The sequence below is a fragment of the Neltuma alba genome, unplaced genomic scaffold (assembly GCF_004799145.2).
Source record: "Neltuma alba isolate B1F8T4 unplaced genomic scaffold, ASM479914v2 tig00012086_pilon, whole genome shotgun sequence".
Taxonomy (NCBI): domain Eukaryota; kingdom Viridiplantae; phylum Streptophyta; class Magnoliopsida; order Fabales; family Fabaceae; genus Neltuma; species Neltuma alba.
This window is the reverse complement of record NW_021636644.1, coordinates 214,249-282,704: the sequence shown is the minus strand read 5'-3', so window position 1 is coordinate 282,704 and position 68,456 is coordinate 214,249. Positions and strand designations below refer to the sequence as shown.

Genomic DNA, 68,456 nt, shown 5'->3' with positions numbered 1-68,456 from the left:
ATGCACATTTGCTTTCGAATATAATAATATCGAGGTTATTATATAAGTAGAAATGCGAAGGTGCTATTGCGTTAATTCATTAGATTATTTCTTATAATCCAATAATTATAATCCTTTCCTATATTGTTTGCCAAGTTTAAAATCCTTTCAAGTCTCAAGAGTCACAGATTCATCAATTAGATATTCATAAACAATCGCACCGCAAATGTGCATGTGCGCTTCTATTATTTATTTATTTCTAATTCTTTCCAAGTCTAACCCCAATTCTAACAATATATACGGAGATTGATGAAGAAATTTATACTACCAAGTCACGCTTTAACGAAAATCAAGGTTAACTAACAATATCAACTTTGCAATGGAATCAATACCTTCACAGCTTTGCTCTCTATATATTGACGTAAACTAATTACATTTTGAACTGCTAGTGGAATTCGATGAAACTTTGGAAACCGGTGGGATTCCTCAAGGATTGAAAAATGTTTTTAGAATACTATCTTCAGTCCTAAATATAAAAATTAGTTGGACTAATTTGAGTAAATTAAGAAAATAAATTAAGTTAGTTATTTGTAATAAACAGGTGTTGTTTTTTTTAAAATATCATTACTAATCAAGTTTATTAGCTGAAACTACCATTATTAGAAGGATTATCTTGAAAAAATAAATAAATATGACATAAATAAATATGAGATATAAAGTAGATTAGGGTCTTATATTTAAGATTAAAATAAAAGTCAAACAAAATCTTATATTAAAAATAAATATATAGACTAGGAAGAAAGCACAGACGACGGTCGGGGCATTATAATTTCTCAGCCATCACAATATATCCTTCGAACATAATTACGTTTCTTAATTAACGGGTGAGATTTCCATAATAGGCAACACAGACTACAGGTGAAAGCCTAGCTAGTAGAAAAATGAATAGACATTATCCTGTTTGTTTTTGAGAGAGAGGAGGGGAGTTTTTTTGTTTGGGGGGAGGGGTCCGTAAGGGAATAAAAGTAGGGGAAAGCAAAGAAACAGAAGTGTGTCGGGCATAGGTGTGTTTGAAAGTAAGGCTGCTGTTGGATTCCTTGTTCACCAACAGCAAGAATCTAACGTTATCTGAGAAAATTCTCTCTGAAGCCTGCCTTTTTCATTTCATTCGTCTCTAAATTTCTCGTTACCCAAAAGTTCTGCATATGCTACCCACCCACACCTTAACTGTTAAAATACATATGCTGTATGCTAAACCCCGAGAGTTTTGAGTTTACCAACGTTATATATCATATTCTTCTAGACGAGCTTAACTCTGTTTTTTATTAGCTTATCAAAGATATAGGTTATGATTTCTTTTAATCCTTGCATTCTTTCGCCTACTTTTAATTAAGGACTCACATCCACTTCTTCACTTACACTGGAGAAGCAAAATTTGGTTTCGGGTGCAGGTAAAGTAAGAGACGACAAAAAGGAAAGAAGTTGGGGGATTAAAAAATAAGAAGGGGAAAAGAAAACGAGAGATTTGGATACTAGAAAAACACTCGGCCTTAAGTTCCATTCAATTTTAGCACTGTCTGGTCCGGGAGAATATAATTAAGCCAAACATTACATTGACCAAAACACACAGAAGAAAGCAAAGTAGTGGAAAATGTGTAAAAGAAGACTGATGCTACGTACATATATCCATATTCATATCCCACTCGAAACCAAAAACAAGCAAAGCAGAAATTAACAGCCCTAACGTACAAGTGAGTTAAGGAAAAAGGAACTTCGAAAAGAGAGAGAGAGAAACTAAGATGTTCGTAGAATGGAGTTAAGGATATGAAGTACCATTGGTGGTGGAAAGATCAAACCACGAAAGAGTTGGATTCCAGGTATACCCCAATTGATCATCCCCAGCAACTACTGGAGCAGACCCCAAATTAGCAGATAAAGAAGAAGATGCGTGTGAAGAAGAAGCCATGTTCCCCAACACCTGTGACGAGTTATTGTCGCTACAATAATTAGCTGCTGAAGATGATCTCAGCCTCTGGTACAGTTCTTGAATTCCACTGCCCTCATGTTCTCCAACTAAGAACCCATTTTGATTGTTGTTATTACTGTTACTGCTTCTCCAGATAGAGCTGCATAGCCCAAGTGTGGGAAATTGACCAACAGAATCAAAGTTTAGGGCTCGACCGTTAACCAATCCATTTCCAACCACTGGCTCAGTTACCGCGTGGGACACCATCAAGGTCCCTTGTTCCTTAACAGCATTAATGGACATGGGAAGACTAGGGTTAGGGTTAGGGTTATGGTTTTGACTAGCTCTCAGCAAAGCTAACACATGAGAATTTTGCGGTGAGCCCCATAGAATCGGGTTTGAAGCAAGGTCGTGGTCGATGAACCCGGCCACCCCGAGCACCGACCTTTCAAGCTCCGATGGTGCAGCTGTTTTCATCTTAGCCACGCTCGTCTTCACGACGGAGTTGGAAGCGCCGAGGTTCCTGTTCTTCCGGCAACCACCTCCGATTGGAACATTCCTGAGAGCACCACCTTTGGTCCAGTACCGGCGACATGTCTTGCAGAAGTGGCGAGGCTGAGTGAGGTTGTAGTTGTTGTAGTAACAGAACTTTGTGTTGGAAGAATCACATCGAGGGCACCTCAGGTTCTGGTTCTCGGAATTTGTGGATGTGGCGGCAGCGGTGGTGGTAGAAGTATTGGTGGGGATGGAAGGGTGAGATGAAGAAGAAGGAACCGAAGTATGAGGCGTAGTGATGAGCGGCGAAACTCCCGCTGCTCCGTTAGTGGAGATTTTCCTTTCACCTGCAATGAGGCCAGCACCGCTCAACAGTTCCTGAATCATCTTCTTTATGATCTTTGTGGATCTACAACAATCCAAAACACACGAAAAGCAAAAGGGTGAGTCTTTTAGAGTTAGTGGAGAAAAAGCTAATTAAAGGGGGTAGGTTCGCCCTCTGTGCGCACTCATATATGTACGCGTAAGACTCTGAAATAATTATAGATTGAGGGGTATATAGAATTATATCACTTGCCTTTGGGGAATTCAATTGGATGGCTTCGTAGGACAGCTTCTTTTGTCGGTCAGGTCCTTGCTGCTGCAAAAGAATATATGTAGGGTTGGTGAACGTACGTGAGAGGGCTAACCAGCTAAATAACTACTATTTACCCGATCCGAAAATACAAATAGGAAAGTGTTGCCATTTGCCAAACAAAATGGATCTAAATAGGAATCAGAGAAAAAATATGAGGAGTCTCATATTTTCCCCAAATGCCATAATTACTTCGAATGATCTGATGATTCCGATTCTTAACCAGTCAGAAGAAATCCTAAGGCACTCGTTAATAATTACATAGTCTAACACAACTAAATCATCATACGTGCGATATCTTTACGGACCAATTATGAAAGGGGGAGCGAAATCATTTTTGCTTGTCCCACTCATCAGGACTATAATAACTGTCAATGAGTCATCATGAATTTTCTATCCATCCATTAATCATATCCGACCAACCATTTTGAATTTTAATGGTGTTTTTCTCATCTTTATGTTGCTTTGCAACCAAAGCGCCGTGTGTTTCTAAGGCTAAAAATTGAGCAGCGTGAATGAGTGCATGTGTACTTTAATTCGATTCAACACTAATCAATACTGGGAGACGAAGTTTGGGGGGGGGGGGCACAGATATATGTATAATAGTAATCAAGTTTTGTGGAAGAACAATGCTGGGATTGTGGGTTGGCGTTCAAAAATGATGATTACAGGTTCAAGGGGAGAGCTAATCACGTGGAAGTACGTGTAAAGCTGATTGTCCCTACCCCAACTAAAAAGCCACTTCGCACCCGAAACTCATGGCCTCCATTACCCAACAACCCTATCACATGTACCTCAGTCCTTCAGAACTGCTACTTTCAGTCCCCTCACATCACATTATCAGCCCATATGTGGCGGTATTTTTTTCTCTTTGTTCCAGGAAATTAACCTAATATGAGTTTTATTGTTCATAAAGATTTGAATTCTCCTCTCTCATCAGAAGTTTTCTCTTTGTGCCTGCGCGTTCAGTGGCATGTGTCTAGGTCGATGCAGATATATATATATGATGAAATTATGAGAAATCTTATGACTATATATATCTATTTTAATCATTTAACCGCAGAATATCCGGCAGGCCAAGTTGGGTGGGACTGTACGTGGATCCATCCAGATTAACATGCACAGCTCTCTAGATATACGTGGTGATGACAAGTGAATGAAATGATCGATTCAATTCCTTTTCTACCTATCACAACAAGTACAGACAAGATTTCCAATCACATTGACTAAAAGGAATGTATGTGTATATAATTAAACACTTCATTATGTCATTATAATAGTTTACCACTGTTGTACCTAATTACGACGAGACAAATTGAACATCTGTGTTAATATATATATATATATATATATATTATGCGACCTGTCAATTAAGTTGACCCCTCATATATAAGTTCACATGTAAACATGCATTATTGAACCATTAAACAATAATTCTCATGCTAATCACGAATAGTTACTTTGTATATGATGACTGTGACAACATACAAGTTGCTCTTGCGTAAACTTAAGGCCAAAATTTGAATTAAAAATTGGTACTCTAATAAGTAAGAGAACAAGTCATACATAGTGATCAAAAGAGATCGACGACACGAGGGATACCATTCAAAAAGGAGGGGTCCTCTGTGTCTCGGATTCTCAGAGCCATTTGTCAATCAAAATCTCGATTAAGAGGGGGGGGGGCGATTATGGAGTTTAATTTAATAATCTTGTCACGTAAGTTACAAGATAGCATAGTGTCCAATCAGTACTTACTGTAATCTTAACGAAAGTCTCGCTCATTATTCCGACTGTTCATTGTGAAATCCTTTTGGTGCGAAATCTCATGGAGTTGATCGATGGGTCATTAGGATTAACTGTTCATTCATACTCGAAGAATCCAACGCTCTAATGCTTTTGACTATTCGAGCGTTAATAGCGTATGGTCTCTTTCTCTCATTCACACTTCACACTGTTAATTGATTATGATCTAACTTTTGAAAAAGCCAGAAGAGGATGTAAAGTTTTGCGTTCACATGTTATGTAACTAATATTAAATATAGTTAAATCAACGTTTAACCACTAATAAGATGGGTTGAGTCCTAAGATTAACAAACTACACATCCTATATATCTTGGTTGGGTTGAAACTTATACGATCTTTAATTAATTTGTTGGGCGACAAATTCTTCGATTCGGCTTAGATAGATATCAGACAACTAGCGACCCATTATCATTACATCATCGTCAGTATATTATAATATATATGTTACTATGTACGTGTGTGTGTGTATTAAAATGTATTAAAAAAATCCTTCTGCTTTAAAAAAGTAACTGGTAGTAAAGGAAAACTGTTTAAAAGTTAAACCACGGTCTGATAAATACGACATGTCAAGTCACACCCTGTATCTTGGTCGGAACTTGGAATCGGTCAGTAAATCATGTTTATTTGTTTAATTGATAATTTGTTGGATAAAAAATTTTCCGTGTTATGTAAGTTTTCGAGTCAGTGCAACAAGTTGGTATCAATATCATTGTATTAATATATATTCCATGCACAGACACACACACATTCCAATTTCAATTTCAATGTACGCATATAAAATCAGTATGTTACTAACTATACTCATTTATCTCAAATTATGTGGTAGGATGATAAGTCCCACATCACCTAAAACCCTAACCTTCACAGAGTTTGAATATCCTTTAAGTATCTTCTACTCACGAGCTAGTTTTTGGATTAGACTCAAAGACCTAATGTGGTATTAGATCTTTGGTTGCAGGAGAGAATGAAGAGCGATGGGAGCTTTTGAGTTGGACCCCAGCTTTATTAATCGGTAACAATGCTTTAATTAAAATGTTAATAATTTCATCAATAATATTGTTAGTCGCGTTACACCGAAACATATGAAATATTATTATTAGAACATTGCAAAGTGTGATCAGGAAGCATGTATCAGCTTACAATACTCGTTTTATTGGTGCATCTAATCGTATACCTTGCGTAGGAAAAAAGAAGCCAAATTAAATAAAATAACTGTACTGCTAATCATTCATAAAACTTTGGAACAGATCAAGACATCGCAGGAGGCAACAAGGCTTCCTTTTTAGTTAGGCCCTCAACCTCAAATTCGCATTCGACGGCTCTGCCATAACACGACAAAATGAGCTGTGCCTTTTTTGTGCACATGTCGGGCAACCCGCCCGGGCAGTGCGGGCACATACTCTAGTCGCCGTCATGGCCCCTCCCTGTCTCCGAGGGCCCACTTCTCCATTCCCTCCCCTCCCTCTTTTGTCAGTCATTTTCATTTCATGCTTTTCCCTCCCTCCCTCCCTCGTCAGATTGAATTGAACTGCACAATATGAATAATGAATTGGCTGTTTAAATACCAGCCGTGACATAGCATAACTGATTCCCAGGCAACCAAAAGATGCTCTATATTGTTAAGAGAAGGATGCCGAACAAACCGGTCTGAACAGGGCAAGATGTTGAAAATAATGGAGGGGAGGGAATTTTGTGGGGAACAAGTACGTCGTCAAACGTAAGCAGAGGGATGTGAAAGGACAAGAGAGCTAGCACAATGCATGGGACGTGTGATATCAGCCCACATTCTCATAGGGGTCCCTCCTCATGTCTCCCCTTATCCAGCACTTGTGCAGCTTTCCCAGGCCTCCTCTCTTCTTCATCTTCTTGCTTTATCAGATCTAAAGGACCACGTTAATTTGTTCCCAAATCATTCACATCGTTGGCTAATAATCTTAATTCTCCTTTCTTGTTTCGTGTTTTTTTTCTTCCCTTTCCTTCCTCTTGTAACTGTGACACCTTCGTACGTACATTTCCCATTCCCGAATCAAATACCATGATTTGTCCACTCTTCCACATCTCCGCACCATGTTCCTTGTCAATCTAAACACCAAACACTAGAACATTTATATCTGCTGTAAACATAGGCAGCGTGTTCTTCATGCATGAGATTCCGTTTCAGTTATGTGCTGTCATTTACATCTACCAATATATATAATATATACTAGCTAGCTAGGTGCGGAAGCTGTATGTGAGCCGGGAAAGAAAGACGTACGAATGGTATGGGAAATAGAGAAAGTGGTGAAGGGAGATGAGTCATGTATGTACATATGGTCCGAAAGGGATAAATGGATGGTTCTTGGTTGAAGCTTTTCTTTTCTTTTCTTATAAGGGATGGTCCCCGCATTAAGATATATATAGACTATATATATACAAATGCACATACAGAGGCAAAGTGACTAGTTCAAATTCCAAAAATGAGATTGATTCAGAAGCCCGAAGGAAGAGGGGGAATTCAAAACCAGAGCTGACAAAAGCTTCATATATATGTGGGGGTGGACCAGATTCTTTTGTCCACGACATATATATATTTTACGTCTCTTGTCCTCTGGCCATGTGGGGCGGTTCTTATTGGAGTGAGAAGACAGCCACATTAGAACCCACAAAAAACCATGACGATCAAAGGTGGCTGTACTACTACTACTACTTACAGATCATTTCTGTTACCAAGACTACTACTAACTACTATACTACCCCCTCAATTTCTTTGTATATAAAGAATAATAAAAGGAAGTGTAACTTTGTTTTTTTATAATGAAAGATGTTTTATTTTAAACAAAGCATTTATTGCTCTTTTCTCCACTTTTATCTTTATTGAAGAAGGAAATTAAACATGTTATAAATGAACCACTTTTATTCAATTCATAAGGCTACTATTAGAACAACAAAATCTGTCCACGTACACCTTGAAGTTTATCTCAATCCTTCCTGTTCTTGTTATAACTTATAAGACACGTTTATGGCAACTTCTATGATTTTTTTTTAGTGTAATTCATTGCAACTTTACTATACCTCTTTAACTCTGATGCAGTGGTTCGAGGTGCGGAGAGATTTTTTTTTTTTTTGGTTAATGTTCGGAATGTTTGTTTGCTGTAAAAAGTAACCGAGGAAGAGGATAAAGAATAGGAGGCGATCTTCCTCGGGATTTTGCGTGTTTAATTACTCCATTCGTCCTTTACTATAATGAACTAATTAAGCTTCCACTTTAGGACTACATGCAATTAACTAAGGTTTATTTTGCCCATGCCGTACACTAGCTAGTTCTAGTTTTTCCCAAATGAACGTACATATGGTCTTTCAGATATTATAATTAACCCCGGCCGACAGTCATATCATTATTCGGAATTTGTGATCATGTGTAAGTTTAATTATTATTCATTCATTATTCTCGATGTTGCTGTTTAAGTCAAAGTCACAAAACTTGCATAATTACAATCCATAACGTCACTGATCGATAAAACGCCCCCTTTCAACTTTAATTGGCTTTATTAGTTCCGTGCATCTACATGATTTCCAAGCTAAGGAAAACGATCCCCCCCCCCCAAAAAAAAAAAAACTAAAAAAAATAGCTACGGAAAGCCATAGGGAATTAATGACTTGGATGCACAAAACCCTAATTTTATGACATTTGATGGTGTGAGGGGGCTCTTTAACTTGTAGTTGTGCAATTAACTGCACAAATCAACAAACAGAATATAATATTAGCATTAACAATGAGTTACTATATTTTCACATCAGTCATTATCTCTTTTTATTCTTTAATTTACTCCCATCTTTATAACTAGTGAGAGTTTCTTTGTGCTGGTCTAAACCTCCACTAAAACACAAAATAACTGTCATTAACTTCTTCTTTTTTGGTGCAATTGTGGGAGGACATCGAAGAAAAACAATACGCAATCAGACAGAATTTTGTACTGGATAGCACCAAAGAGAAGATATAGTGTATCTTAGTCCACTAAGGGATTACCCCACGGTTGGGGTTCAAATATCTTGAATGTGGACAAAACCTTCATTCTAATCCTATAAAATAGTCATAATATCTGTACAAATCATTTTTTATTTTGTATCATCGCTTTCGCAATCAGCCGACCCAGCATTTTGCTAAGGGGGGAATAAAATAGTCGGGCTTAGGCGTCAGTGATTATTAACACTAATCGACAGCAATGTACAGGCTTAATTATACTAGTGTGATCTTCAAATACGGCAATTAAAAATAAATTTGAATTTTTAATCAAATACAAAAATTATAAATTAGTACTACCTCCTGTCCTTAATATAGAAGAGCTAGTTAACTAATTTTAGGACATTAGAAAAATTCGTTAAGTTAGTTATCTGTAATAAATATATATTGTCTTTCCTAAAATATCCTTGTTAATCATGTGTATTAGTTAAAACTACTATTTCATGAAACTTTTAACATGTGTAACTATTACAAGGACTAACTTGAAAAAAATGATAAATATGAGATACAACATGAATTTATGTCTTATATTTAGAACCAAATTGAATGTTAAACTGGCTTTTATACTACTTCTGGTCCTTAATATAAGATCTCATTTGATTTTTATTTTGGTCATAAATATAAGATCTCAATCCATTTTATCTCTTGTATTTTTCTATTTTTTCTAAAATAGTCCTTATAATAATAATAGTTTTAGCCAATACACTTGATTAGCAAGAATATTTTAAGAAAAATAATATCTATTTATTACAAATAACTAACATAACTAATTTTTTAATCTACTCAAATTAATCAATGAGCTCTTATATTAAATACCGAAGATAGTATTAAAGACGGGAAGTAGTATAATCACATCTAAACATACAAATATGTTACGCACTCGCATGAATTCCAAAGACAAAACTGATCTATTTCCTTGTTGAGTTATTTATTTAAAATAATTAATTAGATCCTATTTACATCTAAATTTTCTTTTCCCTCTTCACTTTGTATCATACTCAGGCATATAATGCATACCACCAACCGCGTGAAGTGGACAAGTCTTTGTAGACCGATTTTCAGGCAACGATCGTATTTGTTTTCTCGAGATAAACAAATAAAACAGCACATATACAAGGATCATAAACTAACAAGCACAGTGAGATTTGGGCGAAAATGATTAGAATATCTGACAAAAGGGCCCCTCTTCGGGCACCAACTAGTTAGATAAAACTAATCTCAATCACACACTTTAATTTCAATATTCTGCAATTGTCCCATTCGTGCAATTATTACTAATGAATAATATGTGTGTGTGTCATTGAAAGTTGCAGTGGCCTGTACCATGATTTTGATCATGTATTTGTCGTGTCCATAAAATTTCTGCCCTTGCTTGCTTGCTTGGGAGGGGATGAACTAATGGATCATGGGGCTGAAGTCATATCCTTTTCATCCACCGCACAATACAAAACTCAGGTCTGAACCATGCATGGGTGCTTTTCTTGTCTTCTTATGTTACCAATATAATTTAACTTTCCTCCAATATATGCATTCATTTGATCTTCTTTTGTCTCTTTCCAAGGTTATTTTATCAAGCTGGAAAGCACCCAATGGACCACAAGTTCCCAGACTTTTTAGTTCATCAGGTCAGGGAGGTGCAAAGCGAAAGCTTGTAATTAAGTTGGTGTTCGTTGTTCTGCCCCTCAAAAAATATATGCACACCATTTTTTGGGCTTACTGAAGATCCGCTGAAAGCCCACTGGGTTTGTTAGATACAAATTAAAGGCCCTTTCGTGTTTATCAACCAACTTGGGCGGGCCTTCTTCATTTTGGTCAGTTAAAGGAGGACATCAGAAGTCACAAGCCATATAATATTATAATGTTCTGTCTCATTAATTAAGAAGACAAATCAGGCAGGGGACGGTTCAGACGAGCTTCGCAGAGATGAGACCACGCAGCAATCTTAATAATAGGCTTCTGAATTTGGATAAAGCAGACTTGTCATCTTTCTCTGAGCAGCGCAAAAACGAACACTCTGCTGGTGCTGTCAAGACTTCTAATGATACCCAAGATAAGACTTTACTTTTTTTGAATATCCGACTTCTGATAGAGGTGAATCATGTGGATATGTAGTCTTTACGTCTCCTATTTTTGTTCCAGTGGGGCCAACAAAGAAAAAAATTCAACCGGGTTCACTAATAACTCGGGGACGTATATGTTGCTCCTTTTATATCACTCCCCATTGAATTGGATTATATTTGGCAATGGCGACGAATTTCAAAGGTGGGTGGTGCCAAATGAAATATGCCATGATGAAAAACTTGTGGAATGAATTGCACCTGCAATATCCAAATCCTCAACCAACCCCGCAATATTTCAATTTCCATCTATATCCGTTGTATATACAACTTTGAATGAAGTGTAGCAACAGCCGGCGACTGCTTTACTCCTGTTGGTGTCATCCTATTTATTTATTATGTACACAGAGAGAGGAAGATAAGGAGCTAGCAGGACTAAAACACAGAGGAAAATGCACTATGTACTGGTGCATGGATCTTGCCATGGCGCTTGGTGTTGGTGCAAGCTCAAGCCACGTCTCCAATCGGCAGGCCACCGCGTCTCAGTGCTGGATCTTGCAGCCTCCGGCATCCACCCTTCTGAAATTCAAGATCTTCGCTCCTTGTCCGATTATTCTCAGCCTTTGATAAATTAAGCTGTTGGCCTCTCTCCCTTCCTCCTGACGACAAAGTGGTTCTCGTCGGGCACAGCTATGCCGGCCTGAACTTAGCTCTCTCCCTCGACCTCGTCCCACACAAGGTAGCCCTTGCTATTTTCTTGACTGCCTTCCTCCCAGACACCCGTCACAGACCTTCCTATGTCTTGGAAAAGGCACGCTTCTCACATTTCAGATTTCGTTTCTCGGCACAACATAGTCAATGATTTTAAGGTTTTGTGTTTCTCTGTCGACAGTTTCTGGGGACATAGTCAATGATTTTAAGGTTTTGTGTTTCTCCGTCGACAGTTTCTGGGGAGGATCCCGACCGGTGCAGGATGGTTAGACACAGAATTCTCTAATCATGGGACCTTAACAACTCTCTTGTTTATTCGATCCCAAGTAAGAGTCCTCCCGTCTCTGTCAACTCCGCTCCCCAGAGGTACTGATCTCGGAGCTGCTTCCTGATCCTAACCTTCCGTCTCATCCACTTTTCTCACATGCTCATCACATACTGGTACTAAGGAAGAAATTGGCTGAGGCATTGATGAGGCCGGCGTCCTATTTCGTGGACGACCAGTCTAAAGCCAACAACTTCTCTCGAGAGGGATACGGGTCGGTTCCACGTGTTTTCATTACTGGCAATGAGGACTGGGCAATCACAATGGAGTTTCGGCAATGGATGATCCAAAATGCTGGGGTTAATGACGTTCTGGAACTCACAGACGCAGATCACATGGCTATGCTTTCTGAGCCTCAAGAACTGTGTAGCTCTCCAGCAGGCTGCTTCCAACTATGCTTAATTAGATGAATTCATGTGGCTTGCTTGTTCTTATTTCCTACGCTTCTGTTTATCAGCTTCTCTCACTCAAGACCTGCAGGTGACATGATCAATAAATTAATTAGATTTTCGGGTTATAATTAATATCAATACCAACATTGTTGGTCGGTCGGTCAAAATAACTACTCCTCCGGTCCTTAATATAAGACCCATTTAACTAATTTGATTAAATTAAAGAAGTTAGGTAAGTTAGTTAATTATAAGAAAAGTGACACATTTTTCCTAAAATACCATAATCATCTTTCTTAATACCCCTCTCCTTTTACTTGATTATGGTTGAGGGAGTATCCATAGGGGTAATTTAGAGAAAATTGATAAATATGAGAAATGAGTCTTATATTTAGAACCAAAACTAACTCAACAATTGGGTCCTATATTAAGGACCGGAAGAGTATATAAATATCATTTATCAATAAAAATTATGGCCAACGGTTGCATGAGGCCCATTTCTATTTGGAGGCCTAGAAATGTCTGAATATCACATTAAATCTAGCGCACTCTGGGCCTAAATCCATAATGGAGAAGGATTCTGGACTTACAAAGCCTGCAGTTTAATCAGCCGGCAACACTAGGCGACACAAAGACAGCTAATTCGTGGCCCACTGGTGATTGGTAATATTAGGAAACTTTACAACTATGGCATTTGCCGAGGGGGAATAAAATAGTTGGGGTATAGGCATAAATGATGATTAACGCTAACAGACTGGCTGTCCATAGTCCCTTAATTAGCGTGATCTTCAAATAAATTTGAATTTTTAAATAAATACAATGAGCGGAACTAGTTTGGGTTGCTCATCATAAAGTTATGATATCTGCACAGTTTATATTTAAAATTTTTAATTATTTATTTTTAAATAGATATAATTATATTTTTTACAAAATGATAATTAAGATATTGTCTTTATTTTAGATTTTATACTTATTAAGATAATTATTTAAAAAATAAAAAATCAAATTTGGACTGTCAAAGTCAGATATGAATAATTTAAACCTGATGAGTTTTGACTTTTGAGTGCTCATCAAAGTGATGGACATCCAAACTAGTTCCATATAAACATATAAATATATTACACACGCGCATGATTGTTAAATGAAACCAAATTTGAGGGATTTGCAGCATTTATTTTCTCGAGAGGGGGAAAAACAACATATACAGGGATCATAAATTACCAAGCCCATGTGAGATTTGGGAGAAAATAACGAGAAGATCTGACAAAAGGGCCCCTCTTCGGGCACCGACTAGTTAGATAAAACTAACCTCCATCACACACTTCAGTTTCAGTATTCTGCAGCTGCCCATGAGTGCAATAATTACTACTAATGAGTGTGTAAATTAGTGTCAATGTCATTGAAATACTGTCCGGGCCATGATTTGATTTTTGAATATGCATTTGCCGTGTCCATAAAAGTCTGCCCTTTCTTGCCTGGGAGGGGGATTAATTGAGGCTTGGAGTCATGTCCTTTTCATCCACCACATAACACACAACTCAAGGATCTCAACCATGTATTAATTGTTGCCTTTCTTGTCTTCTTACGTTTCAATATAATTTAACTTCCCCATAATAGAAGTTCAAATCGCCAGAGCATGCAAACACAAGCGAAGATGAATTGAAAAAAACCTCGCGTATGCATGATCAGAGACTAACTAATTACGTATAGATGTACGAACTTGGTTATTATCAGTAATCCTTCATCATAGGCTTCTGAATTTGGCTAAAGCCGATATATCATCCCTCAGATTATAGACTCTATCATACACAAGATATATGTATAATGACTTTTTAATTCTTTCGAACAACCACCTTTGAATAACACAGAAATGGATCACATGGACACGTAGACTTTACGCGTGTGGTATTGTTTCAGTGAAGTGATGAATTGTTTGGTTTTCATTAAAAAGTCATCCTGATGGTTCAATAATAACACTGAGACGTACGCTTGTACACTTGTCTGCTTTTTCTTAAAAATCCTTCCTGGGTACAGAGGGATTTCACGAATTTACGCTGGAGGTTAGCAAAACGTATGGGTCAGTTCCATGCACGACGAAGAGACACTTGGGTTGAAGGAGTTGCACCTGCAGTAATCCAAATACTCAACAACAAAGCAATGTTTAATCTGCATCTATCATTAAAATTAATGAATTTAAAACTGTTTTGGTGTCCACGTCATCTTATTCATTTATTCAGAATGTATAGGAAATAAATTCACAATTACATAATAATATCGTAATATATGAAGTTTGTAATAAAATAATGTCATATATAGTGGGTTTTTCTAAGGGTCATTTTTCAAATTTATAATTTTTTAGCACCTTTTTGGTTAGGTTCAGAGCAGGTTTTCAGAAAACAATGGTTTCGATTCTCAGTCTAATTTTGAGTTTCGACTTAATGACAAGTCAAGTCGAATCCGACCTAATTATAAAACTATTTTTTTGGTATTAAGATAAACCGTTAACGAGTCTAGCTTGATGGCATACTATAATCATATAGTTTGTTCGGATTCTTAAATCTTAAATTATAGGGTCCAAGCTCAAGCCATGTCGCCAATCGGGCGGCCACCTTTCTTTTTTGCTTGTTCCCTCTCTGGCTATGACCCGCCATGCACCAATATCCATTAACGTCTTCCAAAATCCCCCAACTCCATTGCGTATTCACACTACGGGTTCAAAGTCCTGCAATGCTGGGGATCGAGTCCTAAGGCACTCCTGCCGTCTGCTGATTTCAGGAGACAGACCACATTGGACCCACAAAACCCTTTCCGTTTCCTACTTTAATTTGCCTTGTCCCTATCCATTCTGCCAGTTTCCCTTGGACTTTTATAAATCATTACGGAATTTCTCCCTCTTCTTGCTTTTGATTCACTAATTAAGTAGCCTTAAAATCTCACCCGCTTCTTCTTTATATCTTCTCGATCTCTCCCTATGTATAGGGCGCGCAAGGATCCAGGAAGAGCAAGACCAAACTAAAATGGGTCCAGAAAAGATGGAGAAGAAGCATTATGTCCTGGTGCATGGTGCTTGCCATGGAGCATGGTGCTGGTTCAAGCTGAAACCACGTCTCGAATCCGCCGGCCACCGTGTGTCGGTGCTGGACCTGGCGGCTTCCGGCATCCACCCCGCCAAAATTGAAGATCTTGCTACTATCTCTGATTACTCTGAGCCCCTGTTCAAGTTGTTGGCCTCCCTCCCTCCCAATGAAAAGGTGGCTCTTGTGGGACATAGTTCGGGAGGATTGAATTTGGCCGTCGCCATTGACCGATTCCCAGACAAGGTATCTCTGGCTGTTTTCTTGACTGCTTTCATGCCCGATACCCGTCACAAACCGTCCTATGTCCTGGAACAGGTATGGTTCTTTCTCATCCTCAACCTAAAACTAGACCGGTTAACGTATCCTGCATTGAAAATTGAATGTGTTCGTTCACGTTCGTCTTGGATTAGACTTCTGTTTATGAAACAGTACATGGAGAGGACGCCAGCCGAAGGATGGATGGACACACAATTCCGTGATTGTGGAAGCACAACCACCATGTTGTTTGGACCCCAGTTCTTGTCCTCCAAGCTCTATCAACTCTCCCCCACGGAGGTATTATCTTTCTGCTTCTTTTTGTGCACAAGAGGATACTCTGTAGCTTTCTCTCTTCCCCCCTCCTCTAGGAGAATGGAAGCAAATTTCCAAAAGTGAAAACAAGACTGGAATTTAGGTTAGAATTGTACGTTGATGGATTTTTATATTAGAGGGAATTAAATTTTGCAGGATCTTGAATTGGCCAAGACGTTGATTAGGCCGGGGTCCCTGTTCGTGGACGACTTGTCTAAAGCCAACAACTTCTCTCAGGAAGGATACGGGTTGGTTCCACGTGCTTTCATTGCTTGCAATCAGGACCAGGCAATCACAATGGAGTTTCGGCAGTGGATGATCCAAAACGCTGGGGTTGATGAGGTTCTGGAAATCAGAGACGCAGATCACATGGCTATGCTTTCTAAGCCTCAAGAACTCTGTGACGCTCTCCTGCAAGCTGCTTCCAACTATGCTTGATTACATGAATTCATGTGGCTTCCTTTTTTCTTATTTCCTACGTTTCTGTTTGCTTTATCAACTTCGGCAGGAGACGTCAGTTAAATTAATTGGATTTTCGTTCTGTAATTAATCAGTACAAATTATGGCCCAACGGTTCCCTCGTTTCTGAGCCGAATCGTGTTTTTTTTTTTGGGAAAATATCGATTTTAATTTGATTCTTTTATAATTGCTGCATGAGGCCCATTTTTATCTGGAGGCCTAGAAAAGTCTGAATATCACATCAAATCTCGCATATCTCTGGGCCTGAATCCATGATGGACTCTGAATTTTTAAGCTAAAGAAAGTAAGTAGGCCACACTTGTACTAAAAAAGTAAAAAAGAGTAAGTAGGCCACGCACGGGCGAATACTGGAAATCGTTAATAACATCTGATATTAACAAAAACAATTTAAATTTAAAAAATAATATGATCAACATTTTAAAAATTGAATTTGAAAAAAAATAAAAATTAATTTTTAACGATCTTCTCTATCGTATTAATTTAATTAATAACATCCGATATGATAGTAACAATAATACAGTAGTAGTAAGATGCAGAGTGAAGAGTTTATAAGAGAGAAAAATTATAGAGTAAATACTTCTCGGATCTTATTTATAAAGTAGTGGAATTCGCTGCGCCTTCAAATAAAATTCAAACCCTTAGAGCGCCGCATATAAATTTAAAAAATGTGTTGTCATTTGTGTTCGGGGATTGCGTGTCGGTTTTTTTTTTCCTTGTTTTTCTTTTAATTTTCAATTTATTACATATCACGTGAATCCTTTATGTCAAATGGCTGCACGATATGTCAATTTTCATTTCTCAGTAGCAGCTATAGATCTACACAACATCATTCAGATTTTAATTGTTTCTATTTTATTTTACTTGATTGTGAATTGTGATTTTTCAAATAGTCAGAATTTAACATATGATTTCTTTTTCGTATTCTGAATCTTTAAAGGATAAAAAAAAAACCCCATTATATAACAATTTAAAACCGCTTAGCCCGGTGGACATGTAACATATTCTGTGTTGCTCACCCGTGTTCTTGTTTATTGTTTGATTAAACAAGAGATATTACTTCCTCTAAAGAGACAAATAATTGAGGGATGGTGACGGGCTGCCACTACCAGATCTTTGCGCATGAACCTCATCCTCTTTGAAAACGAAATCCAATTTCAATTCTTTTTCAAATCTGTGGCTTCTATTGGGCGCGCATCCAAAATTATCCACCATTTAACCAAATCTTATCCTTTCAATAACCTTTTCATGGCAATGACTGACGGGTCCTTCTTTCCCTTTCTATTACTGTGCTTCCTTTAGTATTATTCACAATATGCTGTGGTCAATTCATCAGAATTAAAAAGTTAGAACTCAGTTTAAACAAACTTCCCACTCTTTCTATGCTCTGCTATTTTCGATTCGCTATATAAAGGTGTCGGTCAACCCAGTTGAACATTGAGTCAAGGTCTCACTAGCCCAATATATGTAGTTATATTTATGTGTTTGTGTATGGACTACCATATACATTTATACACCTATCTATTTATACTATTTAATTAATTTTCATTGATTTTTTATATTGTTTTTGTTCATACTCATAAATCATGTCACTTATCTACCCACCATCAATAAATTCTGCTGTCGTATGCTCCTTTCATTTTAACAGAGAAAAATGCATTCAGTTGTTGGCCACTTTATGTCACTTATGCGCATTCAGCTGTTGGCCACTTTTATACACACACATATATATATATATATATATATGTATATGAAAATATATCCATTCTGCTAACTTCCGTTGACTTTTGTGAATTATTGCGGAAATTTTCTCTCTCATTTTGTCCGCCTTCGCCAGGTAGCCTTCAAATCTGACCCGCTTCTTCTTTATATCCTCCTGATCCTTCTACCTAAAGAGCGACGAAGTAGCCAGGAAGGGCACAATACCAAACTAAAACGTGTCCACAAAAGATGGAGAAAAAGCATTATGTCCTGGTGCATGGTGCTTGCCATGGAGCATGGAGTTGGTACAAGCTCAAGCCACGTCTCGAATCCGCCGGCCACCTCGTCTCGGTGCTGGACATGGCGGCTTCCGGCATCCACCCCGCTAAAATTGAAGATCTCGCTTCTATGTCCGATTACTCTGAGCCCTTGCTGAAGTTCTTGGCCTCCCTCCCTCCCAATGAAAAGGTCGTTCTTGTGGGACATAGCTTGGCAGGCTTGAACTTGGCCGTCGCCATTGACCGATTCCCGGACAAGGTATCTCTGGCTGTTTTCCTGGCCGCTTTCATGCCCGATACCCAACATAAACCATCCTATGTCCTGGAACAGGTATGTTTCTCGCTCATCCTCAACACCAAATAATTAATAATCTGCCGCTTTACAACACACACGTTAACGAACGACCTGTTGAAAATCGAATGCTGCTTTCTCGTTCGTCTTGGATTGGATTGGACTTTTGTTCATGAAACAGTACAATGAGAGGATGCCGGCCGAAGAATGGATGGACACACAATTTCGTCAACGTGGAAGCATAACCACCATGTTTTTTGGACCCCAGTTCTTGTCCTCCAAGCTCTATCAACTCTCTCCCACGGAGGTATCTTTCTTTCTGCTTGTTTTAATTTAGAGTACAAGAGGATACTCTGTAGCTTTCTTTTTCCCCCACTTCCAGGATAATGGGATCAAATTTCCAAAAGTGAAATCAAGGCTGCATATTAGGCTAGAATTGTCCGTTGATGGATCTTTATGTTGGAGGGAATTAAATTTTGCAGGATCTTGAATTGGCCAAGGCGTTGATTAGGCCGGGATCCCTATTCGTGGAGGACTTGTCTAAAGCGAACAACTTCTCTGAGGAGGGATACGGCTCGGTTCCATGTGGTTACATTGTTTGCGATGAGGACGAGGGGATTCCGTTGAAATTTCAGCAATGGATGATCCAGAACTTTGGGGTTGATGAGACTGTGGAAATCAAAGGCGCAGATCATATGGCCATGCTTTCCAAGCCTCAAGAACTGTGCCATGCCCTCCTGGCTATCGCTTCCAAGTATGATTAGATTTGTTAATGTCGTTGCTGTGTGAGTACTTTCGTATTCGTTTCTCTTTTCGAAGTTTCTCGGTGGAGGCAATAAGAGTGGTCAATAAAGTGAGGTTTCCGGCTTTCCGCAAACTTGGAACTAGAAGAAACGGTCTCTGACTTGGATTCTGTTTCTGCATGATTTTCTTTTCGCACGCACGAGAGAGAGGAAGAAGTATCTTGATAGACCATAATCTTCTGGTTTTGTTTACATGCAAGTCATTTTTAACATATTTTATACGAATTAAAAAAAATCTTAAATTTTATTTATTATGCATTAAATTTTATAAAATGACTCATAAATAGGACAAAACCTATTCTATTTTTATTTTATAATATCTCATGTCCTTAATATGAAAGTTAATTTAACATTCAATTTGATTCTAAATATAAGACGACTCTAATTTAATTTATTTCTCATATTTATTTTTTTAAAAGTAGCCATTGTATTGGCTGAACATATTAAAAGTTCAATTAAATAGTAGTTTTAGCTAATATACATAATTAGTAAGAATATTCTAAGCAAGATAACATATATTCATTATAAGTAACTAATTTAACAAAATTTTTTAATATACTTAAACTAGTACTCCTCCGGTCCTAAATATAAGACTCTTTTTATAGTGTAATTTACACTACAAAGAGAGTCTTGTATTTAAGACTGGAGGAATAATTAGGACTAAAAGAGTTATTGGATCCTTTATCCTATCATGTCATGAATATAAATGCCGGTAAAAGGATTTATTTTATTAGATATAAAATCTTGATGCAGTTTATCTTTAATTTTATAATTTGTTAAAATTATCTTATTAGCCACACATATTAAATAAATTTTCTACCAAGTGAGTAATTTCTTATATAAATAATTAAAATAAATATTTTAGAAAATCAACACGTTTTTTTTTTATAAATAATAACTAATTTATTCAACCTTACATTTAGGGCAGTAATAATCTGGATGGCATATGAGTTTTCAAGTCATAGATCCGCGAGATTTAAATCCACAGGCCATGATGGGTTTCTTTATCAAAAGAAAGCTGGGACGAGTTACTAAGAGTTGATAACATAGGTAGGATCATAAAAAACCCGGGACCAGGAAAAATATGGTTGGTTGGAAGAGATGGTGGGAGGAGGCCGGGTAAACTACAAGTAAGTGGAGGCTATGTGTTGGAGGTGTGAAGAAAGGTGTGAAGGATTGGAGAACATGATCATGTGAGCAGAGGCAGAGACGAAGACGTTGACGTGTTGAGCGTTTGGGTGTTTCTGAACCGTCCACTTCTAAAACTCTGCCTTCAGTGCTTTGTCTTCCTCGCACACTGCCTACACAGTAGCAATGCTTCCAACCTTATCTTTTGTCACTTTGGCTTGGCATGCCAACACTTCTTCGTCCCCGCACAGCCGAGTGGCTCTCACCAGTGTCGTCGTCAGGCTCAAGTCCTGCTCCCACATCAGTCGTCCCATCCATTAATGCCATTGATATATATATGTTTCTTCATCATAAACCAATCATTCGCATCATGAAAAACAAACACTACTACAGTGCTGTTAACAAATTTTACATGAACATGATAGGGGAGAGAGGTTGCGAGCTGATCAGGTCATGGCTGACAGCGAAAGGCCACTTCCACTTCAACCTTTCGCTGGTGGCTGTGGGGCATTGAGGGTGCAACCAAAATGATTAGTAGAGAACAATGGCACAGTGATTTTAATTATTACGAATATACTAGTATTAAATAACATAATGCTAATTACTCTCCTGCCAGACCAAAGTGGTGACCCAAAACTTCATGACGAATGATGTGATGAGGGGAAAAGTTAAATTCGAAGTGGTCTTAATTACTGATCAAGGGAATCAAGCTTAATGTATCCATTATCCATTAGGCTTCCATCTTTTGCTCTGCGAGAGATTTTACAATGGGCCCATTGACCAATAAAGTAATGGGTCAATTTGTTTTGTGGGCTTCATATATTCATGTACTGGACGGGCTTTATAACAGATCTTCAAGCTTGTTAAATTGTATAGTGATACCAACGGAGTTATTAATTACTCTCCCGGTCACTAGTAGTTAGAATTTAACATATGATTTCTTTTTTGTACTCTGAATCTTTAAAGGATGAAAAAGAAAACCCATTATATAACTATTTTAAACCGCTTAACTCGGTGGACGCGTAACATATTCTGTGTTGGTCAGCCATGTTCTTGTTTATTGCTTGAAGCCCAACATAATCCGAAGATCTCTGTGGGGCTAAAAGTGAGCATTTGTTGGTTGAATTAGAGCTTGTTTATGAAATATATTTACGTAAATTAAGATAAAATTATACTCGAAGGATTATCAAGATTAGTAAATATACAGGCGCAAGACGTGATCATCTTTGATTGGAGGTGGGAGCGCGGTGGCCGTTGTCATGTTAGGAGGAAGTGGTTTCAGTGGATTTAGGAACTTGCTCCGGATTTATGAAGGATGAAGCCAACAAGTCAACAGGAGTTAGCGGGTCTCATATGTCAGCCAGCCGCCTTCCTTGAGTTTGTGTCCATGTGCTTCATGCGTTTAAATTGAGTTTTTTTTAGAAGTGATTTTATACCATTGAAGATAAGTATGCAAAAAAAATCTTGTTTCGATTTATATAAAAAAAATTTTAAAATATTTTTAAGGTTTTCAGACTCCCCTAACGTGTGCTTTAAACCCCTCTTCTTTGCCTTATTCTCAAAAACTGAAAACTTATACCATTTTGATTTAATATGCTAACAGCATTAAACATATAGATATATACACATATCTTTAAAAATTAATTTCAGATTGATTTATGTGTTATTTAGGATGATTTCCTTTCCTTTATCATTTCCTGAATTGAACCGCACTCTCGGATTCACAGTGACGGGGAGTGGCTCATATCCTGGCTTCACACACAAATCGCGCTGCAAGGATTCAGTAGTATGTTTACTCGTGGAGATAAGCCAGTAATTAAACACTAAACAAGCGATATTACTTTCTCTAGACAGACAAATAATTGAGGGATGCTGATGCGGTGCCAGTACCAGATCTCTGGGCATGAACCACGTCCTCATTGAAAACGAAATCCAGTTCCCTTCCATATCTGCGGAGCCTTGTATCCAAAAATAAAAAAAACAAAAAAAAAACCTATGGCGTCTATTGGACGCGCAGGAAACCAAATCTTATCATTTCAATAAGCTTTTCAGGGCAATGACCGGCGCGTCCGCATTCCGTGCTCAGCATTCAAAGCGCCATTTGGGCGCTGAGCGGGACCCAAGGTTTTTTTTGGTTGCTTTTTCCCCTTTTTACTGTTCATATTAAAAAATATACATGCATGAAAATTATTTTTGGTTTAAGCTTCAAAGTATTTTTTTTTCAGGTATATTTATTATTCCAAAATATTGTGTTTTATCTAACACGCTGAACAATTTTTTTTCTAGATTTACCCCACATTTTAAAGTATTTTCTTTTATAATTATCCAACATTCTAAATTATTTTCCAGGCAAGTTCAGCATTCTAGAAATATTTTTTGATTCATCCATCACTGTGAAATATCTTGTCGCATCTAGTGTCCTAAAATTTTTTGTAATTTATCCAGTGCTTTAAAATGTTTTTCAGATACATCAGTATTTTTACTGAATTCACATAAAAGAATATTTTAGAACATTGGATGAAACTTAAACCAAAAATAAATTTAATATATATTACTTTCGATCTTTAATAAGAGTTAGATAACTAATTTGAGTATATTAAAAAACTAGTTAAATTAGTTATTATAATAAATAGGTATTTTTTTAAAATATTTTTACTAATTAAATGTATTGGCTGAAACTACCATTATTACAATGATTATTTTGAAAAAATAAATAAAAATAAAAATAAAATAAATAAAATCTTATTATGAAAATCAAAATAAAAACTAAATAAACTCTTATATTAAGAATTAGAAATAATATTTTTTTGTGATGAACAAAGAAAAAAAAAAAACAAAAACAAAAAAGTAAGGCCTCGCACCGGTCAGCACTCACAACCCCCGGCGTTGTGAGTGCTGAGCACGGAACGTGGTCCATGACTGACAGGTCCTTCTCTGTGCGTCCTTTAGTCTTGTTTACAATAATTCACAGGGATTAAAAAGTCAGGACAAAATTTAAACCAAACTTCCCACTCTTTCCACGCTCTACTAAGGTCCTTCTCTGTGCGTCCTTTAGTCTCTGTGTGTGTGTGGGGTGTATGGACCACCGTATACATTTATATATTTATCTCTTTATATTATTTAATTAATTTTGATTATTTTTTATTTTTTTTTTTGGTTCATACTCATAAGTCATGTCACTTGTCTACCCACCATCCATACATTCTGCTGTCGTATACTCCTTTCATTCTGATAGAGAAGCACACGTAAGTCCATTCAGCTGTTGGCCAGGGTCAAGGTGCGCTCAGCAGCTTGAAATATTTACCTAGTCTATTTACCTAGTGTTCTAAATTATTGCGGAAATTTTCTCTCTCATTTTGTCCCCCTTCGCCAAGTGGCCTTCAAATCTGACCCGCTTCTTCTCTATATCCTCTTGATCCTTCAACATAAAGAGCGAGGAAGTAGCCAGGAGGGGCACAATACCAAACTAAAATGTGTCCAGAAAACATGGAGAAAAAGCATTATGTCCTGGTGCATGGTGCTTGCCATGGAGCATGGAGTTGGTACAAGCTCAAGCCACGTCTCGAATCCGCCGGCCACCTCGTCTCGGTGCTGGACATGGCGGCTTCCGGCATCCACCCCGCCAAAATTGAAGATCTCGCTTCTATGTCCGATTACTCTGAGCCCTTGCTGAAGTTGTTGGCCTCCCTCCCTCCCAATGAAAAGGTCGTTCTTGTGGGTCATAGCTTTGCAGGCATGAACTTGGCCGTCGCCATTGACCGATTCCCGGACAAGGTATCTCTGGCTGTTTTTTTGGCCGCTTTCATGCCCGATACACAACATAAACCATCCTATGTCCTGGAACAGGTATGTTTCTCGCTCATCCTCAACACCAAATAATTAATAATCTGCCGCTTTACAGCACACACGTTAACGCAAGTCCTGTTGAAAATCGAATGCTGCTTTCTCGTTCGTCCTGGATTGGATTGGACTTTTGTTCATGAAACAGTACAATGAGAGGACGCCGGCCGAAGAATGGACGGACATAAAATTTCGTCAATGCGGAAGCATAACCACCCTGTTGTTTGGACCCGAGTCCTTGTCCTCCAAGATCTATCAACTCTCTCCCACGGAGGTATCTTTCTTTCTGCTTGTATTAATTTAGTGCACAAGAGGCCCCAACTTCCAGGATAATGGAAGCAAATTTCCGAAAGTGAAATCCACGCTGCACGTTAGGCTAGAATTGTGCGTTGATGGATTTTTGTGTTAGAGGGAATTAAATTTTGCAGGATCTTGAATTGGCCAAGGCGTTGATTAGGCCGGGCTCCCTATTTCTGGAGGACTTGTCCAAAGTGAACAACTTCTCTGAGGAGGGATACGGCTCGGTTCCACGTGGTTACATTGTTTGCGATGAGGACAAGTTGATTCCGTTGAAATTTCAGCAATGGATGATCCAGAACTTTGGGGTTGATGAGACTGTGGAAATCAAAGGCGCAGATCATATGGCCATGCTTTCCAAGCCTCAAGAACTGTGCCATGCCGGATTTGCATTGGGTGCTCATCAGGTGATGAGCACCCAATGCTCATCACCCATCTGGACGGTCCAGATCAGATCTGGACGGTCCAGATTTATTTTTATTTTTTTAAAAATAATTATTTTAATAGGTATAAGATAAAAAATAAAGATAATCTCATAACTATCATTTTTTAAAAATATAATTTTTTCTATTTTAAAATAATTATTTAATGATATTAAATTTGGACCGTCCACATTAAATCTGAACGGTCCAGATTGCTCGTCAGGTGATGAGCATTGGGTGCTCATCACCTGATGAGCACCAAATGGGAACCCGTGCCATGCCCTCCTGGCTATCGCTTCAAAGTATGATTAGATTTATTAATGTCGTTGCTGTGTGAGTACTTTCGTTTTTGTTTTTCTTTTCGAAGTTTCTCGGTGGCGGCAATAAGAGTGGTCAGTAAAGTGGGGTTTCGGGCTTTCCGCAAACTTGGAATTAGAAGAAACGGTCTCTGACTTGGATTCTGTTTCTGCTTGATTTTCTATTTCGCACGCACGAGAGAGAGGAAGAAATATCTTGATCCAAAATATAGGCCATACCCTCTGGTTTTGTTTATATATAAGTCATGTTTTATATGAATTAAGAAAAATTTTAAATTTTATTTATTATGCATTGAAATTCAACAGTTTTCTAATTTTATTTTTATTTAATATTTATTATTATTTATAAAAACAAAATCAACATAATAATAAATGAAAAGTAATATTATATATTTACATGAAAAGAAATTTCTTTTTTCTTTATAAATATGATCAAAAAAAGTTCTTCTCTTTTTGCCTAACAAGTAGAGGCAGAGTAGTATCTTGGAATGAATTGCTTTGTGACTTGATGAACTTGCAAGCTTTGTAGTTTTGCATTGGAGAAGAAAGAAGACTCCTAATTCAGTATAGGTGTGATCTGAAATATTGGAGACCAAACTCAGAATTACGATTGGATGATTTGGCCCAAAAAAAATTTCGTACTAATTGTTCTTGATAGCATATCCAAGTTCGGAGCATAGCTTCCCTCTAAATTTATATTTTGCATTATGACCGTCCAGCCTCCTACGTTTAATTTAATAGGTTTAGCCGTTTAGGATGGGTTGTCATCGAGGAAAAAGAAGAGCTCCTTCCTTTTAAATCTTCTACGTGTAAAAAAGGAAGAGAAGAAACAATTTTTAGTTTTTTACTGCTGAGTGCATATTTGAGAAAGTTTAGAATAAATTTGCTCATGTTTTATAAAAAATATTTTCATATGTTTATCTTAAATCACTCTATTTCTATTTATAGACACTTAAATCTCTAGCCTGAAAACAAAAAATACATTAAATTATATTGATTTTTTTCACATTTGCTTTTATTAAGAGAAGCATATTAAAAATATATTTTATATTTCCTATCACCTATTTACTCTATCTTTCTCTTTGTGTTTATTAAATCAACAAATGCAAACTTGAAAAAGGCTTATTAATTATACAACAAATGAGTTATATTTAAAAATAATTTTTTCTAAATGACTTATAAATAGAAATAAAGTAATATTCATATAAAATGATTTAAAATATCAATCCAAACGTCCTCTAATTCTGTTAGAAAACTCAGAAAAGATTTCAGTTTACAGAACTGTTAGGAAAGACTTTTTGTCTTGACTTTTGAATTGGTATCAAAGATAAGAACGAATCAAATCGATGTTCATTTGGCATCTTTCAACCGTCTACGTGCTCTAAGCCTCTAACAGAACACTAACTTTGTCTAGGTGGCACTCCTCAATTAAGTTGTAATTATCAACGTATCCCTCATTACATTTGATCCTTCTCCGTAATACCTGTCTCCTCCGTGTTCGTGACAGGTTCACTAGTGGGCTTCACTCACCAGTGGTAATAAATACTCTTTTTTATTTTATTGATTTACTTTCAACATATTTTATCTCCAAAAAATATAAATATTATTAGTTTTATATTAAAATTTACTTATTTTTTAATTTTATTTTTATTTAATATACACTGGTTGTCATCAAAATAAAGGTTGCACAGTAATAAATGGAAATTAAAATTATATACTGATATAGAAAATGTTATAAAATGACTTGTAAATGGGACAAAACATATTCTATTTTTATTTTATAATATCTCCTGTCTTTAATATAAGAGTTAGTTTAACATTCAATTTGATCCTAAATATAAGACGACTCTAATCCAGTTTATCTCTTATATTTATCTGTTTTTTTAAGTAGTTATTGTATTAGTTGCACATATTAAAAGTTTAATTAAATAATAGTTTTAACTAATACACATGATTAGTAAGGATATTAAAAAAATACATATTTATTACAAGTAACTAACTTGACAAACTTTTTTAATATACTCAAATTAGTAATTATAGGACTAAAAGAGTTTTATTGGATCCTTTATCCTATCATGTCATGAATATAAATAACGCTAAAAGAATTTATTTTAATATTAAATATAAAGTCTTGATGCATTTTATCTTTAAATTTATAATTTGTTAAAATTATCATATTAACCACACATATTAAATACATTTTCTATCAAGTGAGTACTTTCTTATATAAATAATTAAAATAAATATTTTTTCAACCTTACTTTTAGAGCAGTAATAATCTGGACAGCATATAAGTTTTCAAGTCATGGGTCCGAGAGATTAAAATCCACGGGCCATGATGTGTTTCTTTATCAAAACAAAAGGGACGAGTTGCTAAGAATTGATGACAAACTATGGTCGGTGGTAAACTACAGGTAAGCGGAGGCTATGTGTTGGAGGTGCGAAGAAAGGTGTGAAGGATTGGAGAACATGATCATGTGATCAGAAGCAGAGACGAAGACGTTGATGTGTTGAGCATTTGGGTGTTTCCGAACCATCCACTTCTGAAACTCTGCCTTCAGTACTTTGTCTTCCTCGCACACTACGTACACAGTAGCAACGCTTCCAAACTTATCTCTTGTCACTTTGGTTTGGCGTGCCAACACTTCTTCGTCCCCGTAGAGCCGAGTTGGTCTCACCAGTGTCGTCGCCAGGCTCAAGTCCTGCTCCCACATCAATCATCCCATCCATTAATGCCATTGACATATATGTTTGTTCATCATAAACCAATAATTCGCATCATAGACAGGGCAGAGAGGTTGCGAGCTGATCAGGTCATGGCTAACGGCGAAAAGCCACTTCAATGTTTCGCTGGTGGTTGAGGGGCATTGAGGGCGCAAGCAAAATGATTGGCAGAGAATAATGGCGCAGTGATTTTAATGCTTATGAATATAATAGTATTAAATGACATAATGTTAATTACTCTGCTGCTAGATCAAAGTGACGACCCAAAACTTCATGATGAATGATGTGATGAGGGGAAAAGTTAAATTCTAAGTGGCCTTAATTACTGATCAAGGGAATCAAGCTTAATGTATCTGTTATCCATTAGGCTTCCATCTTTTGCTTTGTGCGAGATTTTACAATGGACCCATTGACCTAGAAAGGAATGGGTCGGCTTTGTGCATTAAAAAAATGTTTGAGTGAAATCCAACCGTTTTAGAAGTAATTCTACAGATTTGAAGATAAATATGTGAAAAAAATTGTGCCCACTTACATAAAAATACATTTTAAAAGTGTTTTGAGGATCTCCCAACCCACTCTCTAAATATCAAATATGTACTAGAGAGGCTTTGATAACAGATCTTCGAGGTTCTTAAACTATATAGTGATACCAACGGAGTTATTAATTACTCTCCTGGTCAATATATAATATAAGACATTGGTTAAAAGAAAGTTATGATCCAAAATATAAGACGTTGTTAAGATGCTTAATGTGATTTTTTCCACTTTTATTACTATTAAATATAAGAGAGAGAAGAGAGGTAATAAAAATGTAACATTAAAAGCAACTTTTAACATTTTTATGGATAAAAAAGAAAATTTTATTATCTTAGGACATATTTAATGACTAAACTTTCATTTCTTGCTATGTGAGAAAAGTTAATCAATTTCTTATGTTATGGATAAGAGGGAATACTGGTTAATGTATCTATCAGTTTCATATCTTTGTTATATTTATTTACTATTTCTTCCCCCCTATAATATAAGAAGTTGATTAACTTTTCTCATATACCAAAACGAGAGTTTAGTCATTAAATGTGTGCCTAAAATGATATATATATTTTTTTCTATTTTACCCCTAAAGAAATCACAAAATTATTTTTAATGTTACACTTTTATTATCCTTCATCTCTCTCTTTTCTTTCTCATATTTAATATAGGCAAAAGTGATAAGATCACATTAATTATTTTAGCATGTATTTTGGAATGCAATTTTTTTTTAACCGACATCTTATATTATCGACTGGAGGGAGTAGTTATTACTTAAACTGCCAAGATGGATTGAATTCGATAACTGATTTTCAGAGACATTTCAAATTTGAAATTCATTATAAGTAAATTATAAAATTACGAAAATAACTAAACACATTAGACACTCGGCAACCTTTTTATTATAAGGAAATAATACACCTATCTATCTACGTTTTTTTGATTGTTTTTGTCTCTAAGCCAGACAAAAATGATCAATCATTCAAATCAGTAAATCAATACACCCACACACAAAACGCCGAGCATGAAGCGCCGTACCATTCAAAAGGCATTAGTCTTGAAATTTTCCCAGCTGCTCATACCCACTTCTAAAAAGCTAAATTTATTTGAATCGAAATAATAATGACACATATTAAATATTTAAAAATGTGGTATAGATTTTTGAATTCTGGAGAGAGAAGTGTTTTTTTTCCTCCTACTAGGCACACATATTTTCTTATTGAACATAATTTTGTTTAAGACACGGCGAGGCATTCAGACACCACTCCCAGTGGGCACAGATTTTGAATGCAAAGTTGAAGAATTACCTCAGGAGGGGAGAGGTTGTACAACTTGGATGCCAAAAAATGGGGCCCAAATAAAAGGTGCCCATTTGGATTGGGGCCCTCCTCATAAACAATCTCGGAGTCCATATTGGAATCCAACCTTCGTTGATACTGCCAAATGCCAAATGACATGTGTGACAATCTTTTGTAAACGAAGTAACTCAGTACAATGTTGATGCATGTTAATGCCAGTCGCAATTTGTACCAAAAAGGCAAAAGAATGGAGGGGTTTGGATAAAATCAAAATTATAATTTTAAAAATACTTTTACAATATATAAACTAAACACGTGGAGGAGCTGTCAAACACGCAAAAGGAGAAGTTGAAAACGTAACCAAAATCAACACTCGCTCTCAACCTCGCCTCGCCTTACCTTCACTCCCATGAAGTGGCAAAAACACAACCTAATCTATATTCTATTGCGGTGAGTGATCAAAGAGACAGAGATGGTGGGGGGGAAGGAGGTGACCTCGTGGATAAGAGAGACGGCGCTAAGGTCAGGAGAAGGCATGAAGGCTGCCACGAACACAGCAGCGGCAATCTTGTGGGGGAAGCGTTCCATGGCCACTGATATGCAGAGGCCACCAAAGCTGTGACCCACTAATATCACTCTCTCCTCTGCCTCCATGCGCTCCATCAACTCCATTAAAGGCTCCACATACTCTTCAAACGAACTCAGCTCCTGCACCTGCTTGGGGTGGACACCAGAAGCAGCCAGGTCCAGAGTCGTCACCTTGTGGCCTCCTGATTTCAGAAGAGGGACAACCTTGTACCAACACCATCCCCCATGGCATGATCCGTGAACCAACACAAAGTGCCTCTTCTTCCCCTTTTCCATTATTGCCACTTCTCCTTCTGCCTTCCTTCGCCTTCACCTCTGCTCTCATTATATAGAAGGACAGAAAGAATAATTATTAAACGTTTTACATAGTAGCAATTTTCCAGCTGCCCTGCCCGTCTTTACTAGCCATTGGTCAGCATGCCGTCACGTTTCTTTGGCTTCGACGGCATTCCTTCTTTTTCCATCTCGACTTTTATTACAGATATTCTCTCTCCTATGCAATTTTTTTGTCTTTTTTGTTGTTTTTCCCAGCTAGGGTAATTTATATCGTCCTTTCCCTCTCTCAATCGGCGCATCTTTACTTAGCTTGGTTGGTCTGAAAATACATGGGCATGACCCTAAAAATCCTGAAGAGTTCTGCTAAAACTGTACAAAAATCAAAATATCTGTTAGCGTGGTAATCTCTATTGTTTCGGTGATATTATTCTATCTATAATATTACTCCTATTCACTTTTTATAATAGATTTGATGTATCTTATAATTATAATGGAATCTCCTCAATCCTAGACTAAAATATGAGATAGTTAAGCGGTTTGCATCCCTTCTATACTATGAATTTACATTAGGCGCTCATCAGTTTTGATGAATACTCAATACTCATCAAATCTGAACTGTCTAGATCTGATCTGAACGGTCTATATTTATTTTTATTTTTTAAAAATAATTATTTTAATAGGTATAGGATAAAAAATAAAAATAATCTCTTAACTATAATTTTTTTTCTATTTTAAAATAATTATTTAATAATATTAAATCTAGACCGTTCAGATAGTCCAGATTGCTCATTAGATGATGAGCATTGGATGCTCATCCAATGAGGACCAATATACTATATATGTTTTTGGGGCTAAGGGGCTTTACCCATTTGAAGGCATAGAAGTTTTCACTAGCCTTTTGCTAGTCAAAACCCTTCATAAGTAACTCTTTCCATAAACATTGAGCTCCCAGTAAAAACACAAAAGTCTGATCTCAAAAGACTAACATGAAAAGCTCCTCAAATTTATAAATTACATCACATTTGTGAGACTCCCAATATGAGACTCGTAATAAGAAAATATTATATTTCAATAGGCCAATTGAAATGCTCGTAATATTTAATAAACTTGATAGTTTCTCGGATCTATACAAATTTAACTTAGTATATTATTCATTAATATTTTATTCTTCTATCCCATACAGTAACACCCCAGTCGCTCCAATGCGTGTCAGCTCGCCGGCTACTGGCATCAATGGCACAGCCATTCTTCACAATATTGCCACGTACTCTTTTGGGAAGGGACATACTAACAAATTACCGACATATCCAAGGGAATTTACCGAACAGCAAGTGCGAGTGGGCATTTGTAGCTGCCTCGTTGGGGTGCTCAAGCATTTAACCTTTGTTTGACAAATACCGGCAAAGCTTATCTCAAACCGTTGGTTTTGCTGGTTTTCACTTGCTTAAGGCCGGTTTGACAAGCTTTCTTTCACACTGGTTTACCCTCTACCCTAGAACAAAGTAGAAACCAATTCATCAGTTTTTTTTTTTTTTTATATGGGGAGGGGGGCGCTGAAATATCCGGTCCAGTCTTGGTTTTTGAACATTGTTTATCAGCATTTCCGCATCATCAACATATGTGCGCTAGTCTCGCCAATGAACTTGCAAGGGTTAGATCCTGCATATTAGAAGCAGTGAATTACTTTGACATCAAAGGATATGTAACTACAACGCTGAGGATTGAACTGATCAAATGACTTACCTCAGGTGGGGGGTTAATTGGTTAACTTGGAAAGCCAAGAGGTTAAATATCAATAGCATGGTGGTTGGAGTCTTGTTAGGCACGTCATCATGCATAAAAACTCTGTCCATGTAAGAGTCCGTGTGCTTAAGACACCTACAGAACTGTCCTCTTGAAGTCAGAAGAAATTCTGAGATACATCTCCGGTTGATCATGATTCAAGAACAGGCATGTAAACTGTGTCAGGGAGCTTGAATGCATGTCTTGCAGTTTCCCTGATCACAAGCTCCCTAGGCATCTGAACTGGCCAATTTGTTTAAGAACAATAAATTCATGCAAGGATCGTAAAGGTGACTGACGGAGAGCTCAGAACAGACTGACATGGATCAATAATTCACATACCATACATAGGTACCAGAAGCAGCCAAGTCCAGAGGCGAGGCTCAATGACCTCCATAAAAATTTAAATGACATCGTCCTCTGTGAGTATGCTCCCAATATCTTTCTCTTCTGTTCGTCGGCATCACCTCCCTCTTCATCTTTAGCATCAGTACCCTCCGATCAGGAAACTGATCAAATGTACACAGACTGTAAAGCAATGAACAGCATTTCTGCTATGGCATCTAAAATACACTCAAGCAGCCAACACCACTGTGGTGTAGTGGCACGCTGGTTGCCCTAGGGCATACCAGGTTGCAGCTTCGATCCACCCCGCAAGCATTAGCTTGCGGACTAAAAAAGATTGGGAAAAAAAAAAAACACTTGGCAGAAGAACAGGCCATTTTTACATCCACAAGCATTATAGTCACCATTAACAAGTCAGAAAACCAACCTTTCGCCATCACGATTTTGGGTTAGGATCAGTTTTATGTTGAAATCCTTCTTCCTTGCAGCATAGGTCTTGAAATTTCTTTAAACTGCAAGAAACAACCAAAGAGTAGTATCAATCTTTAGATGCACACATCATCTTTCTCCTAGCCTGATCCCTATGTTGTAAAAATATATCCAATGTTACGCACCATACCGTTTCAAGAGCACTTCAGGATTATATGGAAATAACTTCTTCTGATGAAGATTTCCAATAGAATCTTTCAATGATAGCAAACATTCTTTGGCAGGCTTGCATGGGTTTGTATATAAGGGATTAAAACCATATTCATTTTCTTGCTCGTAATTCTTCACAGGCAATAGGATATCATCCTTGCACTCCATTACAAAAGGTGCAACATCTGCCTCAACCTCTGAGTCATCTCCTTTTGTAACTCTCCTTTTCTTGCTCGATGATCGATTTAACGGTTCTCCAAATGATGTAAATCCCACAAATGACTGCCATGAATTACTTACCAGACTCAAGCACCTATCACGGAACATGTAGAAGATTAAGTGAGAACTTGTCCGGCAGAAAAAGTCAAAAAGCATGATGTCACATTGACGTGTCACCATTAACAAGGCCAAAGGTCAAAAGAAAAGAAAAGAAAACTACATCAAAACTCCAAGGACTGAGGAAAATCCCTTAACTAATAGTTGCCTTTTCCTTATAAAATTCACTTACCATGCACCCTGTGGATTTTGAACCTGAGCTCACCTACATAATGATCTTAAAGGCAAAAGTAATTCATTATACCTTCAAATTTGCACTTTCACCTCAAAATCAGGGGTTGAGATAAATGTTTGAAAAGTGTACATGGGCGACCAAAAGCAAATTCTCCTTCAATTATGCAACGCAAGAGCAAGGAAAAAATCATTAAACAATTATCCTAACCTTGCAACCATCATAAATCAAAACTAGACATGCTCAAATGATTTAGCAGGTTCCTCGTCATCACAACAAGATCTGATAATAGTTCCATGCACCCAACCAGCTCTCAAGCACAAATTCATTCATAATTAAGAATTTTTCCACCATATTAATAAATAGGCAAATGAAAAATACCTTAGAAGATATTTAGCACAGCTAATTCCTGTATCTTTTGAAATGAGGTAATCAAGAAGCACTTGATGGTCATAGTGAATCTGCAGACCAGCAAGCAATGCAAGAGATAATAAGACTATTTTGTCCACTCAAACAATTTGACACAATCAGCACTAGATTAATAGTAACTTGCCTCAGAGAGAAATAGATGGAATAGTTGCACAGGATTGAAAACATCCAACAGACAAAAGGGAAAATCTTTCTTTATGTCATGAAATGCAGTTTCCTTTTTGTCATACCTACATAAATCCAATAACTCATTAGAGGGGATTATTCATGCAGCAGTTCACATGAAAAGGATAAAGTTAAATATAATTGCTTACTGTTGTTGCAAACAAGATGTTGTGCCAAGCAATTGCAATAGCACTTCAAACAAAAGATCATCCTGTCATTTAAGTGAAGAGAGAAGAGTAAAATATACATGTAAAAAAAAAGGTTTAAAAAAAAAACATAAAATGAAAACTAATGTCAAAATGGTTGTGTAATTTTAAAGGAAAATGAGAAAGACTACAAGCTTTGATTGGTGTTCATGCTTGGTAAATAGCATGATCAACTGACATAACTTATCAGCACAAGCAGCGAAACTCCTGCCCTGTTGGATATAAACTTAAAATTTCGGATTCATGATCTTTATGTTAATCAAATATTCTACATGGACCCCCCAAAAATGTAATATAGTTATCTGGTATGGAACAAAATGTTCTTAGGGCAATCACCACATCAGACAAGCTTATAAACATTCTGTAAGTTTAGTACCAAGGGAATGACGAGACAAACCTCCCCAAGATATAGCTGGATGAATGAAGACATGAAGGTTACACATATCTCCAAGTATCTTTCATGATTTAAAGAGAACTCAGTTGGAAGATGTCCTTGGAGCCACTTGTAGAGCTCAAGCAATCCCTTCCTTCTACAGCAAAAATTAGGCTCTGAATCCGACTTATTGGCCAAGCAAGAGTTTAAACCTGAACAAATACAGCGGTCTGCAGGATCTCCCTTTTGAGAGATCAAACTGAAACAGCAATCCAGGAATAGGAATATAGCTTGCCTCTGTAAGTGGCGGGAATGTGTACCACTTACTTCTCCATCAGATAGACTCAACAAAAATGGAGAGCCTTCCAAACATTCATTTTGATCAGATTGAAACTGAGCTAATGGTTGCCACAAGAGTTCTTGAAAGTAATTATGAATGAGTTCCAGCCAAGAAAGAAGGATAGAACAATCCAGACATTTGTATAAACGAAGTCTGATCATTAGAATCTGCATAGTGTAGTAATTGGTTCATAAAAAGATAAAGGTTGAATCATGAAGTCATGACAGACGGGGGAAAAGCATTATGTCCTTAAAACCAGTCCTTGTAAAATTGTTCCTATTCTAAACCCAATAAAAGAGAACTATCTCGTCATGAAATTGAGCACTGAATCAATTGTTCTTTTCTTTTCACTGAAAATTTCCAGAAAATGATAAAATTATTATAAGTAAAAAGCAAATAAGGTTCACCGTGAAAAAACAATTTTTACCATGAATTGGGGAGGCATAAGGAGCAAGGTTAACATCCAGTGGGTCCCACCATCCCACTAAGGTGAAATTTGAAATTGAGATCAATAATTTTATCGAACTATGCAAGCACTAAAATTTACATCATCTTGTTTGCCCCACATCATGAGAAGAAATTTTCATAATAACTGCTGCTTGCCTGCTTGCACATAAATTTGAAGCGACAACAATGATTTATATCTGTATTTATTAAATAAGGGGAAAATATTCCCAGGTAGATGAGCCATACCAGCAGCTTGTGTTTGAAGTACTGAATGATGCATGATTCAGCACTGTCTCCTCTCTTGATGAGACACCACTCAAGAAGTCTGGGCACTAGGTTAACCACTGTGACAAGAAGCTGATGTTCGATTACAGAAGCACCTCCAGTTTCCACGAAATCATTTTGGTCTACCAAAGAACAGAGCAGCTGAAGAAATGTTCCAAGAAATTTGATTCTAGGCTCCATAGCACTGAAATTATCGACATTCAATGGATCCATATAAAAGCTTTTCTTGCTGCCATCAATCAAACAACCCTGAAACTGATGTAATAAATCCCAAGGAACCTTTGAAAGACAAGAACTGACAGAATCATAATACATTTTGACAAGTTCATCATCATAATCCTCCCTCAAATATTTAAATACAGCACGTAACACCTGGTTGATGCCAGCCACAGTAGACCAATCACATCTTTTCAGTTCATAAGGCCTAAATCTAACATCAGACGAATCAAGGTTGTTTTCGGCCCCAGATCTAGCAATTGCCACTTCCCAAAAACGGCACAATAATTGAATAAATTCATTCAAACAGTTTCCCTGCATAACATTAGTAGTTATGATGACGAAGCACAGTCAGAAATAAAAGGTTACCTAGATAGTCATTTTCGCATACCATTGTGAATAGGAACTTAGTAATCAAAGCAAGAGCCTTGACAGCAAGATGTTGGACAAATTGACTCTTGACAGTGAGCAAAATCGTCTGCCAGGAAAAGCAATACAAAATCAGAGGTAAAAAAACGAAAAGGCAAGTTTACCAGCAATATGGCCGGTATTATGCAGGTCAATTTCCAATGATCCCACAAGCAATCAACATTCAATAGCATCTGAATGAGCTGCTGATCACGATTCTCACCATGTTAGTCACAACATTAGACATACAATGATGGGCGGCAGAACGGCGGCTCAACCCACATAGGCTCTCTTCGTTTGGAACAGTTTTCACGACTGTTTCCTCTTCTTTAGAAACAGGTTCTTGCATCCGCAGCTGAATTTTTCTTAAGACCTAACAGGGATATAGTGAATGCTAAGGCATAAAGTTCGTTTGGTAACTTGCTAACGTAACAGTAAGTGGAGAACTGGCATGAAGTTCGTTTGGTAACTTGATAAGGTAACAGTTAGTGGAGAACTGAGAGAGATAAACCTGAGAAAGAGCAACCAGAACTTCCTTTTCCATCTCCTGCTCTTTGCAAATCAAAACTACCACATCTCGCTCCTGAACAACATTAAGCAGATTTAGCCAGTCAGTTATTGCGTGAAAGAAAAGAAAGATGAAACCTTAATGCTGGAGAACAGGGAACCAGACTATGTATGAACGAAAAGACTCATCGATCAGACGGCAGAGCCACAAGAGTTCACCAGAGGTAGACATTTCGAGACTCCACGAGCTGGAGAACCGGAGAGGCGTCGCGGCGAACACTTTGAAGTATATACGGCACTTGTTGTCGTCTTACACGCACAGCGCTGTCGTTTTGCTGAGATACGACTCTTTTTTTTTTTTTTTTTTTGGGGATCGCTTGGGATGTTCCGGACTTGGTAAGTGGCAACGTAACATACAAGTCTGAGTTATTTTTCCTAATTCGGCGGGTATTGTCTGCCGATGCCAGCGCCGTATGAAGCATATTCCCAAACAGCTCTCGTCCTCGTCCAAAGATGCAGAACCATAAGCTCATTGAAGAAGGCGCGTCAACTTCACGCCTTGATGTTAACCACCACCGACATAGGCTTGCAATCACCGTTTCTGTACAACAATATCATTTCCATCTATGCCCGATGTGGCTCACTCAGGGACTCCCAGCAGGTGTTCGACACAATGCCTCACAGGAATCTCGTTTCTTTCAACACGCTTATCGCGGGCTATTCTCGAGTGCCAAACAATGCGACTTTGGCCCTCAGACTTTATAACGAGATGGAAATCAGAGGCCTGAGGCCGAGCAGTTTGACTTTCACGAGCTTACTACAAGCGTCAGCATTGCTGGAAGATGGCTTGGTTGGTTCGTCACTTCATGCCCAAGCTGTGAGGCTTGGTTTACTCAATGAAATTTGCGTCCAAACATCTATGCTGAATATGTACTCAAGTTGCGGGGATATGTATTCCGCAGACTTGGTTTTCGAGGAGATCGCAGATAAAGATGATGTAGCTTGGAATTCTTTGATTGTGGGTAATTTGAAGAATGATAAGGTGCAAGAAAGTCTTCGTCTTTATAGTGAAATGTTGAGGATTGGTTTTACCCCTACAAAGGTTACATATTCTTTGATTTTGAATGCATGTAGCCAACTGAAAGATTATCAATCTGGGCGATCGATTCATGCCCATGTGATTGTTAGGAATGTCTCGGCTGATTTATATCTAGAAAACGCCCTGCTTGACATGTACTGCAATGCAGGTGATACAAATACGGCATATAGGATTTTTTGTAGAATGGAAAACCCAGACTTGGTTTCATGGAATTCAATGATGGCTGGATATTCAGAGAACAAGGACGGGAAGAAAGCCATGCATTTGTTTGTCCACTTGCAGGAAATGTGCTTTCTTAAGCCAGATGAGTACACTTATGCCGCCATTATTTCGGCAACTGGCGCATTCCCATATTCCAATTTTGGAAAACCTCTTCATGCTCTGGTTACCAAAGTAGGATTTGACAGAAGTGTGTTTGTAGGGAGTAATCTTTTGTCTACGTACTTCAAAAACAATGACACTGAAGCTGCTCAAAAAGCATTTTATTCAATCTCACAGAAGGACGCTGTTCTCTGGACGGAGATGATAACGGGTTATTCTAAAGTGGCTGATGCCAGAGGTGCAATTAGATGTTTTTCAGAAATGTATCATGGAGGGTACAAGGTCGACAATTATGTTCTCAGTGGAGTTTTGAGTGCATGTGCTGATCTTGCTATTTTAAGACAAGGCGAAATGATTCATTCCTATGCTGTTAAATTGGGCTATGATACGGACACTTCTGTTTCTGGGAGTCTGGTTGATATGTATGCCAAAAACGGCAGCCTTGAATGTGCACAAGTGGTTTTTTCCCAAGTTTCAAACCCAGATTTGGAGTGTTGGAACGCAATGCTTGGAGGATATAGTCGCCATGGAATGGTTGTGGAGGCATTGAAACTCCTCGAGGAGATTTTGGAACAGGGTCTGATTCCAAATCAAGTGACATTCTTGTCTCTATTGTCTGCTTGCAGCCACAGTAGATCGTTTGAGAAAGCGAAGATCATCTGGAATTATATGGTTAACGTCGGCTTGACTCCTGGGCCTAAGCACTACTCATGCATGGTAACCTTATTGAGTAGAGCAGCATTGCTGGAAGAAGCAGAAGAAATTATCAATAAATCTCCTTATGTTGAAGATAATCTGGAACTTTGGAGAACTCTGTTAAGCTCATGTGTCATGAATGGAAATTTGGAAGTGGGCATTCGTGCTGCCGATGAAGTGTCAAAACTGGATGCAGAACAAGGTCCAACACTAATCTTACTTTCTAATCTGTACGCTGCCGCCGGGAGATGGGCTGATGTTGCAGAAATAAGAAAGAAGTTGAAAGGGTTGATGCTGCAAAAGGAGCCGGGTCTGAGTTGGATTGACGCCAAACACGACATCTCCGTATTCTCTTCAGGAGATCGATCACACCCTAAGATCGTTGAGGTGCAAGCCGAATTGGATGGTCTAAGAATGAATATGGGCAGAACAGAAATTGATGACAGCGAGGCAGGGGAGAGCATGCTTCTCTAGCGTTTGCATGTATATAATACTTCCAATGGTAATGGTTAATGCTTAATATAACAGTTAATTAGCTAATTTGGAAAATTTAAAGAAAAATACTAAATTATTTAATTATAACATATGTTATATGATCTCTTTAAAATATTTATTTGTATCATTAGATTATATATCAATTTATAACTAAAACAAATTAGTTTTAGAAAATGATAAATATAAATACTTTAAAATAATTGAGTAACTTAATTTTTCCAAATTAATCAATTAAGTCTTATATTGAGAACTAGAACTAGTATTTTTTTTTTCTATGATAATGTTTTTTTCCTATCAAAAGAAAAGGAGCTCTGGATATGCATTTCATATGTTTGGTTCTTGTTTTTGTGATAATCATCTTTCAAGTGATTAACATGCGTTTACAGATAAAATGAATGAACTAATTGAATACAGTTAGGAGTTCGACGTACAAAGATCACGTATGCTTTTCCAATAATAAGTATGCCAATTGTGCGCATGAATTTTTAGCTGCACATGATTTTAAGTCTAGATCAATTACATTTTAAAAATTTATCCTCTTTTTAATTATCTGTGCATTCCAATATCATTCAAAAAAGTTGGAAATTCTGGAAGTTCGTTCATAATTTATTCCCTCTCCATATAAAAATTGCGTACAACATAATTTGTAAAATAATTCATCATTGCATTTCATATGCTTACATTTTACAGTGTCGTATAAATGTGTGGCTCTAAAATTAATCGCCAACGAGTAAACGTGATAATCTATCACTAAGGAAAACATTATCAGGTTCCACGCTTTGACACTTTCGGGTGAGTATGAGGCTCAAGATTTACAAGCTCTCGGAAATATGGACATCCAGGGTTAATTAACAGTGCCTGCTAGTCGTTCATGCAATATTGAAAACTTGAAATCTCCGTTAAATGCACGCAAAACAAACTGCCTACCAATTACACAGTACTACAATAGTTTAAAACAAATAAATCATATATCAAGCTCAAGCGGGAACCCAGGAAGAGCAAACTTGAGACTTTCAGAAAAACATGCTTCATGCCAGCAGTGCCAGCAAAACCAATTTTGTCAAGGCAGCTAATGAAATTCAGCTAAACTCAGGTTCACTATTTTTCTTAAGCACTACAAGGCCTAGTCAACAAGTCAGGTGTCCTGAAAAGCTGGGTAGTTAACGAAATGTGATTACAAAAAAATGATCTAGCGTATAACTGTCGATTGTGTTACAGGAAAACGAACCCAATAATACCTTGATGCAAATTGTTTCATGGAAGGACCTGATCGCAAGATGCACTGGTGTCCGTAATCCAGCATCGGCCCCTCAAGATCAATCCAGATTCAAATAAAGCACGGACCATGTCACCGATATTTTCAAGACTAAATGCATATATTTCTTCTGTACTAAAACAGTAGCCTGCCAATTTCATAAGATGACACTTATCATCTTCGAGTAGTTCTGGATTTTGGCCTTGATGATTTCTGCAAGAACATTATGGAGAAGCTCACTCAATATATGAATTCTAACAAGCCACCAATAAAAACATAAACAAAGAGGAAAGCGCAATGCTTAGTTCTATCAAATTGAGCAGGTAGGGTACTATGCAATAGGCTTTGTTATAAATTATAACTGTAATATAGTCTAAGCATAAGCCAAAAAGCCAGAAGTTCACTCACCGATGCCGCCCCAAAGCTTGCCCCTGATCCGGTTGCAGCACCTGAGGAACGAAATATAAGTAAAAATAGCCATATTTAAATTTATTTGACCCTCAACAATGAAATTCTATTTTCCGAGTTAACGTTTTTGTCCATACTCAACATTTAGAAGATCCTATACAAATCAACTCAAGAAGGTACCTGAAGCAAATGGACTCGAAAAGAGTGACCCTCCAGTACTCGTACCAAATGGTGAGGCAGAACTACTGAAAAGAGAGGGAGAGGAAGAAGGAGCAAATAAGGAAGATGAAGAACTAAACGCTGCAGCTTGGGGTGTAGCACTAGATGAACCAAACAAAGAGGGTGGTGGAGCAGAAGTCGTTGGTGTTGTAAACAAAGATGGGGTAGAGGAAGGTGGAACAGAAGATGGTGTGCTAAAAAGTGAAAGGCCACTTCCCGATGAAGATGACGTGGTTGCTGCAGATGTCTGTGTGGCAGTCAACGTCCCTTGAGTTCCTGAGCTGGAAAACAACCCAGCAACTTGTGTTGATGGTTGTGTATTTGCAGGCAAGTGTAGTGTTGGATGAACTCTTTTTGAGGCAGCTTCTTGTCTTGCTGTTTCTCGCCGATCAGCCTCTAAAAAGGGATCATTCACCTCCCCCCAACGACGTTGATCAGCTAGGTAAGCTGATTTCATAGATTCAATGTACTGATGAATACTTTCCGCCTAAGCAAGCATTTAACAACTTGTTAACCATAGAGGGAATATAACAAAATGGGATAGCTCTCTTTGATTTCCATACGATAATTTGATTGAAGCAAAGGAAGAATGAAACGTGCATTAGCTATAAAACTTTATCCAGAGTATACTTTAAATTTGTCCTCGGTTCACTAAAACAAGAGGAAAGCAGTAAATGACGCTGGGTATGGCATTCCCACATGGAGAATAAATTCATAACAACTACATATTTAGACAATCCATTGAATCTAGAACTCAAGAAGCAAGGGAACTCAAATGTTTAAGGACTCCAAGTTCATCGTCAGCACCAAAAATCTACGGATATAAAAGAGTAAATTACTCACACAGCCTAACATAAAGATAAATAATTGAGGTATACCTTTTAGCAAGCAAGATAAAAAATGGTGCCGGGAAGAAAAGGGAAAATCAAGAGGAAAGAAAGGAAGAAAACAATAGATAGTGAGTTTAGATTGAAATCATTTACATTATATTTTAAATATGATATAGGAACAGATAGAGTTGAATTCATGATATCCATGATCAACAGCAATATAATCATCTTTAAATAAAAAAATTGATTTAAAATTTTGTATTAGTCTATCTTTACCTTCGCAGCCACGTGAACAAAAAAGTCATGCACATTTGTCATGACTTTGGGAAGGGATTGCAACAGCGAGGATCTGTTATTAGAACCATTTTTCTCAGAGTCTAAAAGAAGCAGCTGCTCCAACTCTTCAATCCATTGACGGCATTCACCCAGATACTTCTCAAATCTTAAGACTGATTGCTGTAAAAAAGGTGATGGTTTCTTTGGAAGCCCGTAATAAAAATCAAAAACAGGCACTATCGTTGTAGTTGTTGGTTGGCTACTTGAACTAGGTGTTACAGTGGATCCAGGAGTCTGCAAAGGGGCTGTGGCACTTGAAGCACCCCCTCCACTGGGTTGAAGGAACCTTGGACGTAACATCATAAAAGAACGAATAGCAACCTCTGTGTTGCGTAACATATCCTTAACAACAGACATCAATTCGTGCAACAAAGTTTTCTGTCGTTCCATGGCAGTGCTGATTCCCCCAAGTTCCTACCAAACAACATAAAGAAACTGTCATTGTCTCTATCCATGTATAAACAATCATAAAATCAAGAAAAAGGGGACAACTAATTTTTCTAAAAGTTCATCAAGAAAAACAGTTTAGCAATACGTATAAAACAAACAGTTATAAAACACTGTGTACGAATGACTATATCATGAACAGGAAGAAAACTCAAATGCTCCTACATCTTTTGAAGACAGGCTTGCAAGTTTTCCCCGAAGCTTTAATATGGTTCATTTGATTTGTAGAATGGAATGAAGTGGAAAAGGAAATAGAGTGAAAAAAGTGACTTCTTAGATGAGAAATGTCGTATATGTCTTTAGATAAAAATTAATAGTAAAAAGAAATAGATGTTACTAAGTAGTTATTAAAGGGATATAAATAGATATTTCATATCTTGATTGTCATGCTATGGAAAAGTGCTAACCAAACGGTTGCTAAGAGTTGTACCATCTATTGTGTCTAACATTGTTTATGCAGCTGCTAGCTGCTCTACAATTGATTTAGATGACCGAAAAATTACATCAAAATCTCTAAAATCTCTTCCAGTTACTAAGTTATACGCTCAAAGAACTACCACAATTTAACAAGCACAATGAACAAAGCAAACACACATGTCAAGTACCAATTAACTTAGCAACTACTTTTTCCAGTTTTCTGGAGTGAAAAAAAAAACAAAAAAAATCATTTATTTGAAGCACAAAAGACCATGGCGAGGCAAAAACGATGTAAAACGGAGCACGAAAGATAAACGAGTACCTGAACGATGTGGCTCGCATCAAGCTCAAACCCTTCGTTTGAAATTGAAGAATCATAGAGACGACCACACTGATCCAGTCTCTGGCTCTCATCCCTATACTCCAATATCCGCTCCCTGCGTAACAAATGGACAACTAAGCAAAACTGCATGCTAACGAATTTAACATTTTTACGTAAAAAAGAAAAAAAGAAAAAGGGCTGAATTTCTGTGGATTTTTATAAAATCCATGCTTAATATATCATTAACACCGAAGATTACATATTTCCTTCAGAGGCAACTCGTGAGCAGCTATAAGATTAAAATACAATAGCGCAGTAAAGCAGATGATGTTAGAATTGCTAATGTTTCAGCTACCGAGATCCTTGGATAAATTTCACACTTCTGCGGATGCGTGCTGCGGATATAATTAAACTTGATCTAAGCAGGCATCAAATTCCTTCAGAACTAAAGCAAATATGACAATTGAGAAAACCACAACTTGTTTTCTTCCTTCACATTTTAGCGGGAGCTTAAACTTTTGAGAAACCAACAATTGTTAACGTACTCGATCTGAAGCAGAACCTTCTGAGAATCAGGATGAAGATCTGCCCACTTGGTACTATAATTAGCAGGAGTTTTATCGGCAGTGAAGAGAAACAGTTGCTGCTGCTGTTGTTGCGGCTGCGGCTGCTGTTGGAGCTGCAATTGCGGTTGCTGCTGCGGCTGCTGTGGATGGAACAAACTACTCTGCTGTTGCTGCTGCGGGGGCTGAAACAGCGGTTGTTGCTGTGGCGTCGAGAAAAGAGAAAATGACATTATGTTATCTGCTTTCAGAAGGGGTCGTATCTGGTTAGCCGAAGGTCCTTCTTTAAGATTTGAAATCGAAACGAAGAAAACCCCGCTTTAAACCCTAGAGAGAAGGATTCCGGCCTTGAAGGCAAAACACCCGCGAGCCTCCTTTATGAAACTGTAATCGCCAGGGTGCATCAGATACTAATTGCTAATTATTGTTTATGTTCATCGATAATAATAGAGCGTCAGATCACCCTGCCCGGAATTTTTAGAGAAAGGGTCGTGGATAAATTTTTATTGGACTAAATTAATTTTATGGTTTTCAAGAGAATACCACTGGTACGGTCGCGCCTTTCTCTGGTTTATGTTTGTGCTTTTTTCTTGAGCTCTAACATGAGTTATCCTTTAGAAATGTAAAATCGAACAAGTAACTTTTCCTTGAAAAATAGATTAATAAAAACGTTTATAATAAATAATGTGCAATATTTTTGACATTTCAGGGAAAAGATTTGACAATTAGTAGTAACTTGTAAGAAAATTAAAAAATTGTTTAAATTTAAAAGGAGTGTAGTAGTCAACTTATTATTACTATATCGGTCCTTAATATAAAATTTTATTTGATTTTTATTTTGGTCCTAAATGTAAAACCCCAATTCATTTTGCTTATCATATTTATATATTTTTTTTCAAGATAGTCCTTCTAACAATGATAATTCTAGTCAACACACTTAATTAGCAAGGATATTTTACGAAAAATAACACATATTTATTACAAATAACTAACTTAACTCATTTTCTTAATCTCTTCAAATTAGTCAACTAGCTCTTATAATTAAGATAAGAGGTACTACTAACTTTTATCTCTTTTTAAATTACAGAGCCATTAAAATTCTTTTTCTCTTTTTTTTTTTGGGTCAAAGATCCATTAAAATTTATTCATCCCCTCCATCTAATCAATGCAAACGAGGGAAACAGTAAAACCTTTTTCCAATAAAATTCTCCTTATTCTATTCTTTCAGAACTAAACACATCCTATATGTAAAATAAGACACGCTATTCATAATTTATAAATAATGTTACTATATATATAAATACATATAAATTAACCTATGCCTCGAACCACCTCAATATCGTAATAATTTTGTTTATTTGAAGGAACTAATTAAGAGGTTTTTTTTTTTGGGTGAAATAGGAGGTTATTTTTTGTCCTAAGTGTGTCTTGATCCATTTTATTTATCATTTTATCAAACAAACTTATGTAACTCATAAACAAAATATACAATCTTATTAATTACTAGAGTGTTTTGAAGGGGTTATATTAAATTTGTTCGTATTAAATGATTTATTTAATTGTTAATATATCTAAATGAATCAAGTTATATTAAAAATTAGTGTTTGCAAGCGTACACGATACCAGAAAAAATTTATGCTGCGCATGAAAGCCGGTATATATTGATAATTTAGGTGGAGAGTGCAAGATAAGCGCTGTCTAAGAGACTGGGGATTTTTGGCCAAAAAAAAAGAGACTGGGGTTTGAAAATCACAAGGTCGCTGTTCAAGTACTAGCAACTAATTATTGGATCACTGCAGAGTGCAGGTCAAGTTGCAAGGAGAGGATATTGTACGTTGATGATTTGATTGCGAGCTTTAAAAGATCAAACCTGGTCGTTGAACTAAACACCCCCTCTACATGTGCACTGCGTAACGTAACCTTCTTCATCCTTGGCTTCAAAGGCAGATAACTCTGGTCAAATTAGACCAGTTTGGGTTGAACTAATTTTTCTTTTTTTAAAAAAATTAGGTCAACAAAATAAGTTGCTTATATAGTTGAGTTCAGGTTTCAAAGCAAATATTTTTGAAAATTAAATTATATATTTCCAGTTGAGATAAAACTTTGGTTTCACGTACTTTTTTATGAAAGACAGAATGACATAAAGGATAAATATTGTTACATCCCCACTGTATTAGATAATATTATCTCACAGACTTGTAGTGAGATATCAACTTGTACATTAATTTCAATCCACAACAGGTCCATTGCTTGATTTAAATAGTACTAGCTAGGGAAATGATTGCATGCAATAATAAAAGAAGACAAAATTGTAAAACGGCAGGACATATATGCTTGGAGAAACAAGAAAGACAAAAGCATGACAGAAAAATGAAGGGGAAATTAATGAATGGGCGTTGGGGGAACAATGACACTAAAGGTCACGAAGCTGGCGAAGATTCATGGGAGAAATGAATCTGGTGTCTCCGTCGACCAGCTGACCGGCGAGGATCAAGTTGGCAGCCTCACTTGGATGGTATGGATCCCAGAACACATGCTTGTCCCTGTCCGTGCACAAGCTTGACGTCGGCCCACATGGAATTATCCCTGCGTACTGCCCTCCATTTCCACAGCATGCTACACTCGCTGTTCTAAATCCTGCCATCATTATCATCATCATCATCGTCATATATAACTTGTTGATTCATCATTACTATTATATTTTGGCCTTTCACTTCTAAATCCGAGAAGAGAGATTTCATTCTTACCGTATTTCTCATAATTCTGGATGAGTTCCATCACTAGATCGTACACATTGGCAAGCACAAACGTGGCTCCGGGGAGGTTGTCATTTAGTTCGGCAAGCAAATCCTTTAATCGAGCATTGTATTGAACTGCAAGCTTTTCTGCCAAATCCACACACTCATTTTCACCCAGCCGATTTATGGTCTTCTGGTAAGGTATGCACCCAATCGGACCAACGTTGGCCACCACAAATTTCCGAGCATCCAGCTTGTAAAGTCTCTGTCAAATTTATACATTTAACCGGGTTTGGTTAATATATATACATGCATGTGTGCGTATGATGCAATTTGATCAGAGTCTAAGTTAATATGCGCATACAGTGAGTTGAGCTCTGAAGTGATTAATCATATCATCGACGAAAGCATCTGGGCTCTCATTAATTCTTGCTCCAATGGAGACGAATGGGAGAAGGTAATTGTTGAGAAAATCATTTGATCCAACTGTGATGGAGAACATGGATTCCTTCATTATGAAATCTCTTGCCCTTGATTTTCCCAGCAATTTATCTATCTCTTTCCTCGTGATGTTAAAGTAGTCCACCTGAATATCCATTCCCAATCTATTCACCTGGAAAATCAAAGTACGTTTACGTTTAGCCACACGACATGGAATAGTATTCATTATGTATTGCTTTTAGACTTGAAGAGCCCATATCATTTAAGTACTCACAAATATTCCTCCTGTTGCATTCAGAATCCCTCCTCCTCCAGAAGCATAATTCACTCCAGATAGTATAGCTTTGCCAGTTGCATTGGGGGCCAAAAATGGCACAGCATAATTTGATTGCCCCAGTTTCTCTCCTGAAAGTTAAAGAAACCAAATGAAGAGTTCAGAAAGCAGCAGAATACAAACATATATGGCTAGATAAGTAATATATAAGAGAGAGAAATTAATTACCAACAATATCAGCAATGGTTCGTCCGTTGGTGAAGCGGCCGGTGGGATTTCCTCCGGAGGCCTTAAAATCAATTCCATTGGGCGTCATGTTTGCCCTGGACAGAGTTGACAGATAGTTGTTGTTTCCAGCGTCCACCAGGGAGTCCCCAAATATGAAAGAAGCTCCTAAACTATCATTCTTGGCAGCGTCTCCACGATAGCTCAGATTCACAACTAGAACTAGAAACACGACAATCTTGTAATAAAATGTCATCCTGGCCATGCCCTTCGTGCTCCGCAACTTCCTCCTAAATTAAAAAGATCACGAATGCACCAATGCAAGAGCTCAAAACCGATGGAGATACTTATAGTATGAGGAGCCTGCTGTTTTTTTTTTTTTTTAATTGATTATTTTTTCTTCCACGAGAGAAAACTTTATTAATGAGCTAATTGCTTACACTGATTTCCAATTGGTTTGACCTTTTTATAACAATTTTAAAGAAGTGGACAATCTGATAACAAGTGTTCAGGGGGTAGGTCATCAACATATATGCCCAGATTTCTCAATCCTCAACGTGCTGGAGTCTTGGGGATTTTGCTTTTGCTGATGAGCTAGCTCATCGATCTCCACCTCAATGTCAAACAGAGAGCCTTAACTTTATTGATAGTGACGTATTTTAACTACGCGGCGCTGCGGAAGAATATACTGCGCAAGTTTAGGTATTGTTTGGTGAATAATGCGTAGTTTGCGTTGTGTGATGATTCCCATTGGCCACAAATATTGCATGTGTTCGTTTCATCCTATAAATGATGTCATCATCCATCTGAATCCAACGATCAAAGGAAGAGGATTTGGTCAAAATGGCGGAAGTATATTCAACTAAAGGAAAATGTGACCTTTTGGTCGATGTCATAAAACATGCATCGGCATAAATCAATGAAGGAATTAGATTCATCCAGATGATCTTTCGAAGTTGTACGGGCCCTCTGATTAAGCCCAGCCCATACTCACTAAACAGCGTCAAGACCAATTTCATGGTAAACGGGCAGATCAGTGCTCTCTGGCCTAATCTGGATCCATCATGACGCCCAAAAGAGTGGGAAAGTAAGCTTTTATTTTTGTGTTTAAAATATAATATTTTATAACAAAATATATGAAGTCAGAATAAATACTAACTCCGATCCTAAATATAAAAGTCAGTTGATTAATCTGAGTAAATTAAAAAAATAAATTAAGTTAGTTGTTTGTTATAAATATGTGTTATCTTTTCTAAAATATCCTTACTAATCAAGTTCATTGGCTAGAATTACTATTATTAGAAAGACTATCTTTAAAAAAAAAGAATAAATATAAGAAACAAAGTGAATTGAGATCTTATATTTAGGATCAAAATAAAAATTAAATGAGATATTATATTAAGGATTGGAGGTAGTAATTAAAAATAACTAGTCCAAGAAAATGGTTTCATTTGTAAGAATGAAACTCATACTTAACAATGCCTCTTTAATTTTTTTTTCCTTTTCTTTTCTACGTCTCAATTCAAGTATAAATATGATATTGTTTTGAAGTTTAAAAAAATGATGTAAAAAATTACAAAACATATAAATTATAAAATTTATAAAGAAAAATACCAACAGTGGCACAGTGCATCTCCCGTAATGAGTCAACTTTATATATAAATATATAATTATATATATTCCAATATTTTTCCAGAACTTTATTTTTATTTTACAGTTGATCCCATATTTTAAAGAATTCAATGTGTGCAGTGTTTACAGTTGGCAAAACAAAATGTCAGTGTTTGTAGTGCTATCAATGCAGGACAAATATGGATTTGACTATTTAATTAATGAATTATGGCCAAAAGCAAAAAATATTTAAGTATAAAGTTCCCTTTTTACCCACGCACGGATGACAGACCCACACGGAGAAAACGCCGACCCACGTAGCGCAGTGGCGCGCTTCGCCGTCAACGTCATTCCAAATTCAAAATCTAGGTTGACCGTTTGAGATTTAAAAATCAAAATCGGGGAACAGAAATAAGGGCAAAAATGGCCGCTTCAGTGAAATCCAGTCCCAATACTCCCCAGTTCGGCAGCAATGATCGAACCCCAACGATCGAGACTCAAAAAATGTCTCAATACGAGCAGTCCAGAGAGCAAAGAATCAGAGAAAACCGAGAGAGATTGGAAAAGCTAGGTATTGCAGATCTTTCCCTCAAGCTCAAGGCCCAGACATCTCAACGGCGCACCCGATTAGACCCGTCGCACTGTAAATCCCCTCAGCGAGCATCTGCTCCGAAGCCATCCGGACCTCTTCGCCGCTCTTCCAGGTTATCCTATCAAGACTCTCTTGTGTTTTACTGTTCTGACTTTACTCCTGAATTTGCTTATGATTTCTGTAGGAAATCAGCTAGCGGAAGCGAGTCATAGAAATGCGATTTTTATTTTTTATTTTTTCGGTCTGTACAAAGTATTAAAAAATAAATTGATGCTTAACCGGGTGGATACTCAGGCTTCACCTTGCTTTCTTGCCATCGGACATCGGCAAACAAACACCTCAACTTTGATATTACTTTCATCCCTAACACATTTGATAGTCAGCTGGACGAAATGCACTAAATCTTCATAACTGCGTAGTTTGTGGTTGTGCTGATGCAGTGTTATCCTGAAAATATACGGATTAATGATCAAATTTAGTAGCCGTTCTCTCTTACACATTAGCATCACCTTTTCCCTTTATTTCCTCCTCCTCATTATGATTTTTATTGTCTCTAGATTGCAGAACGTGATACCAGTGAGTTACTCAGAGGTGCACCCAAAGAATGATGAATCTCTGGAAAATGGAAAGTTTGTGACAGATCCAGATTCAAAGCCAGAAATTTACACCGAAGAACACGAGAAGCTGCTCGGTAACACGGAGAAGCCCTGGACATTGTTCGTGGATGGGTATGGGAAGGATGGGAAACGAATTTATGATTCCATCAACGGGAAAACTTGCCATCAGTGCAGGTTAGCTCTAGGCTTTTTAACCAGAGGAAGAGGAGGGAATGATTACCGTGGGATCTTTAATAATGTTATCTTGAGTTGAATCGTCTGCCTTGATGTTGTGTTTACTGATTGTTAAATTCTTTTTTCAAAAAAATGTTTTGATTTAGTCCATACGTGATTGCCCGCCACTTCACCGACAAGTGGTTGATGGGCCTGCCACCTTTGTCCTGGCCAACGTGACAGCCAATTCGACAATAAGTTCTTCGAAAAACCAAGACCCAAAATGTGGCCTTTTAGGCTGGGAGAGGAGATTTCAGCTAGCTGTGCAACTTCTAGTTTAATTGATGTTTCAATTCCCTTTCATTTCACACTTTTTCTTTGAACTTTGTTACTAGATGTAAATACTTTATTTTGCAGGCAAAAAACCCTGGGCTATCGTACCCAGTGTAGCCAATGCAACATGGTCCAGGGGCAATTTTGTGGAGATTGCTTGTACATGAGGTATGCGTTCAACAAGCTTTTCTCTCTCATTCATTATTCGCCACGCATCCTGCAGTCAATGGTGATGTTATCCATTTATTGTTTGAACTCTGAAATCTTTCTTCAGTCAGCATAAGTGTATAACTATTTGACCCACCCAATCAATTCAATTTCTCGGGCATGTAAATTCAGCACATAATTAGAACCATATTGAGTGAGATAATATACATATTGCCATCCACTAATGTTGATTTAAAATAATCGACCCAGCAATTTACGATCCACCATGAGTTTTGTTGTAGGTATGGGGAGCATGTACTTGAAGCCCTGCAGAATCCAAGTTGGATATGTCCTGTTTGTCGTGGAATTTGCAACTGCAGTTTATGCCGTCAAGCCAAAGGATGGCCCCCCACTGGCTATCTTTATAGGAAGGTTACCCCTCTAAGTACTGACTGGATGCAAGCTTTGTTTCATCTATTATGTCCAGTTCTAGTTTTGCCTTAATTGTTGCATTCTCCATATATAAGGTATCGGCATTGGGCTACAAATCAGTTGCACACTTTCTCATTCAAACCCGTCGCGGTGGTGCAAATGTGGAGAAAGATGCAGATGATTCCGTCCCAGTTTCAGCAGAGAAGTCACCACCCGTTTCAGACGTAGGAGGGTTATCTAATGAGTCTCTTGAGGTCAATGAAAATAGTTGTGTTGGCTCATTGAAACCTCAATCTGAAGATGATGGAGGTCAAGTTTCTGCTAAGAGATCATTGCTTTTTTCTGATGTGCAAGATCAGCATGACAAGGGTGAATGCTTGGATACTGTGAAACATCAATCGGGAAATGATAGAGGACAAGTTTCAGCAAAGAGATCATTGCCTTTTTCTGATGTGCAGGATCAGGATGGAAAGGTTGCCTGCTTGGATTCAGTGATCGCAAGTGCTTCTTCTACCGAAGTGAAAGACTGTATTGCTAGAAGACTTAGGCCCAGGGTTCAAAGATCGTGAATTTGGAGGGACCCTTTTTCTTTGTTCGCTAAACTAGGGTTATTTTGGAAATTAAGTACGCTTAATTTCCAAGAAATGGGGCACATTTTTGTGGTTTTATCGCCAAACTTGGTCGATACGGAAGTGTACCATCTCTTTTGTGGATTGGAAATTAAGTGCACTTAATTTCCAAGAAATGGGGCACATTTTTGTGGTTTTATCGCCAAACTTGGTCGATATGGAAGTGTACCATTTCTTTTGTTGAATTAGAAGGGTTATCTTTCTGTGATTAGCTCAACTTTCTCTCCCCATGTATATGTTGAAGACGAATCAGGAACAAAATGGAAGATGATTCTCAGTTGTTCATTAACCTTAAGCTCCTGTCTAGTAGCTTCTTTTTTTTTTTTTTTAAGGCATCTACAAGGTACCTTTTTTCCCGTTTTGTGACAAGTGATGACTTGAAGAAAGACGCGAAAGCCAAACAAGTGAAACAGAACACAGTTGGAGGCATGCCAAAAGCCACAAAACGATGGGCCTGCCAAATTGAAAAATCCAAACAAGCAATGCTTACGATTGGTGTATGAGAGAGGGAAGAATATAGCCAAGAATGGCACACATAGCTAGGTTTGGTTGATAGAATGGTGCAAGGTGCCATTCCTATATAATCACTTTGAATAGATTAATGAAGAGATGGAATGTAACTAATCATCTTGACTGCAAAGACAAAAGCCAAATTACCCCTTAAACTACTCCAACTTTGCCATGCCCTCTATCTAAATCCTTCTGTTGGCTCTCAATATTTTTTCACACCGAGGGTCCTCCCAGTTCTAGTGGAAACTATTTAACCCTAGTGTGAGACAAATAACAAATAAAAAAAAAAAAAGAGGTTTGAGACTTTTCCCCCCCGAAAGACTAAGGATATTTTAGTCTTTTGACTATACTCGTCTCAATTTCTTTTTAATTTTTATCATATCATATATTATTTAGAAAATAAATGATTTTCTCTCTTATGCATGCCAAGCATAATTGTTTGATATCCATCTCCATTCATTCCCCCTCTTTATTCTACTTTCCATTTTTTTGGTATTGCAGAAAATAGAAGAAATTGATATGAATGACCAAAGTATATTTAATTTTGCATTATCTTATAAAAAAAATAGTTCTTGAAATTGTAATTAACTTTTGTTAAAGTCTTTATTCTTATCAAAGATCATTTTCTTATCAACAGTAGCATCAATATATATTACTATTACGTTGGATACACATCATCTCTAAAAGTTCATCTAGCATGAAAGAAATGAAAAGGAGGGGAGGAGAGGGAGAATTTTGAAGAGCTAGATTTAAAAAAATGATGAAATAGGGTTAAAAGCTTATAATTAATTTTTATTACTCCTTTGTTTTATATTTTTTCTTTATTAAAAATTTATAACCTCCTTTTTTCAATTTTTTACATCTAGCTTATGAAAATTTTTCCTCCCTTCCTTTTTCTCCATTTTCCTCGTATCAAACATAGGGTAAGGATTTTGATCAAAATTGACAATAATATTAAGAATTGGTTCCTTAATAAAAATCTAGAAAGACTTTGATTCAAGGCAACCACGACCGTTAAAAAAAAAGAAGTATTTTTCATAAAAATAAAAAATATGGCTGACAGCGTGTAAATGGGCGGTGACCCGCCCTGGCCCTGGCCCTGGCCCTGTTTGAAGCTATTCAATATCGTTTTGAGTCACTGGAACAGACAACCAACGGGATCACGGGAATTTGGGGACAATCCATATGAAAAGGCCCAATAACTGTATAGTGATCCATCGACACATATGTTAACTTGCAGTGACCACAAGCAGTAGCACTACCTACCGAAGACAACACGCACCTGTTCCCCCACCTCACCTACCTTGGGATTTCATTGCTTTCAATATTCTCCCTTTAGACACCCTTTGTTTCCAAGCTACATGAAAATTACTAGTATCAATAACAAATTACCAACTAATTGGTCTTACCAAATTTTGATAGTCTCGTGCAGTAAAAGTATAGTTTCCAATAATGTGAAAAATTCTTTTCACTTAGCTGACAATAACCGTCTATTCATTAAAAAAAATACCGCCAACAACAATGAACAGTTCATCGGTGTAGAGAAACAGAAGGGTTCACTTTATTGAGACCATTGAACATCATGCAAAAGCCGAACGAGCAGAATAATTTTGAAAAAAAAAAAAAAGGAAGAGAGAAAGAAAAGGGGGGGTATGATAACGAGATAAAGAACATCCTCATCTCATGATTTTGAATTGTCAAATGAAGTTGGTCCTTTGGAGAAAGCTGAGATTGTGGTCTAAAGCGCATTATTATAGCTTTTGTGCGAACATGGACAACACAAATATGCAATAAGTGATGCCCTGCCTTGAGTGGGTGAGGTCCCCATTGATGGATCCTCCATTGAGGCAAAGTCATTTTCTTTTTCATTCTCAAGTCTCGGACACATCTCCAGAACCCCTTTTTCTAAATTCATTTTCTATTAATTCCTCTCTCCATCTTTCACCAGTGGGGTTGTGTGTTGTCGGATGGCGTGTTGTGTGTTGTGCCTATTGGCCATTGACATGCTTGATGCTTCCACACCAAAAAGAGTAACAAGTTCTTTCTTCTTCTTATTTTTCAACGTGATTATCTAACTGAGTTATATTTAAATGTCATTATGCTTAATTGAGAGTAACTATCTTGAAGGTATTTTTCACATTTATACGAACTCTAACTCGAGATCCCGACTGAAGCGGTTAAAACTCCTTCAACTAAACAACTGCTGGTAATAAGTAAGAAGCTCTTTCTCAGTCTCTTTCACCTTTACCTTGGTTGCTTCCAAATGATTTTCCATTTCATGTGGTTCGGTTGTGAAGATGATCAGTGCCCCTTGATGTGGTTTTGACTGGAGGGTAATTTTGTTATCGCTTCATGTTGGTTGACTGGTCATGAGATGATGAGCCTATACCATATGATTTCAATTATTGTCTTTAAACTTCTGCACGTGCTGTCCATTTCCACTAAACATAATTAAAAAACCCCACTTTTATATCAAGCCCAACAAATAAAATAATACTATCTCATATCCTTAATATAACAATTTATTTAACTTCTATTTTAGTTATAAATATAAAACTCCAATTCATTTTGTCTCTCATATTTTTTTTTTAAGATAGTCTTTGTAATAATGATGGTTCTAGTCAATATACTTGGTTAGTAAAGATATTTTATGAAAGTAATATCTATTTATTACAAATAACTAATTAACTTAATTAGTTTTTTTAATTTACTCAAACTAGTCACTTAATTCTTATATTAAGTATGAGAGATAGTACAAAATAAAAAGCTTTATCTTGCTTTTCCTCGTAAATGCCTCGTTATATTCTTTCATTATTAAACATGGGGAAGTAGTCTGGCATGTATAGAGTACAGACTCTTGATCCTTGAAGTGTCACGAGTGGAGCTAAAAGACTTGAATGTCGAAGTAGTTTTTTATCAAGTGAAAAAAAGAAGAAGAAGACAGTGACCGAATAAACAAAGCAGAGCTTATGTCTGATGTTTGAAGCTGCCCTGGTCAACTGTTTATCAAATATTAAAGCATTCTCTTATAAACACTATGTTTCGTTTTCATAATACAAACTACATATCAAGTTGACAGGTTATATGCATATCTTTAATAATAGAAACAACAGATCATCGACTTATTCGGAGATGAAAACTACGCACGAGTCGTGGAAAAAATAAATTAGCAAAGTCAAAGGGGGAGAGCTGGCTGAAAATGCAAACAGTCAAAGGACGGAAATATGGTACTTTAATTATGAAGGGTCCTTGATTTGAATCAAGATTTTGTAATCTGTAGGACACAATACATCTTAAACTAATTGGCGAAATTCAATCGTAGCGTGATAAAATAAATAGGCAGAAGAATTATGAGAAAAAAAATTGTATAATTGATTTGCAGCGTATAAATAATAAAACGATGGACTTGAATGGGTGAAGAGGGGTGGAGAATACGGGGAGAAAACTAGAATTTTCAGTGTGCCTGCTTTTGACAAAGGAAAAGAACAAACACCAGTCCACCTACTCGCCCTTTCGCCATTAGTCAAATTGTTCCATGGAAAACGAATAATGATGTCAATAAAGTTAAAAGCAGACGGGGAAAAAAAATCTGTAATGTCGTAACTGCTTTTTCTCTTTTCCTGGCCACTTAGCTTCTAGGGTTTTGTGCCTGCCCATTCATACAATGGAATCCTAGATTTGGAGTTACGAAAGCAGTATCTTTTGCCGCCTTTGGCAGTTCCTAATTTAGATTCCTTTTGTTTGTGCATGCAAATTCTATCGGTACTGGTATTTGGTATGTTTACGTTCCAGTAAGTTCTAACTATGGTACAAGTTTTTTGATTTGTTGGAGATATATTTGCAAGTTGAGTTGATCTGAGGATGGATTCAATTACAGTTGTATCTCTCACGTGTTCAAACCGTTATTAACTAAACAGTACTGCACATTATAAATGTTACTTTTCTGATTCTAAATATAAGACTCTTTTCAAAATATAATTTATACTATGAAATAAGTAGTATATTTGACGATGATTGTATTATTACATGCAACTCATAATTTGGAGGTTAACGTTGTAGTCACATGATGAAATGATGTGGGAGAAGGTATAATGGAGGGAGATGCCATTAATACTGAGCTGTTCAAAGTGGGTTCGGCCCTCTCGAGGAATCATTGCATTCTTACAGATAAGCGTGTTTTTACTTTTTTATGCAGGGAGTGAAGACAGAGGCTCGTTCAATGAGTGGCTTTGCTTTTTGCCATGGACGCAAAAAGCAGCCACAAACCGCCACAAACCAGATAAAGGCTTCTAACTTTTCCATTAATCCTATTCTTTTCTTCCTCGGCATTCTTATCTTATTCTATCGGGATTTTTATTTCCAGTAAGCACCCCTCTCGGGTCTCCCCTAGGCAGTAGCCTGCCCCTTTGATTTAGATCTTGTACAGTGGTGAGTAAAATGTTGAGAGAACTACTGTGAAATCTCACATCAGAGAAATAATTATTAAAAGATCTTAATAATAACCTCAACAGTTTATAATAACAAGTCTTATAGTGAAGAATGACAATCTTTAAAATTTGTTTTTCAATTATTTTTCTTATTTAAGACTTCATTGTAATTCTTTCTAAAATCTTTTGCCCTCTTCTCTCATATCTATCGAGCTGTGTGGGCCTAAAGCCTTACTCTGGGATGGACATTTTCTAAACCATTTCCTCTAGTTTTATACATAAACTTTATTTTTTGGAAAAAAGTCTGGTTTAAAATATAAGCTTTATTTTTTAGTTTGTTTAAGTATTTATTACTTTTTTTTTCCCTATTTTGCTTTTAATTGGTTGCATTTAGTACTTTCTCTCTTTTTTATTAATATTATCATCATATATTCTTTTTTATTATTTTTTTCATTTATTGTCTCTTATTTACTTTCTTAGTAAATAGGGACAAACTTAGATGAAATAATATTTCTAACATATTTATTATTTTTAGCTAATTTTAATTGTTAGTTTATTAAACGTAATTCAGTTATTTAAAATATTATTTTGTGGAGGCAAATGGTAAAAGACTGGCTAGCATTGCAGTTTGTGTGTGGGGAAAGGATCAACCGCACCACCTAACCTAATTAAATATGGATGTCCTGATTAACTTCCAATAATATTTCCTGTGTCCTTCTCGATTACTAATCCCCACAGTATTACAATTTATAAGGCTTTTTGAAGCAAACTATGAACATTAATGGACCTTACTAAATACATTTAAACTTTTTATAAGAGAAAAGTTTATATGAGTTGGATTCTGAAAGCTCATCAGTCTCAGAGTTTAAAGAGCACTTGCTAAAGTATTTATAGATTGCCTATCAATAAGATTTTTAAATCCATGATTTTTATAGTGAAACCATTATTATGGGACAAAACTAAAAGATCATTGAAGCTCAAGACATTAGTGATGGGGACATTTGTTTGTTTTCTGACATCAATAATTAAGTGTTTTATTTAAGTTGTTCGGAAAAATGAGTTAATACCACTTTATTCACGGTGCAGGTTCAGTTAATGAGTCACGTTTTAACTGTCAATCCACTAAACAAGGAGGGTTGAATAAGACCCCCGTTGCTGGTTTAAAATAAAAAAAAAAAAGGACTCCCTATTTAATCCGCTCTCCGGAGCAGGTTGACCTATTTAACCAATTTAACTCGCAGTTTTAATATCACTGAATTTGATAAAACTGTTAATCCTTTTGTTTTTTGCTTTCATATTCAATAAATTGCTTCTCACAAGATGCTTCCATTTTGTATGTTTTTTCCCTCCTGCTACTTGTAGGCCAATTTTTAAAAGCTTCTATATCATATATACATAAATTTAAGAGCAACTAATTCCGCTGGCATGGATATTGTTAAGTAATTAACTAATTATATCGAAAATAAATATTAAAACACACATACGAATAAGACTGGGTTAAAATTTATTTCATTACTCAACTAGGACCATTTTTTTTTTAAAAAAAAAAGCGATATAGCTCTAAGAACAACGTTTTAATTAAAATTTTAATTTATGCAAATTAATAAAAAGCGGGTTATGAATAAAGATGGGGGGTGAGTATTAAAGAAATATTCATAAAGTTTTATGGGTGCATTGCGAGTTATCATGTTAGAAATGTCAACCAAGCAGAGATAATGTTTGGGGTGATCTTTGAAGGCATCTCTTGCATCTGTGGCTTTGATTTATCCAGTGGGAGGAGTTGACCAGTCCTCCCTCAACAGTCAACGTGTTATTTAAATCACGCAGCAATCTCGTTTTTCTCATTTAAGGGATAAATAAATATTATTAAGCTGGCACAACAAACTCTGGCCAAAAACAAAAGGGCAGGCACAACAAACAAAACCCTCAAGCAAACTATCATTTTCTCTCTTTTTTTTTGGGCTCAAAATCAAGCATGTTACCCTCAATACAAGGACCGACTTTGCTAATTTTTATAATTCAACAGTTGGGTTTGGATTATATATATTTTCATGCAATATTTTGTCAGCAAAAAAAAAAATCAGCAATAAAAAATAATGTTACACAAGCCACACCATCTATAAACTATAAGCAATGTGACTTCTATCAACAGGGTATTCACTTTCCCGGTCAAAAAAAAAAAAAACAGGGCATTCACTTTAGTTTCCAAGCAAAAATCAAAATCTGACACTGCAGGAGCAAAATAGAATTACAGTACTGGTTTCCTTCAGTTTGAATTCGGAGATTTGAACTTCAAAGCAACATCTTTGGAGGAAAAAGTAAAGCGAGAACCTTTGGGATACCAATGCAGTTTTATGAAGAAATTCAAAAGCTCTGTATTGTAACACAAGGAACTTTTGACTTGACGTTGCTCATTGCCATACACAAAACAAAATAGTCTCAAAATATCCACAGGCAATTCCCAAATGCTATCAAACAGAACAGATAAAATTAATGGTGTAGTCAATAAAAGACCTCATTTTTAGTGGGTGAATGATCGCGCGATTATGAATTTATAATCTAAACCAATCTAATCAATGTTTTATTTTAAACTATAATCTTTTACTGTATTTTATAAAACAAAGTGATTGTGAAAATAATTTTCTTTTGTTTTTTTAACGATCCTACTGGGAAAAGGAAGACCAAGAGGATAAAGTCGCAGTAAACTAATAAATAAAAAAAGAAAAATGCTAATTTACTGAGGAGACTTTCCCCCCTCCTTGATTGGAGAGAAGATACGCAGTAAGTACCATAATAATGACAATATAATGAAAATATAATTAAAACAAACCACTACGTTGGGGGCGAGTGTTAATTAATCAGGGTTTTGGAAATACAAATCTAGAGCTTCTTGGGGCATCGGACTTCGAACTCTGGATTGCCCAGTTGGACAGAAAACAGCTTTTACAAGGCAGCTGATTATTTGACTTGAGGCCTGAGGAAAGGCTCTTGTGGGTCCCATTCAACGCAGACGAGGAAACCACAATTTTAATTTCAATTAAATGAAATAAGTGCTGGCCTAATAACCGAAAAAAATAATCACAATTTGGATTTTGTGAGAGTCAATGTCCGTGCTTCCTGTATGTTAAAGTTGATTTTGGAGCGAAACAAGATTGCGGGGGCACGGTTCTTGGTCAAAGAGATACAGTAGGTGGGATTAATTAATCTCCCGCATTTGCTTTTCTTTGGTTTTCGTTTTTTTTTTTTTCACTTTTTGGTTGTTTGGTGAAAAAAATCAATACCGGTGTTTTGGATTTACTTCTGTCCTGGTGAAAGAGCATCTGATAGAATGTGAACTGGGAAGGGCTTTGCTTTAACTCCGCCGCACTGGAGAGAGGAATCAGAGAGAGAGGGGGGAGGAGAGGGGGGGATAGGTCTCCGAAGTCTTCCTGGTGTTTGGTTCCCGTCGAAGTTATGTGTTTATGTCAGTTCCGTATAATTCTCTGTGAAACCCCACTTGTCGCAGATTCTTTTCTTTCCGGTTTCTGGTGGCCGGGGGCTGATTTGTGACTGGTCGGGATCTGGGTTGAGTTTTAGGTCTCGAGTCTTTGACTTTCTTTGTGTTTCCTGGCTTTCCTTTCTGTTTCGAGGATTGGGTGTTGAGACCCATTCTGGGTTCGGGAGAACTTTTGGTCGGTTTTTGCGTGAAACGTTGTGCTAAATTGCTTGTTTTCTCTGTCAGAGTGCCGAGATTTCTTGTTAGAGGTCTTGCATTGGTTAAAATTTGTGATTTTTGGGTTTGATCTCTGCGTAAACCGAAAGCACTAGTCTTTACGATCGGCTTCCATATTGCCCTTTTTTCTGTTTCAGGAGTCAAGGGTCTGAAACCAAACTTGTTTCGCATGGGCTAACTCCTTTTGCTGGTATTGTTTGAACTGTCTGGTCTACTTCCACACAGGAGGCTATCATGCATCTTTCACTATGGAAGCCCATTACTCACTGCGCTGCTCTGATCATGGACAAAAAGAGCAGACGTAAGGATGAATCTACAGTTGAAATGAGAAGAAGCCGGTCAATTCTTCGGAAATTACAGGAGAACAAGCTGAGGGAAGCTCTTGAAGAGGCTTCTGAAGATGGGTCACTCATCAAATCTCAAGACATGGAAACCGATTCGCCTGGCAAAATGGACGAAAGCCTCGGGAGATCCCGGTCACTTGCCAGGCTTCACGCTCAGCGTGAATTTCTTCGAGCAACTGCGCTTGCTGCTGAGCGCATATTTGAGTCTGAGGACGAAATTCCCACTCTTCAAGAAGCTTTCAGCAAGTTCCTTACAATGTATCCCAAATACCAGTCATCGGAGAAGATCGATCAGTTGAGGTCGGATGAATATTCGCATTTGTCTCCAAAGGTATGCCTTGATTATTGTGGATTTGGACTGTTCTCTTTTGTTCAGACCATTCACTATTGGGAGTCCTCTACATTTAGTCTGTCTGAGATAACTGCAAATTTGAGTAACCATGCACTTTATGGTGGCGCTGAAAAGGGAACCGTGGAACATGATATAAAGACTCGAATCATGGATTACTTGAACATACCTGAGAATGAGTACGGTCTTGTCTTTACTGTCAGTAGAGGATCCGCATTTAGATTGCTGGCTGAGTCATACCCTTTCCACACAAACAAAAAATTGCTGACCATGTTCGACCACGAGAGCCAGTCTGTGGCTTGGATGGCTCAATGTGCCAGGGCGAAGGGTGCAAAAGTGCACAGTGCGTGGTTTAAATGGCCTACCCTGAAACTCTGTTCCACTGATTTGAGGAAACAGATTTCAAACAAGAAGAGGCGGAAGAAAGATGCTGCTACCGGTCTTTTTGTGTTCCCTGTTCAGTCTAGAGTAACTGGGGCCAAGTATTCTTACCAGTGGATGGCACTAGCGCAGCAAAACAACTGGCACGTCTTGCTTGATGCAGGGTCATTGGGTCCTAAGGACATGGATTCGCTTGGCTTGTCTCTATTCAGGCCAGACTTTATAATCACGTCTTTTTACAGGGTATTTGGTTATGACCCCACTGGATTTGGATGCCTTCTCATCAAGAAATCAGTTATGGCAAACCTTCAGAATCAGTCAGGGAGCACTGGGTCTGGAATGGTGAAGATCACTCCTGAATTTCCTTTGTATTTGAGTGACTCTGTTGATGGTTTGGACAAATTGACTGGGATTGAAGATGATGAAGTCACTGGGATGGGTGAAAAGCCTGGTGAACCTCGTCAAGGATCACAGTTGCCAGCCTTTTCTGGTGCATTTACATCTGCTCAGGTCCGAGATGTATTTGAGACTGAAATGGATCAAGATAGCTCTGAAAGAGATGGAACAAGCACCATATTCGAAGAAACTGAGAGTATTTCAGTTGGGGAGGTGATGAAGAGCCCTGTCTTCAGTGAGGATGAGTCATCGGACAACTCTTATTGGATTGATTTGGGACAGAGTCCATTGGGATCTGACCACACAGGTCAACTGAATAAACAGAAGATAGCTTCCCCTCTTCCGCCCTTTTGGTTCAGTGGAAAGACGAATCAAAAGCGACATTCTCCTAAGCCAACTTCTAAAATATATGGGAGCCCCATGTATGATGATAAAGCAGCAAATCTTGATCCTCATGATGACCACCACGTGCTTTCATTTGATGCTGCTGTGCTGTCAGTGTCACAGGAACTTGATCATGTAAAAGAGGTCCCTGAAGAGGAACATTTTGCTGAAGCGAGTGACTTTTCAAGAAATGGTAATGGGTCTGATCATTTGTTTGTCAATGAGATTGAGGAAGAACCAGGAACTAGTGAAGCAGCTAATATTGGATCCGTACCAGCTGTTGCTTCAAAAGGATCACGGACTAATAATTCATCTTCTGTTGCTCAGCATCACAGCTTTGAAAATGGCTGTACCTCTGAAATATCCTCTGAGATTAAAGAGAGTGCCATAAGAAGGGAAACTGAAGGTGATTTTAGATTGCTTGATAGAAGGGAAGGGAATCGATATGGTGGTGGTAGATTTTTCGGTTTGGAGGAGAATGAATCATATAACAAGGGAAGAAGAGTCTCGTTTAGCATGGAGGATAATCGTAAAGAGTGTCTTAGCCATGCCTTGGAACCAGGGGACATATGTGCAACTAGCTTAGAGGATGAAGAGTACACAAGTGATGGAGAATATGGTGATGTACAAGATTGGGGCAGGAGGGAACCAGATATAGTATGCCGGCACTTGGATCATATTAATATGCTTGGTCTCAATAAAACCACACTTAGACTTCGATTTTTGATTAATTGGCTGGTCACCTCTTTGCTGCAACTGAAGTTGCCGGGCCTAGATGATAAAGCAAATCTTGTCCAAATCTATGGTCCAAAAATTAAATATGAAAGAGGTGCAGCTGTGGCTTTTAATGTCAGGGACAGAAACGGGAGGCTAATCAATCCGGAGATTGTTCAGAAGCTTGCTGAAAAAGAAGGAATCTCTCTGGGCATTGGTTTCCTGAGTCACATACGAATTCTTGATAACTCAAGACATCATCGTGGTCCTCTGAGTCTTGAAGATACAACTCTTTGTAGGCCAATGGAGAATGGTTGTCGTGATGGAAAAGGTGGCTTTGTTCGTCTTGAAGTTGTTACAGCTTCTCTGGGTTTCTGACTAATTTTGAGGATGTGTATAAATTGTGGGCTTTTGTTGCAAAGTTCCTTAGTCCTTCATTTATCCGAGAAGATAGCCTTCCTACTGTTCAAGAAGGTTCAGAGACATAAGATCAAAACAAAATAGCTTCTGGTGATTTTATTCAATTTTGGAACTGGACTTGAAAAAGATTATTTTCAAGAAGTTTTTAAATTGGCTAGCTGCCGGAATCTGCAAAAGAATGGATCAGTGATCTTTTGTATGCTGCCAGATAGACAATTACTCATCTCTACTTCAAAGCCACACAAGGAAAGCTGGTGAATATTTTTAATTCATGTTTCTTGTTACTTACATATTTTACTTGCCTCTTCCATCTTGTTGGAGAGTTGGCTTCAGAGATTTGTTACTACTAGAAAGCCAGTGTACTTGACTCAGATTGTATGAGTGGGACTTCTATCAGTAAACATTTTGCTTGTGTTGCATACAAAAGGATTTGCAACTTCTGTACAAAGTTAGAGCTTATCTTATGCTGTTGTCTGATACCATTCAGATCAATAACTGTGTTCTGACTTTGATGTCTTTGATGTTATAACTGAAAGTTATATTTGACTGGGAAGCGAGAACTGAACCCTGACACATGCATCTCTATGGTGAATTTATAACAGCTCGGAAAAGATTAATTATTTCAGTAAAGTTTTTCTTTCTACTAATTTTTTGTCATTTGATGGTACAAGAAAGTCAGAATTAAGTTTAAAAAATCCTGTGACTTAAATAACTTAAGTCCAATATGCCAAATAACGTTTCATTTGATTATTTCTGATGCCTTAATCTGGGGTGTTTAAGGCTTAGTCCTTTGTCCGGTACTGTAATGGATGCTAAATTGATCAAAAGCTTGTTTGGAATCACGATTGAAAATACTTATTAACATATTTCATGTAAGTCGGAACAAAATTTTTCTTACATATTCATCTTGTATTTCGTAAATTATGATTGAAAAGCTATTTATAAGTCATTTCAAACGAGTATCAAACTGTTTGGTGATTTTCTCTGCTTAACTCAATAACAGTTTGGACTCCCCCCCCCCCCCCCCCGGTAACAAACAGGGCTTCTACCATTCATCTTGACTTAGGCTGGTGATTAATAGGTGCCATTTTTTGTAAAATCTTAAACCAGCAAGTATACTTGATCGCTGGAAGATTGTTCATATTCTCCGACTGTTATCTTCTTGTATCAGAGTTGATGTGCATGAATTTTCTTGGGAAAGCTTAGAAATTTTGTAATAAAGAAAGCCAAGGAGTTAGTTTTTCAGCTTTACTATCAGGCAACAATTATGGCCACTTCACTGTGAGGGTTATGCTTACTTTTTATTCTTCCTTTTGTTTTTGTTTTTTTGTTGTATGGATGATGGTAGGGATATTAGCACCGCAAGCTTCAATTTATTAGATCAAATGCTTTTGAAAAGGAGGGAAGAAAAATAATGAGAGGTTAGAACACTTTTTAATATGCGCCTTTAATGTAGTTTTGCTCTAACACCAACATTTAAAGGGCCGTGAATCTGTGAATAAGCAAAAGAAAAGCGTTTTGATTGTAAAAGAAATGAGGATGTAGATGACTCAAGTCTATCGCAGTTATATCAGCGGTGCCAATGGCCAAGGCAAGTGTCAGCATCTCTCTATTATTACTTTGTTGATTTCTTCTCTAAGCCTATGCCCAAAAGTTCACATCAGAAGTTTAGACCCATTTATTTCTGCATAAAAATAACTTCTTTTGTTTTTTAAGAAGTGACTACAAGCAGTCCTTAAAATATACTACCTCCGATATTATTTATAAGGTCTTGTTTATAGACTACAAACGAGACCTTATAATTAAGACCGGAGGTAGCAGTAGGTTTATCTTTTACTTATGTTGTGCCCTATCAAATTAAAGACGTTGATGATAAATTATCATAAACTTGATATATCACAAAATTGGCGTGCGTACCCCCCCCCCCCAAAAAAAAAAACCCTTTTTCAAGAGGTTCAGTAATCAGTTAATGTGCTTCCCATTTCAAATCTTCAGCTTAAGGTCACTTCCCTGAATGAGAATTGATATGATCAGGAATCTTAAATTGGATAGCGGATAAAAGGAAAAGGAAAGAAATAGATGTGCCTGATTGTTGATTTATGGATGATCTATGGCGACTTAATGTGAATTCTGTACATCAGTTTCTTTCCAGACAGAATGCAATTCTGCTATTTAATGATTTCCGTGATCATCACAAGCATTGACAGTGACATCATGCCTTTTTACGTTAATCTGTGGACAGCATCTCAATCTCGATAGCTTTTTTTTTTTTTTTTTTGGAACTGAACAATCTCCATGGTTTTTATTTGTCTTGTTTGGGCAATATCAGGAGAGGATTTATGTAAGTGGAACCACTGCATTTTGTCCTCCAGGTTCGTTGTTCTGTTATGCCTTATTGTTTGATGATTCCCGATTGCGTTGATTTTGCTCCAAGTTTTGTTTTGTTGCTCGTTGATTTTGAAGATCCCCCCCGCTGTGCTCTCTGGATAAAATATAATCGGAGCTTCATGTTAGGATCTACTGGTTTATTAGGACGTCCTGCTGGAAATTGTGAAGCTTGTAAGTTTTGTCTTGGATTATTAATATTGACTTTGTATAATCATACAGTTTAGAAAGATTTTTTTTTTGTTGGAACTTCCTATTATAATATAGCCATCTGGATTTAGACTCTCCTTTTGTCCTTCATATTTTGCAATCAAATTTTCATACTATTGGAGTAGTGATGTGTGTGTGTGTGGGAATAGGGTGATTTAATTTACTCTATATATTATTCAGATGCTTCCATCCCAGTTCTCAAAAGCTGACCCTTCCTAGATGCAGAATGCAGAGGTCGTCTAATGATTCTGTCGAGGTTTGTCCTAAACATTTTGGATCATTATTTAGTACTTCGAAGAATCTATCTGATACTGTTGGAGGATGGTTTCGGCACAGAGGTTATGGCCCTCTTCTGATAGGCAAGCTCAGCACGACGAGCAACAATGGTTGAATGCTTGGATTCATGCAATGAAGCCAATTGCGTCTTTAGCCTAAGCTAAGTGAAGACATATAGCTGGAAAACTTAGGCCTCAGCTTAAAAAGACATGAACGGGATTCTGACAGGTTTTTTTTTTTTTCTTTGGAAATTGATATCTGCTTGATTTCCAGGAACTCTCCATATTTTGAGATTTTATCAGTGTAACTAAGATATATTGTGAACGTGGAAGTTTCACATCTCTTTTACAGAATTAAAGGCGATGGCAGCATTGTGTTGTTGGATTTCAAACCTTGTCAAGTCTGTTGAATCAAACGGAAACATGAAATAAAAAGGAAGATGATCATTATCAATTAAGTTTTAGTTTTATCCCTCTATCATATAAATGATATAATCGTACTAGCTACTCATTTAGTTTAATAGGTTTTTCATCACAAGCGATGATGAAAAGCATGAAGGCCGAATAAGAAAAACAAAATGGCTGCAAAAGCTTTAATCCCAGAACTCACAGAAGAGGAAGGAAGCAACACCAAGTCATAAAGACCAAGGATGGCTGGCAGCTAGAGCAGCTAGACAAGGCGAGAGTTGTCCTTGTGCTGCACTTAAGCCTTAGAAACACCACG

General features: G+C 37.2%; 11 protein-coding genes and 1 pseudogene across 16 annotated transcripts in view; 7 read left to right on the top strand and 5 right to left on the bottom strand.

Annotated features, from left to right (window-relative positions):
• The window catches only part of LOC114722224 (L-ascorbate oxidase homolog), a 2,220-nt gene extending 2,132 nt beyond the window's left edge, over positions 1 to 88 (top strand). The window contains exon 6 of the mRNA XM_028908192.1: positions 1 to 88. This exon is cut by the window's left edge and continues 437 nt beyond it. The gene's annotated coding sequence lies outside the window, so the exon portion shown is untranslated.
• A 1,421-nt stretch (positions 89 to 1,509) lies between these two features.
• Positions 1,510 to 2,917, bottom strand: LOC114722205 (dof zinc finger protein DOF3.7-like). The gene has a single exon (XM_028908170.1). It carries the CDS (start codon positions 2,825 to 2,827, stop codon positions 1,796 to 1,798), a length of 1,032 nt encoding a protein of 343 aa, XP_028764003.1. The 5' UTR covers positions 2,828 to 2,917; the 3' UTR covers positions 1,510 to 1,795.
• Positions 2,918 to 15,293: 12,376 nt separating this feature from the next.
• LOC114722223 (methylesterase 1-like) lies at positions 15,294 to 16,591 on the top strand. The gene is made up of 3 exons (XM_028908191.1): positions 15,294 to 15,751; positions 15,866 to 15,991; positions 16,163 to 16,591. Exons 1-3 carry the CDS (start codon positions 15,377 to 15,379, stop codon positions 16,442 to 16,444), a joined length of 783 nt encoding a protein of 260 aa, XP_028764024.1. The 5' UTR covers positions 15,294 to 15,376; the 3' UTR covers positions 16,445 to 16,591.
• A 1,805-nt stretch (positions 16,592 to 18,396) lies between these two features.
• Positions 18,397 to 22,146, top strand: LOC114722221 (salicylic acid-binding protein 2-like). Its single transcript, XM_028908189.1, has 5 exons — positions 18,397 to 18,793; positions 18,936 to 19,061; positions 19,237 to 19,508; positions 21,731 to 21,790; positions 21,893 to 22,146. The coding sequence occupies exons 1-4, from the start codon at positions 18,434 to 18,436 to the stop codon at positions 21,786 to 21,788; spliced, it is 816 nt and encodes a 271-aa protein (XP_028764022.1). The 5' UTR covers positions 18,397 to 18,433; the 3' UTR covers positions 21,789 to 21,790; positions 21,893 to 22,146.
• Positions 22,147 to 23,992: 1,846 nt separating this feature from the next.
• On the top strand, positions 23,993 to 25,581 carry LOC114722216 (salicylic acid-binding protein 2). The gene is made up of 4 exons (XM_028908180.1): positions 23,993 to 24,531; positions 24,674 to 24,799; positions 24,954 to 25,229; positions 25,456 to 25,581. The coding sequence occupies exons 1-4, from the start codon at positions 24,157 to 24,159 to the stop codon at positions 25,579 to 25,581; spliced, it is 903 nt and encodes a 300-aa protein (XP_028764013.1). The 5' UTR covers positions 23,993 to 24,156.
• A 2,202-nt stretch (positions 25,582 to 27,783) lies between these two features.
• LOC114722222 (salicylic acid-binding protein 2) lies at positions 27,784 to 31,236 on the bottom strand. The gene is made up of 3 exons (XM_028908190.1): positions 30,607 to 31,236; positions 30,121 to 30,249; positions 27,784 to 28,263 (listed from the first exon to the last, which is right to left on the bottom strand). The coding sequence occupies exons 1-3, from the start codon at positions 30,973 to 30,975 to the stop codon at positions 27,970 to 27,972; spliced, it is 792 nt and encodes a 263-aa protein (XP_028764023.1). The 5' UTR covers positions 30,976 to 31,236; the 3' UTR covers positions 27,784 to 27,969.
• A 778-nt stretch (positions 31,237 to 32,014) lies between these two features.
• On the bottom strand, positions 32,015 to 37,927 carry LOC114722220 (uncharacterized). Of its 6 annotated transcripts, none has more exons than XM_028908184.1 (14): positions 37,792 to 37,927; positions 37,630 to 37,701; positions 37,342 to 37,491; positions 37,102 to 37,188; positions 36,456 to 37,025; positions 35,447 to 35,929; positions 34,993 to 35,054; positions 34,803 to 34,908; positions 34,631 to 34,710; positions 33,722 to 34,054; positions 33,530 to 33,614; positions 33,100 to 33,266; positions 32,719 to 33,000; positions 32,015 to 32,634 (listed from the first exon to the last, which is right to left on the bottom strand). In XM_028908184.1, the coding sequence occupies exons 1-11, from the start codon at positions 37,855 to 37,857 to the stop codon at positions 33,539 to 33,541; spliced, it is 2,085 nt and encodes a 694-aa protein (XP_028764017.1). In that variant the 5' UTR covers positions 37,858 to 37,927; the 3' UTR covers positions 32,015 to 32,634; positions 32,719 to 33,000; positions 33,100 to 33,266; positions 33,530 to 33,538. The 6 variants fall into 6 exon arrangements, with proteins under 6 accessions (XP_028764017.1, XP_028764016.1, XP_028764015.1 ...); XM_028908183.1 differs by having other exon boundaries at positions 32,719 to 32,995; XM_028908182.1 differs by having other exon boundaries at positions 32,719 to 33,266.
• A 155-nt stretch (positions 37,928 to 38,082) lies between these two features.
• Positions 38,083 to 40,290, top strand: LOC114722218 (pentatricopeptide repeat-containing protein At3g50420). The gene has a single exon (XM_028908181.1). The coding sequence runs from the start codon at positions 38,086 to 38,088 to the stop codon at positions 40,213 to 40,215; it is 2,130 nt and encodes a 709-aa protein (XP_028764014.1). The 5' UTR covers positions 38,083 to 38,085; the 3' UTR covers positions 40,216 to 40,290.
• An 825-nt stretch (positions 40,291 to 41,115) lies between these two features.
• LOC114722187 (nuclear pore complex protein NUP58) lies at positions 41,116 to 45,422 on the bottom strand. The gene is made up of 6 exons (XM_028908145.1): positions 45,016 to 45,422; positions 44,471 to 44,585; positions 43,225 to 43,698; positions 42,080 to 42,605; positions 41,900 to 41,940; positions 41,116 to 41,704 (listed from the first exon to the last, which is right to left on the bottom strand). The coding sequence occupies exons 1-6, from the start codon at positions 45,264 to 45,266 to the stop codon at positions 41,666 to 41,668; spliced, it is 1,446 nt and encodes a 481-aa protein (XP_028763978.1). The 5' UTR covers positions 45,267 to 45,422; the 3' UTR covers positions 41,116 to 41,665.
• Positions 45,423 to 47,210: 1,788 nt separating this feature from the next.
• On the bottom strand, positions 47,211 to 48,982 carry LOC114722191 (GDSL esterase/lipase At2g23540-like). The gene is made up of 5 exons (XM_028908150.1): positions 48,715 to 48,982; positions 48,487 to 48,617; positions 48,136 to 48,384; positions 47,781 to 48,036; positions 47,211 to 47,670 (listed from the first exon to the last, which is right to left on the bottom strand). The coding sequence occupies exons 1-5, from the start codon at positions 48,974 to 48,976 to the stop codon at positions 47,447 to 47,449; spliced, it is 1,122 nt and encodes a 373-aa protein (XP_028763983.1). The 5' UTR covers positions 48,977 to 48,982; the 3' UTR covers positions 47,211 to 47,446.
• Positions 48,983 to 50,733: 1,751 nt separating this feature from the next.
• On the top strand, positions 50,734 to 53,520 carry LOC114722190 (cell division cycle-associated protein 7). The gene is made up of 5 exons (XM_028908149.1): positions 50,734 to 51,026; positions 51,472 to 51,705; positions 52,102 to 52,185; positions 52,467 to 52,596; positions 52,692 to 53,520. The coding sequence occupies exons 1-5, from the start codon at positions 50,746 to 50,748 to the stop codon at positions 53,163 to 53,165; spliced, it is 1,203 nt and encodes a 400-aa protein (XP_028763982.1). The 5' UTR covers positions 50,734 to 50,745; the 3' UTR covers positions 53,166 to 53,520.
• Positions 53,521 to 61,524: 8,004 nt separating this feature from the next.
• Positions 61,525 to 68,196, top strand: LOC114722182 (uncharacterized; annotated as a pseudogene).
• The last annotated feature ends 260 nt before the right edge of the window (positions 68,197 to 68,456 follow it).

Coding starts and splice junctions, on each gene's coding strand:
- LOC114722223 (XM_028908191.1), top strand. CDS start 15,377: ATGGGTCCAGAAAAGATGGAGAAGAAGCATTATGTCCTGGTGCATGGT. Junction 15,752..15,865: donor CGTCCTATGTCCTGGAACAG/GTATGGTTCTTT, acceptor TTTATGAAACAG/TACATGGAGAGGACGCCAGC. Junction 15,992..16,162: donor ATCAACTCTCCCCCACGGAG/GTATTATCTTTC, acceptor TAAATTTTGCAG/GATCTTGAATTGGCCAAGAC.
- LOC114722191 (XM_028908150.1), bottom strand. CDS start 48,976: ATGGCCAGGATGACATTTTATTACAAGATTGTCGTGTTTCTAGTTCTA. Junction 48,618..48,714: donor AACCATTGCTGATATTGTTG/GTAATTAATTTC, acceptor TTTAACTTTCAG/GAGAGAAACTGGGGCAATCA. Junction 47,671..47,780: donor CCAGAATTATGAGAAATACG/GTAAGAATGAAA, acceptor TAATGATGGCAG/GATTTAGAACAGCGAGTGTA.
- LOC114722222 (XM_028908190.1), bottom strand. CDS start 30,975: ATGGAAAAGGGGAAGAAGAGGCACTTTGTGTTGGTTCACGGATCATGC. Junction 30,250..30,606: donor CCGTCTCTCTTATCCACGAG/GTCACCTCCTTC, acceptor GGCATTTGGCAG/TATCAACGAAGGTTGGATTC. Junction 28,264..30,120: donor ACAACCTCTCCCCTCCTGAG/GTAATTCTTCAA, acceptor ATGTGGGAGCAG/GACTTGAGCCTGGCGACGAC.
- LOC114722218 (XM_028908181.1), top strand. CDS start 38,086: ATGCCAGCGCCGTATGAAGCATATTCCCAAACAGCTCTCGTCCTCGTC.
- LOC114722187 (XM_028908145.1), bottom strand. CDS start 45,266: ATGTCATTTTCTCTTTTCTCGACGCCACAGCAACAACCGCTGTTTCAG. Junction 41,941..42,079: donor TTCGAGTCCATTTGCTTCAG/GTACCTTCTTGA, acceptor TTCGTTCCTCAG/GTGCTGCAACCGGATCAGGG. Junction 41,705..41,899: donor CAAGCTTTGGGGCGGCATCG/GTGAGTGAACTT, acceptor ATGTTCTTGCAG/AAATCATCAAGGCCAAAATC.
- LOC114722205 (XM_028908170.1), bottom strand. CDS start 2,827: ATGATTCAGGAACTGTTGAGCGGTGCTGGCCTCATTGCAGGTGAAAGG.
- LOC114722216 (XM_028908180.1), top strand. CDS start 24,157: ATGTGTCCAGAAAACATGGAGAAAAAGCATTATGTCCTGGTGCATGGT. Junction 24,532..24,673: donor CATCCTATGTCCTGGAACAG/GTATGTTTCTCG, acceptor TTCATGAAACAG/TACAATGAGAGGACGCCGGC. Junction 24,800..24,953: donor ATCAACTCTCTCCCACGGAG/GTATCTTTCTTT, acceptor TAAATTTTGCAG/GATCTTGAATTGGCCAAGGC.
- LOC114722190 (XM_028908149.1), top strand. CDS start 50,746: ATGGCCGCTTCAGTGAAATCCAGTCCCAATACTCCCCAGTTCGGCAGC. Junction 51,706..52,101: donor AAAACTTGCCATCAGTGCAG/GTTAGCTCTAGG, acceptor TTTATTTTGCAG/GCAAAAAACCCTGGGCTATC. Junction 52,597..52,691: donor CTGGCTATCTTTATAGGAAG/GTTACCCCTCTA, acceptor TCCATATATAAG/GTATCGGCATTGGGCTACAA.
- LOC114722221 (XM_028908189.1), top strand. CDS start 18,434: ATGGAGAAAAAGCATTATGTCCTGGTGCATGGTGCTTGCCATGGAGCA. Junction 18,794..18,935: donor CATCCTATGTCCTGGAACAG/GTATGTTTCTCG, acceptor TTCATGAAACAG/TACAATGAGAGGATGCCGGC. Junction 19,509..21,730: donor CTCCTGGCTATCGCTTCCAA/GTATGATTAGAT, acceptor TGTGTTGGTCAG/CCATGTTCTTGTTTATTGCT.
- LOC114722220 (XM_028908182.1), bottom strand. CDS start 37,857: ATGTCTACCTCTGGTGAACTCTTGTGGCTCTGCCGTCTGATCGATGAG. Junction 37,702..37,791: donor AGTCTTTTCGTTCATACATA/GTCTGGTTCCCT, acceptor AATGTTGTTCAG/GAGCGAGATGTGGTAGTTTT. Junction 37,189..37,341: donor CTAATGTTGTGACTAACATG/GTGAGAATCGTG, acceptor TTTTCCTGGCAG/ACGATTTTGCTCACTGTCAA.